Source organism: Numenius arquata, chromosome 2 (genome assembly GCF_964106895.1).
Source record: "Numenius arquata chromosome 2, bNumArq3.hap1.1, whole genome shotgun sequence".
NCBI lineage: Eukaryota > Metazoa > Chordata > Aves > Charadriiformes > Scolopacidae > Numenius > Numenius arquata.
The window spans coordinates 48540581-48611802 of NC_133577.1; the positions used below are offsets into that span (position 1 = coordinate 48540581).

Consider the following 71222-nt stretch of genomic DNA (forward strand, 5'->3'; position numbering starts at 1 on the left):
AGTCTTAGAGGGAAAGAGTGCTTGCATTATTGTAGCATATATTGAACATTATGGGTGAGATGAAATGTACGTTGATAATTTGGAGTGTTTGAGAGGAAACAGGGGAAGAAGGACTGCTGGCTTTCTATCTTTTCGGGTATTCTTTGTAGTGTTTGAGAAAATTCAGCTGCTCTTCCTAAAGCACAGAAACCCAGCTGAGCCAACATGAGAAAATCGGTGGAGAGGAGAAGGTGGAGAGTTCAGCTATGAAGTAGACATGTGTTTCTAATTGCCTATTTCCACTTTCTACTCGGTGAAAAGTATCAGAAGCCATTGAAGGAAATTATGTCTGTACTCTCACATAAATCTTTATGCAAAGTGTAATTAGCTGTCAGTAGCATTTGCCACCATTGTGTATCTGATCATAATAGTTGCTTGACATGTTTCGTGAATGAGTGCTGGAGGGAGACAAGACACACCCTTTGCCACTGGCTTTTAAGCTGTTTAATGCAGAATAAGGTGGGTGCTTGGGGTTCCCAGGTTTGTTTCTGCTGGAGTCACCAACCTTTTGACTCTGGTATCCTCAGAGACACTCCTTTCCTTCCCATCCCTTCCAACTGTCACTCCTGATCTTTTTCTCCTTCTCTCTGTAGCTTTTCCAGTGCTCCCCTTCCTTTCCTCACCCTTTATCGTCTGATCCTCTCTCTGAGACACACAACAAGAGAAAGGATTTCTCTGCTGGGAAGGAAGAGGGACCAAAAAAGAGCAGTAGATGCAAAGTTGGGTGTGATGCCTTTCTCCATTTCAGATAAGTAAATATGTTGGAGGAGATCCCAGGACTAAGTAAATATATGCTTAATCCCTTCTGAACAGTAATTTCCTTAGTTGAGAGTCACTCTTGTTTTTCTCCGGTGTTTCACAATATGTCTGAACTAGCTGTTGTGAGTGTATGAAATCCCTCCCTCTCTTCCCATGTCACGTAATAGGGACCAGTCCAAGGGCGAAGCCTCTGAGACCCATCACATTATAACTTTGTCTCTTTGAAGTCTTTCTGCCTCAGAGTTCAGTAACGGTAAGAAGCTCCCCAACCAGCAAGGCAATATTCTGTTTTAAAAGCTGTAGTGATCTTTGCTGTTGCTGATGCACCCGAGAGAGCCAACCTGTGGCTACGGCTCAGGATGCTGCTCTGATAGAGGTGGCTAGCAGAGCGTACTGGTGTGGACAGGACAGTGCTAGCCAGTGTGTGACCCTATGGACTGCCTGTGCCATGGCATGAGTGGATGTAGAGCTTGTGCTCTGTCTGTGCATGTATGCCCCCAGACACGATGCTGATTAAGTTATTCCTGCAAGGGGAAAGTAGTTAAGTGTATTATTTTCTTCAGTCTGGTTGCTAATTTATTCCGGATATGTTAAACAACGTAATTAAACACACACACACACATGCTAAAAACTCTTGTTCTCTGTCAGAAGAGAGGGAACGCGTGTCAGACCCAGCCTTCAAGCTCTGTTAGTTTTAATTTGAGTTTTGGAATTAGTAATCAGTTTTGCTGGAACACTGTTGCAAGAAATAGATCTTAGCATGCATGGGGCCTGGGCATGGTTTCAAATGAGTATTTGTTAAGAAGAAGCCATTCCCTTGTCGTGCTATGGTACATTACATGAGATTTATTTCCATTGTATTAAAAAATGCAAGCCCAAGGGGAATGTTCTTTCTTCTTGTTGGCCAAGGGTGATTTCTGAATTCCATCTGATTTTTTTGAGGGGCTTTAATTGAAAAAAGGAGATGCAAAACTCCTTATTATTTTTTTTTATGCAGTTGTTACAGTACCAGGAGGCCAAGTGACTTGAAGCACCAATAAAGGTGATGACACTAAATGAACAGTGTGTATGTGTGGGGCCTGTGTCACACCTTAAGTGTGGCTGGTCTGTGGTTTTCACATGTGTGAATGAATCACAATTAAAGTCTGAGGCTTTGCTCTTAGTGGAGCCATCTGCTCTCTTTGTACTGTACCAGCAACGTATCGGATCTACGGATAACTTTGGTAGGAAAAGAGCCCTTTCATCTACTGAAAAAACCCAATATGATGGCGTCCGGTGGCTTCACACTGAACTAAGTGACTTCAGGATGGAAATTAGCACAGCAAAGTTAATTAACTATAGGAGTGGCTTGCCTGGCGCATGTGGTGGATTTTCCAGTGCTAATTTATGAGAAGGTACACCTTAAGCGAAAGCCAAGAGCTAGGGGCAGGAATTGCTGGATCAAGTGCAGTGGCATCTGTCATACAAGAAGCCAGAGGAGGTGGTCACAGTGATCCTTCTTGACTTTAAGTCTGCTCACACAGGCTTCACCAGGGGCTTCTCTTTTTATGTGGAAAGGAACAAAAGGGGAATTATAGCTCAGGACAGTAAAAAGTTTTGGTTTTCTGAGGGCAAGTGCAAAACTCTCTTTATCAGAGACGAGGGATAATGGTTTTAAACTGAAAGAGGGGAGATTTAGGTTAGATCTCAGGAAGAAATTCTTTCCTGTGAGGGTGGTGAGACACTGGAATAGGTTGCCCAGAGAAGCTGTGGCTGCCCCATCCCTGGAGGTGTTCAAGGCCAGGCTGGATGGGGCTTTGAGCAACCTAGTCCAGTGGGAGGTGTCCCTCCCCATGGCAGGGGGGTTGGAACTGGATGATCTTTAAGGTCCCTTCCAACCGAAACCATTCTATGATTCTATGAAGTGTGAAAGCTGATGTGGATCTCAAGTTATATTTTGACCCAGCAACATATAGCTTTGCACAACGAAAGGTGCTGGAGGAACCAGGAGGCCAGGCAGGCTGAAGAGCCTTCTTGCTATTTCTCTGAATCCTGAACTCGAAAACAGAGCTTTTTAGCTGAAGGAAGATCCCCAGGAGATGGTGCATACATCTGGATCTCTCTGTACATCCATACAGCTCTGGGGATTGCACCTGAAGCCCCTACTCTGGTTAGACAGAAAAAATAGCTCTCTAGCTATTATTTATTGTTTTATAATAAATTATGTATATTATTATATATTATATGTAATTGTATATAATAGATATTATATGTAATTATATATTATAATATATTATATATAATATCTATTATATATAATAGATTGTTTTATGTATTATAATATATAACATTGTAATATGTAATATAAAATATAATAGTATATATTATAGTACGATTGTTTATTTATATTATATATTATAATTATTATATTATTATTTATTATTTTAGCTAAATAATCTGGTGTCACTGCCTGTCCAAACGTGCAAGTTTTCTGCCTTCCTGTGCCCTTTTCCTATTTGTGTCCCCAAAGTCATCTCACTCCACAGTCCAGTGTCTCCCTTTGGAACAAAAGTAGATCTTTGGTGGCAAGAGTCCTGCTGTGGTCTTCGATGGCGATAAAGGGGACAGAGTCCACAACAGGAGATTTTATCTCCTGTATCATTCTCTAGCTGTTCCAGCAGGTCTGTCCATTCTAGGATTTAACCGTGTGTGTCAAATGTTCACTTTTCCTAAATTCACCTTTCCTTTAGATGCATTACAAAGAGGGGTTTGAACATGCTCAAGACTGGAATAGCTACAGATGCCATGCAATGACTCTCCAGTTTAAATATGAATCTACAGTTCAGATCTATTTAAACACTAGCCTGCAAATGAACTACTGAGTTCAAAACCCCCAGACCCTGGTGCACGCTCATGTAAGCGAGTACTGCAGGTGGGATCCAGGTCTGGATGTTGCAGCTTGGTTCCATCTCTGTAGCTGTAGGGAGTCTACTCTATGCACTGTGGAGTCTAGTGCAGCATCTGTGTAAGCTTGTAGGACCCCCCCCCTCATCTATCCAGGGTCTTTGGAGCAGATCCCAAACAAAGGCAAGTCTCTACTGTCTTTAGGTCTCACAGGGAGTGACTGTCAAGTGCTCACTTGTGGAGATGAAATAAATAACTTAAAAGCTGCCCTGGGCACAGGTGTGATTCCTGGTCAGAATGGTCTTGGGTGCCTCTGAGCAGCTTCCCTGCTCACAACACCTCCCTCCTCCCCTCTGTCTGCCACTCCTGCTCCATCCCCGACGTTTGCTTATGTTGCAGATGTACCTCAGTGCTAACACATTGGCTCACTAACAGCTTTGCTCTCTGTCCTCAGGGTAGACTCAAAATTGAATTTGTAGCAGTGACAGCACTGGTTTAAGATAAACCAGTTGGGATTTGACGACTGCTCTTTCCCCAGGCGTTTCCAGCTAATAAGGATTTTGTCACTGTGACTGCCCTCAGCTTTGCAAGCTGCTGCTCCACAATCCTCTGGGTGGGGGGAGATGTTTGCTTTCCCACACGTTCCTAAGGCACCACTTCGGATCAGGAAACTAACGGCAGTCCATGTCTCTCAATCACAGGAAAGGGGCACAATGCTCGCCCCCGACTCCACTCTGATGTCGGAGCAGGGCTGGAAAACAACAGCAGCAACAGGAAGCCCACAGCATGCAAAGAAATTTAATAACCAGGACTTCAACCGCCTGCGAGCCTGGTGTCTGAGCCAAGGACTGCTTTTTGAGGATGCCACCTTCCCTGCTCACATCAGCTCCATCGGCCCCAACCTGCTGCCAGAGGTTAAGCTGCGGCAAATACAATGGAAGAGGCCAACTGTGAGTTATGCCGGCCAGGGTGCTTCATAGCCCTGCTGTTGAATGGGAATACTGTTGGCCAGGGTATAAAGGCCTTCACCTTAGGGAAGGAGATCTGTGCTAAGCAGGGAAGTAGACCCCAAGGGGAACACTGGGAGGGCAACACTGCAAAGAGGGATCCTTGTTGTGGGATGTGTGAAGGGAAGATAATCTCTGTAACATTGGTGATTTCATTGGGTACATCTTTGTAGGAAGCTTGTTTCCACCTCTGAACCTGACTAGAACTAGTGTTCCCACTTTGATCTGCTTCTAGAAGACTTTGTGCAAACCTGAAAAGTTGTCAAATTCTATTAAAGATCTCTGATTTCTGTAATCCAAGCCACTAACTCAGCAATACGCATTTTAAAGTAGTTGGGACCAAGCATGAGATGAATTATGTTTGTCTGCTGATTCCCATTGCAATTTAATAGGAGGTTGTCATCATCTGGCATGTGGATGTTTCAGTCAGGAGGTGGGATCACATACTCAGCTCTTTTATCCTAGGATCTACTCAGGGAATCTTTCTGTGTTCAGACTGCGCTGTATAGCAGTGCTGTGTACCATTTGCTGCTGATGCAGCTACAGGATTAGCCCTTTTGCTTCCTTGGGCTGGAGCCAATCAGTTCATTTCCTTGCAGATGACCCCCAGGGTGCAGAGACAGAAACCGTGAGACTGTAGAGACAGGACAAGAAAACAAGATAAGATTTATTTGGACGACAAATGCAAGTAGGGCAATGAGGGTATGCTGGAGCTTGGCAGCGTGTTGGCCTTGGCATAGCAACAGCAGAGGCTGTGGACGTGGCTAGCTGTGGCTCACAGAAGGCAAGCAGGCTAGCCCAGGGAACCCGCACAGCTGCTGAATGTGGATTCCTGGATGGAAAGGTGGGAAGTGCCAGCCCTGCTGTAAAAGGAATGTGGCATGGTGAAGTATCAGATGGAACAGAAGCTGCATCCTAGATACTGACAGGGCTACGGCTGCTGTGTTGTGGTGATAGGGATGGGGCCTGAGGTTTGAACTTCTCACCAACTACTGCTCTAGCAGGGCCTGAAAGAGTCAGGGAAATTGCATGTGCGGAGGTACAGGCGCTTCCAATCTGGGTTGATGCTGTATCGCATGGCTCATTAGGTGTGGAGGTGCTGGCTGTCCTCTGTGGAGCTGCTGTGAAAGAATCATTCTCCTCTGCCCAAGTAGCTCCTACTCCTGGCTGAGTGTCTGGGCTTCTCCTCAGGCAGCCTTTCTTCAAATGTGGGTCCAGTGAGAATGCAGCTGGTGCTGTGGTTTTTACACCAGCACTCGGCTTCCAGGTTTGTAGCAGGTGGGGATAATCTATCTTGAAATAGAGGTTATAGTAGAAGAGTGACTAAAAAAATGCCCAGGAGAGGAGTTAGTTGCCACCATTTCCAGACTGAGAAAGACAAAGATATGATAACTAGGCATTAGACTTACAAAAGACAAACATGGATATTAGAAAGGGCTCAGGGGCATTTTAAAGATGAATAAATCGAAATAAAATGTTAAGTACTAACTAGTGTGGAGTTTTTGCCATTTGGGAGCATCAGAGAAGTGTAGGATTTTCAAAAGCATACAAACTGACTTAGAAACACAAATACCACTAATGTGGAGGCATTTCAGTGTGGGATGAACATCTCAGGATATTTGAGCAGGGTAGTTATTTCATGTGCAAAGAGACAGATGTATCTTGTGAAAAGGTCGTCGAAGTCTGTCAGGTGAGACAGGAGTTGGAGAATCCTCTTCCATTTTGCTGAATCCATGAAGATTAAGCTGATGAATAAAAGTTTTTGGGGAATTGGTTTCAAAAGTTTGCAGAGGCCCTTTTCTTCCTAGCACTTCCCTTTTGAAGACTTTTTTTCAGCAATCACTACTCGGTTTCCAGCATCGCCCCACCAAATTGACTGAAACCAATTGCTTCCAACAATTTTCCAGAGTTTTTTCAGGAAGGAGCAGGATGAAGAGTCATTGCATTTTCCAGAGCTCTCCTCTGAAAAATTAAACCATACAATCATGGCCCGGGGTACATGACGTGAACGTTGAAAAGCTTTTTCTTCTATTATAGAGGTTAAGACAGCATCACCAGCAGCTCTTCTATGACATACTCAAAGTACAGAAGTTGAGACTGCCGACTTAACTGGCTCATCCGGAACAGAAAACCAGGATGTCAGTGCTGAGGAATTTTAATATTTTTTTTTTTCTTTGGTTTGACCAAAATTTCCATCTGTAGCTCTTTCCTCCCCAGCCAGGCTTTGTCCTGCTAGATGAGATGCAAGATGAAGGGCAATGGTGCCAGCTGCCCGAGGAGCCCAACCAGAAGTTCTCCAATGTCAGCGCAACACCCATGCTATGTCACGGTGACACCGAAGCATGGCCTCTGTCTCCTAGTAGAATGAAGCAGGGGCAGAAGTTGCTAAATATCAGTAGTTGTGTTTGATTTAGAGAGCTGCAGATGTTTTGAGGTCAGGGAGTAAATAAAACTGTATGTGCATTTCAAATGTTCTGAAAGGTCAGCACTGCACCCAGTTGCCTCTGGGATTAGTCCTCAGGGAAGAAGAGGGAAGGCTGCAGTATTAGGAGTCAAAGTGTCCCAAACCTGTTTTTTAGGTTTAACTAAAAACTAAGTTTTTTAGTTGGGCACTTCTCACCTATGCAGAAACATCCATAAACACTTTAGACTTAGGTCATTGCAGTGCTAATTGTAAGGATACATGATCCCAGGTGTTTAAGCTGCCTAAACTGCTTGGCAAAATATACCTCTAATTTCCCAAAGGGAGACTGTTTCCTACCTGCATGCATCTCCCAGACAGTGAGTGTAGTTGCATCCTGCTGACAGCACATTCAATTTAACCTATGTATGTATTTTTCTCACCCTCCACCATTAGCTTGCTCTGACATTAAAAAAAAATTGGCTGGAAATGTATTTGTGACAAAAACGGCATCTTGGTCCTGTTAATGTCTTAGCCTCCATCTTCTGAGTCATATGGTATTTTGTTATTTAAGTGGTAGAGAGCAATTATAACTGCTGTCATTGTTCCAGATCCAATTGAGCAGTTGAGCAACTGGTGCTTCTATTTTACCTTGTACATTGTCAAGAGAATTGCCAATTACGTTCAGAGTTTGGAGTCTTCATATCTGCGGGTAATGTATAAAGTAGGGAGAAAACAGCTTGATTTTCAGAGAGCAATAGTCAGTGGTGACAGTCAGAAACAACTTTATTTTGACTTGCAAAGCGAGCTGATTTGATATGGGAGTCCCTGAAGGGGGAGGTGGATCAGGAGCACCAAGACATCATTTGAAATGTCACTTTTAACTTTGCAGTAGTTGCTATTTCCCATCAGATGGGGACTGCTCCAGGCTGTGTTTTCAGCCCTGGGCCCTGCAGTCAACATCCATTGAAATGGGTGCAATTTGTAACAGAGATTTTACATGTGGAACTTCAGGCATTACTGGAGGTGGGCCTGAAGGTACCTGATACAGCAGGAGCTCCACAATTAACTGCTCTTTTAGTTCACTTACAGTTTGGAGAAATGGAAGAGGAGGTTTATTTTAAACTGAACAAAGTATTTGCTATAACTGAGCTTTTCTAAAGATCAGTCAAAGGGAAATTCTCAAAGAGTTATGTCAGATTTTTAAAACTGAGATGCTCCTTTAAAAAATGTTCAGAACAAATTCTTTTCGTTGTTTGGCATTTTTCCTTCACACAGGCAATTGAGTGGAACAGAGGGAGTCATGAAATTATTTGCTGTTGTTGAATACACGTTTTTAATCAATTAATGTTTAGGCTAAAGATTTCACTCTGTTCTGATCGTAATCATAGAATCATAGAATGCTTTGGGTTGGAAGGGACCATAAAGATCATCAAGTTCCAACCCCCCTGCCCTGGCCAGGGACACCTCTCACTACACCAGGTGGGTGCATAATATATAATGCATAATACTATACAGATGCAAAAAGAAACTTTACTTTTAGTAACACTGGTTGTATTTTGAAACATGATATGTGTGAGGGGAGAGAGATTACCATGTATGCAGAAGAGCCTTGGCCCTGCTCCAGGGGTAGCCCACCCGTGTGCTTGATATGGTCCCATTATAAATGTTAAGGATAGTACCTGATATTCAGTGCTTATGCTTTAAAAATGGGCAGAGGGTGAAGTTGCCGAAGATTTTTCTGAATGTCTGTGATCTGGAAGACTACTGGTTCTGTAGCTGCTCACCCTTCATCTCTTGGGGACGTTGGTGCTACCTTATAGACTGAGGGATTCTTTGAAATAGCTGACATGGGTTTCCTCTGCAGTCTGTTTGTAGCATCAGGGCATGGACTCCTGCGTATTTGTGTCATATTTTTCTGGTGTTAGAGGAAGAGAAGAGTAGGGTCTAAAAGAAGCCCTCGAATAGAAGCCACAGAAAGACGCTGCTTTAATGTGAACTCGAGCAAGGGAAACACCGTGTTCCCCTTGCAGAGATTCAGAGAACCACACTCCTGCACTTAGCATCTAAAAAGCATTAGTGAAAACCATACAGTTTGAGTCAATGCTTGTTTGCTGGGAAAAGTGATTAATCATTTGAGCCAGTAATTTTGCAAAAGGGCTTGCTCATGTTTTTCCCTCTCTTCCAGAAGCAAAAGTAACCTCCTTTGAGCAACAGAGTGTCTATGGTGATTCTACACTGCTTCGGGAGATTACTTGTTTATTGACATTTTATTTGATTTCCAGAAATTTCCAGGAATTAACATCAATGTTAGGGAATTTTGAAACCAGGAACTGACTAAAGCAAAATGTACCCTTTAAAAAAAATCATGTTGAAGTTAGAATCTTTTCAGACAGCTGAGCTGGAGTTGCTGCTGCATCAAGCTTGGCCTCTCTATAGTTGGTAGGGAGAAAAGGACAGATTTTTATTCAGGCATGAAATCGGACAACAGTTTGGAGTTAAACTAAAGACTTAGCTCTAATAGCACAGGGGGGAAATGAAGAAAAAACCTTCCAAATAGAAAAAAGAAATGTGGATTGTCACATGAGCTGCTTTAATAAAGCAAGTTACGGGGAATGTGTGGCGATGGGGGACAGTGCTGTCCTGCACTACCTGCAGGTCTGTCACCGTGGGGCTGTTCCCTGGCATGAGTCAAAGCCGCTTGCCAGCTGTTCATGGCAGAGTTCACAGCTTCATTATTTCCCAGAGGCCACAAGGCCCTTGGATCCCGTTCAGGATTTCTCCTTGATGAAAATCAAAATCAATTCACCTTATTTTTGAGTGTGCGTGTGCAATCAGTGTAATTGAAGGGGAGCAGCATTTCCAGGCTGCCATTGTCTCAGCCCTTGCCTACTCAGCTGATTGCATCTGACCTCCACTTTGGAGTTCACATCTCTGGGCCGAGAAAGCTGCAGTGCGTCACCGAGTATTACATCTGTCTTTCTGCACAGGCTTTAGATGAGGAGAGTTTGTTTGCATAGTATCTCTGGGCTCTGTTGCTTTTGGAAAGAGCTGGTGGTTGGGGGGAGGAACGCACACATCCTGGGTTGAGGGGAAAGCAAAGCCCCCGTGATGGTCTGCTGACCCACCTGCTTCCCCATTTCTCAGGCTGGAGACTTAGCGAGCAGGATTATATGGCTGTGGTGGCCACGGGGAATAGTCGGTAACACTGTTCCACTTTGAAACCTTCAGCTTGTACTGTGTGGTCCAAGTGGGAGGTTTCAAGAGCTCTAAGGGAATGGCCTCTAAAACGCTCAGGGTAGACAGGGCCACCTCCCCTGTTTACTCCCTTTGTATTTACCTCCTTTGTTTGCAGTTGTCATTGTTTTTTAGCACTGAGCCACACAAAGAAAATGAGTTGCAGGTGAAATCTGAGCTGGTTTCTGTTTCTGCTGGTTGTTGGATACCAGCCCATCCTCCAACAGGACTTCACTCTCACATTTGTGGGCTTCCCACCTGTTCGGAGTCTGAGGACCTCATTCCTCCACTGTGAGAGAAAGCAGGAGCAGAGCAGGGTTGTTTAAGCAACCGAGGCATTTGTATTGAAAATAGGCAATAAGGAATTGAGCTATTCTGTGTAAAGCAGGGAATTGTGTTCTGGTGATGCAAGCAAACCCCTTTGAGATTAGCCTGGTTTTTCCAGTCTAAGAGAATGTCGAAGAAAGGCAGAATATGAGGTGTTGTTTGTTTTTTTTTCAAGGAAACAGATTCCAGTGGTCTGACACAAAACTGTGGATAGAGCCTCTAGCCTGGGAAGTCCTTTAGCCACCAAGTGATGGAGAGTGGGAGGATGTACCCAGGAGGAGCATCACTTTTGGATTGCTTCATTACCCTCTCCCTCTCCAAGCTGTCCGAGACGAGTCATTGCAACAGGCAGACCTTTGGTGTGACCTAGCACAGCTTTTCCTTAGTTCTGCCCTCCCTCGTTACTCCAGCTGCCTGATTTCTGTCTTAGCTATTTTGTGGAGGCTTCCTGTGGTTATGGGATGTATGAGTGTGATGTACTTGACCCCCTCAGCCCACTGCCAGGCAGTGCCCTCAGCCCAGGGAACTGCAATACCGTGTTTGCTTCTTAATCCAGAGCAACGCTATTACAAGCACAGCAGTGATGCTGAATTAAGATTTGTCCAGCTGAGAACAGTTTGGCTTTCAATCGATAGCAGCCTTTTTATTTTTTCTTAATTGGTGTGTGTTGAACAGGGAACACCATGGCTCATGATGGCAGGACGTGTCAGGAAGGTGGAGCTGAAGCAGTGGGAGCAACCCAAGTGCAGCTGAAGGGAAAGATGTGGTGCTGTGGCAGGAACAGAAGTGGGGCTGGGATTTTACTGTAGGGTTAAGGTGAAATGATCAGGGGGCGGCTCTGCAGAGTCATGTCTTGCATCTTAACCCTCAGTAGCCTTGTGCCTGCACGCAAGATCATGCTGGGCCAGTGGGGATATCGGTGGGAAAGTGGCCATGGCCGGACCACTGTACTGAGCAGCAGTCGGCAGTCAGACTGGCTTATCCTGCCTATGAAATCCTACCTCAGGCTTCTAATTTTCCACAAGAATGTCTGACTGTTTCCTTTGTACGTTTGTTTGTGGCCTACATCTACACTACTCACCTCCAGCTTCTTCTGGGGACTTGTTCTTCCTTAAAAATTTCAAGCAATTGTAAAAAGAAATTTAGAGACAAATGCAAGCACAGGTTGCTGTCCTTCTACCTCTCAAATGAATTCTCCATCTTGCCCTTTGGTTAAACAGTACTTCTGTGGTAAGACCGTTCTCTAGAGGATGAACTGGTTTGAACTTGAACTTCTCTTTTATTTTGAATACATAATGAAGTCTTCAGTGGGCCAGGGAATGCGAGTGATGATAGCTTTGTCCTAGGGGGATGAGTTCAGGCAGAGCGCTTGACTTGCAGTCCAGATGGTTGCCTTCACTGCTGGACTTGTAGACACTCTGAAAAGAGACCATGTGCCTCCTTGAGCTCCCTCTTTTTTTTTTTTTTTTTTTTTTTTTTCCCCTCCAGCTATAACTGAAAAGTCTCAGGGAAAATGCCACAGAGCCTTAACGTAATTTCTCAGTGAAACAGGGCACTGCTCCTGGACAAACTTACAGTTAAATCTGTGGTTTCTCTATTTGTCATGCAGTTTGAGCCCTGGTGAATAGTGAGGCTTGCACACTTGTGTAGTGGTAACTATGTACTTAGCTGTGTTTTGCAATAATAGATGATAGTTTCTGGTGTTTTATGACTGCTGTATTCTTGTCTTTGAAGGAAGAGGAGCTAATTAGAGAACTCCTTTCCTTCCAGTTGAGAAGGCCCAGATTTCCGAAACACTGCACCCATCACAATTATGTCCTCTCTAAGCTCTTTCAGAAAGCCTCTGCACTTAGTTCAGGCTCTGCACAGCATCCTTCAAGCCGTCCCACCACTGACTTCAGGGGTTGTGCTCTTCCAGATATCTTCTGAGTATCTGGTCTTGCAATTCCCCACCACTGAACCCCCTCCCACCTTGCATTTGCTGTGCAGTTTCTGTAGAGGGACAGCTACTGAGTAGCCCCTTTTCCATGGCTAGTCACACTCTCTGTGTTGCTTTCCAGTTATTGCCCCCTAAGTCTGTGGGGAGTATATCCCACTGGAAGCAGAACTTTGCACGTTGTGGGTGGGGATTACAGTGAGAGTGTTTGACTTTAGCTCTTCTTATCTCTGATAGCCACAAAATCGTCTGTGTATACAGTCAAGGCATGTTGGCTGCGGCTGACTTCAGATCATGTCTTTTCTTTTTTCAGGCAAAATTGCTGGTTTCTTTCAGCAAGAAACCTGCTTAATGACTCAATTCATCCCCGTTTGCTTACTGGGGAGTCGAACATCTTGGTGGGCAATAGGGTATCTGCTGAGGCATCTAACGGGCTGACTTTTCAGCTGGTCTCCGTAACAGGCTAGCAGGATCTACAGTGCACTTGAGCTTTTTCATCCCAGCACAGAGCACAGCATCAGCCATTTCCTCAGGAATCCCATAAGAGACGCAGCTGCTTTCCCATTAGTTTCAGGTTCATGTTTCTATATGGTGGTTACCCCCATGGCAGCTATGCCCTGTAGCACATCCATCAGAGCCCAGCCACCCCACCTGGGGCAACTAAGATTTCAACAGCCTCAGAAACGATGGGGGAATAAAAATACTCATTCCTTTATGCTGTTGGTTTTCTGGGATGACTATGGGCAACTCAGACACACACAAAGACACAGGCTAAGGTCAGAGCCTTGTCATGCAACTTGCTCTTTCCTACTTGTGGGAGGTTTTGAATTCACCCAGGTGAGAGAGGCAAATTGCTGTCAGGGAAATAGAGGCAGGGAGATGATAAAGCTGGGGCAGATTAGAGGGGAAGGGAGAAGGACTAAGTGCTGCTGCTTCCCTGTACAATGGCCATCCACTTCTTAGGCCTGCTCTCATGCTATGGGTAAATTTATCGTAAATCCCCGAAGTCTTGAGATAGCTGTGGATGGCTGCATGAAAGCATGTGTCAAGGAAGATGCCTGCCTGGGCTGCTTTCCCCGGTGTCAGCAGTGCTGTGGGAGCATGATCTGTCCGCCAGCCCACAGCAGTAATGTTGCATTGCATCTTCTCCTGACAGGGAAATGTCTTAGAGGGGTTTGATCACCGTGAAGCCATTTCAGAAAACTGACAGCATTTGCTAATGCTGAGCTCACACAACCGTACGAGTCACGTTGTGCACTGGTCTCATTTTCTGCAGCATGTCAAATCAATTGGGGAGAAGAAATGCCAAGGCCTGCTTAAGAAAGAGCTGCTGTATTATTTTTCTAACTCAGAAGTTTTTTTCCTCCCTTTTATCTCTTCATTTTCTTAGGTGTACAATTACTTTCCTATTTAAGGCTGATTGCTCTTTCAAAACAGAGTCTTATCCAGTTGGAGTGTGCCAAGGGTTACTCACAGGGGATGCTCAAGCCGTTCCCACCTGAGCACTCAGATATCCCAGACCGATAGCAGACGCAGGTGGGAGAATGGTTCGCATTTCTGTGTGCAAGACCAAGCTCTGAAGTGTTTCCCCCTTCACTGCCCAAACAAGACTCTCAAGGAATGCAAGGAAAATCTCCCTGAATTAAAAATAAGTCCACCAGGCCTATGGGATTTTGCAGCCAGAGATTAAGCTTTCTTTCTATAGCTTCCTCACCAGAAGTGGTAAAAAGCAGCCCAGGATGATCTGTATTAGTCCTGCACAGAAACACAAAATGCTCAGAGAGCAAAACATTTCCAGACCCAGTGCTGAGCTGAAATACAGAACCTGCTCCACTTTGCTTGGAAACCTCTGTGTCTCTGCCCTACTGTCCCCTGGAAAACTGTGTGATTTTGCAGCCAGGCTCAGAGCCCTATCTGAAAGGTATCGGCAGCATTAGAGAAACCCAAATGAAAACTCAGTGAGCACCCAGCCACAAGTCTCCATCGCTAGGAATAGCTGAGCAGACTGAGTATCTCCTCTGGTTTTGTTGGTGGCAGGCAACAAAACATCAGGGCTGAAGAGAATAGTTTTCAGCTCTGGAAAACAAAGGCGAACTAGGGTCTTCAGGGGGCAGAAACACACTGCTGCTGAAGGCTGAGTATTCATACTGCTCTTTGCATTTTCTTTCCTCCAGGAACTTCAGAGAAATCCTTTTTTGATCGTAGACGGAGTTAGCAGGTTCGATATCATGCAAGGAGAAATAGGTAAGGTCATACTCCTGTTTTGGAAAAGATTGGCACAAAGCCATGACCTGTGATTGCTTTCCTATGTTCCGAGTGCTCAGTGGAAAGACATGGACCATGGTAGCTGCAGTAAACAATTAGTGCAGGTCAATCCAGACTCACACAAATCCACACATAATTTATTGCAGATATTTAACAGGCTTTCCAAATGCAGCAGCTTTCATCCCTGTTACTTGGTCTAGGCAGGTGCCATATACTACCTGGTCTAGTGAGAAGTGTCCCTGCCTGTGGCAGGGGGGTTGGAACTTGATGATCTTTAAGGTCCCTTCCAACTCTAACCATTCTATGATTCTATGTATATAAGAACAAGCATAGAAAGGGAGGTCCAACTGAGATCAGGCAGATGCTTCAAGTACAAGGGTCAAACACAGTTCTGGGGTAAGTATGCACAGTTCCGACATGTGTAGGATTGAATTTTCTTTTCATCCTAATGTCTTCATCTGACTCTCAGTGTTTTCTTTCTGTGGATATTTCTGTCCATCTTCTCTGATACTTACCCAGACATGTGTCTGCATCTTGTATCGATTCCATCTTTTTCTCCTGGCCCATAACCATGTTTGTCTTTGGGAACAGCTCTGCTCCCATGTAGAATGAAATGTTTTCCCATTTCTCACCACACTGAGAGGTATGAAGATTTCCTGAACAGTGTTCTCGACTGCAAGTCTCAACGTGACCACAAAAGCTAGGAGGAGCATGAAAGTAGAAAAGGATGGCTGGGTGACATCAGAGTTCCCAAAAGACATTGCCAGTGAACACTGGGTAGTAGTTCAGCATTTTGGGGGAAGGAAAGGGAGACACTAGAATGTTGGTTTCTTTTAAAAAGCTGGGTCTTAGATGTTGAAGTCCATTCTCCTAAAGAATTAGTTATGGTCCACAACAGTGAGTAACTGAGTGAATGCACTGGATCCTTCCCTCCCTTGAGGTGACTGCTGGATGCTGGCTGCCCTGGGCTCCCTGACACTGCAGAAGCAATTTTTGGAAAATGTTTTACCAAAGGACCAAGGATTCCAGGACAATTATGCTGGGATTTTTCATTTCCGGGTATGTATTCTCTGATGTATTGGTACTGCTCGGGCTTGGCTGGTTGGATTATACAGGTGTCCAAACTGCAGTCCCAGATCTTGACATCCTTGAATGCTTTAGTTCTTCAGTGCTGACTCCCAGTTCAGAATTTTGCAGAAAATCCTGAATTTTATAATGATTCCTTGTACTCTAGGTGGTGCAATCACACTTCAGGGAATTTGAAGCCCTTTTCTGAAAGATAGGACTCCAGAGGTACAGATACCAGCTGTTCAGATAGATTTGTGTACATATGTATTTTAGACGGGTTTTTTTCTGATGTCTGCTTTGTTTTGGACAGTTTGTGATGACTGTCAGCACACTTGTGTTCTTTATCTATTTGGGCTCATTTTCTGTTTCCCCACATACTTCACCTTGCACTTTTAGCTCATGGAAATGGCTTGAAATTACAAATCCTTGGAGACAGATCAGAGGAATAGGCTTTTGATATTTTGAAAAGAGATTTGTTTTGGAGAGAGGAGCAAGGCTCTTTGGTAAATCCCAGTTTCTACCAACTCTTGAAATTCTTTGAATCTCCCAGGAGAGCGACTGGGACAGTAACTGGCAGGCCTTGCTTGCTTGTATCCGAGTCGACCAAATATATTGTGGGATTAGAAGCACTTGCAGTACCATTAAGCTCCAGAAGCTAAACCGGATGGAGGAAGAATAAGGATATACTTGGCGATTCCTCATCCCCCCTTTTTTAGGTGGTTTTGTTATATGCAGTTCAGTACCAAGCAAAGAGCTCTGGCAGTGAGACTTCTTTGACCCTCTGGAGCTCTCATGGAGCGGCACCAGGAGGATTATCTCATGGGCAGTATAAATTTTGCTCTGTTCCTTTGCTCCTCAGAATACCAGATGTTTCTGCCTTGGCCCATTTCCAGCATGCAGAGGTGCACTGTATGAGATAAACCAGCTGAAGGGACACCAGTCCACTTAAAACACATTAAAAGGACGCAAGCTAGATTGTCTTTCATGAGAGCTTTGGAAAGATTAGTTAGGAGCAATCCTTAAATCTTAAGCAGTATAAATACCTTACAGTATTTGAAAATGTTTTCCCTGTCATCTCATCTGCAAATCAATGCAACTGTTTCTGGCTTTCCTTGAGCAATAAACCCCTGAGAAAGCTACTCTGAATGGAAATGCTTCTCGGCAATGCCTTTCAATTATTCCATCAAAGATATTTTACTGCCATCCACAGGCTAAGCCACCAGTCCCCAGTTCAGTGAAGAATTGCAAACAAGGCATATCATATGCTAATATAAAAATTTTAGCTTATAACTTTTTTTCACCCTTTTGGATCTGGAGCATGTTGCCTCTCAGGAATACAAAGTGTTGCTCCTGTCTTCCTACACAACACCAGCTGTTTGGCTGCAAGAGTCAAGGGAGTTAAGCACTTCATCACCTGTAGTTAAGATGGGTGGCATTTTTGTCTGGGGAATAATTACAATGACATTGTTTTTTCACCAGGAATTAAGTCAGTCCTGCGTTGTGTAGGAATCACTTTCTCCACCACAGAAACTCTGGTGCCTCTGAGGCAGCATGTGCCACACATTTTCAGCTGGGGAAAAAACCCAGAAATATTCTGCAGGGGTTACAGTGGGTTATGGCACAGTGCATCAAATCAAAACAGTGGGGATCTGCCCTGAGTGTTAACGTTCCCTTCAGGAAGAAACTGAAGAAATCTTCAAAGGCCATAGGTGGTCAAGACCTCAGTTTTAAGACACATCTAAAAGGTACTTTCTTACACCATGCAAAAGAGAGTAGTTGAAAGGTATGGGATTTTCACCTTGCTCACTTCTGGAACTGGATTTCTCTAAGATCTCTGTCAAGGGAGGGAAAAAGGGAGGCAAAATAACAAGAGTATTCACGTTCTGATCAGCAGCACCCCAGTATGTTGTTGTCATCTTGCAACTACTCATTTCTCTTGCCTGTTCTTCTAAGCCCAGGGAAACAAAGTCCAGATTTAAAAGACTCGCCACAAATGTGGAGGTGAAGAACATTCCTCTTTGCAGCCTTACTAAATAGGGATTCTTTGTTTCATTCACTGTTATGTTCCCAGCTGCAGTACTTTAAATCCTGCGTGAATCAAGAAATTCCATGCAGCCAGACACTCCCTCCAAAAGGTGAAGATATCGCCCCTCTCTGAAGGCCTACAAGGGAGAATGGCTTCTCCCATAGGACTCTTGCACTCCCCAGAGCATCCTAGGACTTTTCACGAGGTTTCTCATTGCTGTTGTGGCTTTTCCTGGCCTTGTAAACTCTCATGAGACCACCACCTGAAAGTCTGCGTCAGTCAGGACAAAGCAGCTTTCTTTATCCAGCTGAAGAAAAAGACAGTGCTGCATTCAGAAGGCCTCCAAGCTTCAGCTCCCTACCAAAGATGGCCAAGGAAGTTGGCTTTTGAAAAAATGCCACTCAGTGGGTTTGGACTGCATTAATCCCCACAGCCAGTTCCATGTTTTTCTCCTTGTTTACCTCTTGTGATTGTATGTGAAGCACCACAGGGAAAGGTCACACCTTTTCTCCATACAGACCTGCTGCCGGATGTTGACTGGTGACAGGAGGGCACATCAGGTGACTGAAAGGACAGCTCTTTTTTTGGACTGTCCTTTTGCCTGTGTCTCTTTCAGGAAGAGGGCAGGCAGTGGCAGGCTCTTCCTCCAACGCCATCCTGCCAAAATCACGCAGAAACCACTCCTGGAGCTCAGTTTGGAGAGTCCAACAATGCCACCACCAATGTAGGAAGTGAGAGGCTGGGGTAAGGCAAAGTGTAAGGAGGATCAAACCTGCTTTTGGCTGAGCAGGCTGTAAGCTGCTTTGCTGCTGGGCAGATCTGGTCTTGTGCTTTTCTAAAAGAACAGCTCATTTTTGGGGTTTTTCATTGACCAAAGCTGTTGAAATAAAATCATGCTAGACTAAATCTATTGCTGGCATACTTCCACCGGAGTTCTTAGCATTACTGCAAATAAGAGCTTGGCCTCTTATGATTGCGAATCATGCTAAGCTACATTAATCTGCTAATGACTCTGGAAATGGCTCCTTTAGCTCATCCCCACAGATCTCTTTCCTTGTCTTCTCCCTTGAAAGGCTTCATCAGCTGGATCAGCTGGAGAAACACCTGCTCTGTCCACATGCTGGAGAGACCGCCCGTGTCCTCCTCATCTATCAAGGAGATGGATAACACCTCAAAAACAGTCTTTAGTCACTACACTTCCTGTCCGTGACAGCACGTCAGAGTCTTAATTGAAACACAGAGGAGAGAAAGCCTAGAGACTGGATCTTGACAGGGGCTCTCTGGCCAAGATGTGGGCTGCCAGGGAAAATCCAAGTGCAGCCGAGGAGCGAGGCTCAGTGGACCATCTGTGTGATTGTTCTTTATCATATTGAATGCTTGCTGTCACCTGATAATATTAGCATATTTCCTATATTTCCCAGTCTTTCCTCTCACTGATTGCAGGACTGTTTATATTCCCAAATGACTTCTCCTGGCACCAGGAAATCCAGCCACTTGGTAGCTTGTGTAACAATGTAGTCCATCAGCAGTTCAGGAGACAACTTGCACATATGCATGCTTTAGATTAATTCCTGTGCTATTTCAGGGGGCTGTTGCTTGGCTTGAATATTAGCTCTTAAAAGAGGCTCATTCTTTTCTCTCAGTTCTTTTTTTTTTTTTTTTTCCTCTCCTTTCCAGTTCTGGCAATGTGGAGACTGGGTGGATGTAGTGATAGATGACCGGCTGCCATTCCTAAATGGAAGATACCTGTCTGTACACCCTCGAACATCAAATGAATTCTGGCCATCCTTGCTGGAAAAAGCATATGCCAAGTAAATATACCTGGTCTATTCTTCCACCCGGTGCTGAAGGGTGTTTCACCCTCTGCTTTACAGAAGACACAAAAGTTCAGGGTAACAGCTGTGTTTGTTGTGCTTCTGTAAGGAATTGTGGCTGCATGCAAACACAGGTCCAATAAAACCTGGAGATGTTGGTCTCAGGCTGAAGACCTAAATGTACCCGGTTCAACTCTGGGATATTAATGCCTGAGAAGTAAAATGAACAGGGGAATCACTGGTGACACAAAAGGGGCTGGGCATCTACTTTAAGCAAACTTCTTTGCTTCTGTTTCCCTTTCCACATTCTCCTCTGTTTAAAACTGCAGACTCTAAGCAGGGATTATCTCTGTTTACAGTCACTGATCAGAGATCATGCAGATATTTGGAACAGGCAATGAGGGGAAGCATGGTTGAAAAACATGCCCAGGCACAACACATTCGCTTCTGTGAGTCTCTGGTCAGCTCTCACTTCACACAGAGAGCTCTGACTCTTGGCTCCCCAGAGTACTGCAGGGTTAATAATAATTAATAAAGAAATAATAATTTTTATAAATCGTTTGAGGAGCAAAGGGATGTGAATGTGGTCCCTTATCATGTTGCACCGCCCATTATTAAATGTGCTGAAGAGAAATTCCTGTGCTCGGGGTAGTATGAAGGGCTGGAACTTGGTGCACACACCCTACATCAATCTGGTGTAACATTTGCAATGCAGTGAAGAGGGGCTGAAGAAAAGAGCTAATTATTTTGGCAGATTTGATCTAGAATAAGGAAATGTTAAAGCAGCATCTGAGTGACTCAGGAATAGGATGTGTTTTGCCCTGAGATACCTCAGAAAAGTTGACTCAGGATTCAGTATCAATTTGCTGCATAAGATTTTAATTACAAAGCAAACCAAGCCTCTATTAAATTAAAGTTGCAAGCAATGCTGTTTATGAGATTCCCATTTGAGAAGTTTTTCCCCAGTGCCCATGACAAATTCTTTTCATCAGTGTAGGACAAGGACAACCCTTCAAAATACAATTAGCCGAAGACTTCATTTGATTACATTCATTAAATACAGTGTGTATGGTAGAGTTTAACAGCATGCTCTACCTGCTCTAAGTACGGCATGTTCCAGCTTATTTGCTGTCTCAATAAAAAGCACACGATAAAAACAACAAGGACTGTGTTGGCAATATTAAATTATTATCCTATTATTGCACTCTAGCAGAGTGAATTTGGAACAGTGCTGAAAACTTGTTTCTGTCTTGCCTTGGGAGCACGGGCAAATACCTTCACCTCTATCTTCCTCCTATTTCTCACGTGCGAAAGGGATACTGGCCTTTTTTGTGTAGAGTCATGACAAAGTATGATGTAGAAACTAACAGTTCAGCTCCATTTGAGCTGAAACATCCATTTGAACTAGTCACCCTTGGCTCCCTTCCTGTTCAGAAGAAGGAAACTGGGTATTTCAAGATGAGATGCAGCTCATCTCCCTCAAACGTCTGCGTTGGCATGAGATGTACCTTATTTTCCACTGTCTGTAAATAACTCTAGACAGCTGCCTCAGATGGGAGTGAATACATAAGAAGAAGTCTCTCTTTGCCTCATTCATTCCATAGGACATGTGTTGTGTTTGGTGATGTCTTTCAATCACATTTCCTTTCATTGCCTGGTCCCAATGTTTACCCACCCCATGCTCACCCCCTCAATGTACATGTCCATTTTTGGAAACAATCACTGTACAGTGTTTACTAAAACACATCGTAAGGACTAATTAACCTTTTTTTCCACACACCCCTCCCCAGGTTACGGGGCTCCTACCAGAACTTGCATGGAGGCTACCTTCCTGATGCTTTAGTAGACCTCACCGGTGGCGTCCAAGTGCAGTTTTCATTGAAGGATCCCCCTTCTGATCTGGAGGAAATACTGAAAGCAGCTGCCACATCTCGGTGTCTGATGGGGTGTAGCACCTCAGGCCATGTGAGTCACAGGGCCAGGAGCCTTTCTTGGTTTACCACGTTTGCATAAAGGTTGCTCTTTTGAGTGAAAAAGGAAGTCCATAATCATTCCCTGTAACAGTTACAGCTTATGGATGCCTGGAGAGATCTTGGCAGCAGAAAGTAGATAAGGCTACATAGTAAGTAATGTAAATGTTTTCAGGTAGATGTAGGTGGATTGGTCTGTCAGAGAGGGGTCTGTGGCCTGTCTCCTGGCTAGTGGTATCCTCTTGCAGCAGGGCTGATTTTGGCCTCATAGCTTTGTGACTGATTCTAGCAAGGCCAAAACACACCTCTCTTCTGTGAGAGGATACTCCTTGCATTTTGATTTGCAGGCTACGAAAATTAATGCTGGGAAGTTGCAAAAGGCTTTGTGATGCCTGGCAAGTATCAGCATGTAAGGGAAGACTGCAAAGTCTGTGGCATTGCTCCTGTGGCGCCTGGTTCATCAGGACACAAAGCTTAGCTGCTGCAGACAAGCCAAGGTCTAGTCTGTCAGCTCAGATAGTTGAGGTTGGGCTGTGGCAGGGAAATTCTGGGGCTGTAAACCTTGCAGTGACCCAGTCCAAGTCATCCTGCAGTCGCAGTAGCTCTGGACCACTGAAGAACTTGCAAAATGTGAAGACCTGGCGTTTAGTTAAATTTACTGGACTGCTTGTGGCTGCAATGGGAACAACGATCACGTTCCTGTCTATCTGAGATACTGCTGTAGTCAAAACCAAGTCTTCTTTTCTGCCATATCAAGTAATAGTTCTCAAAGTTGATGGCCATACCATTGCAGTGTGGCAGAGAGCTAAAAGCTGTGCTTTCTCCCTTCTACAGGTGAGGAGGAACATAGAGCTGAGGAATGGGATTGTACAGGGTCATGCCTACACTGTCACAGGAGCTGTGAAGGTAAGAGCAAGGACTTGTTCCTGCCTGGTGATCTCGTACTGGTGACCCACTACAGGGCAGTCACACTGCTGTTCCATTCAGAGTACTTTTAATTACCGTCGGTGCTTAGAAGGGTTTGTTGAAAGCACATAGTCCAAATTCCAGAAGATGGAAGAATTCTGGCACAACTGAAGAGGGAAGATATCTGAATCCTATAATTTTTTCTAACTGAAAAATGCAACTTAAATTCACTTCTGTTTTGGGACACTTCAACAGCAAATACAGAATTTCTGGGGTTTTTCATGCCATGCTGACTTTTAAAAAATTAACTTTCCTGTTTCAAATGGGAATAGAAGCACTGGCTGAAATTCTGGGATTTGTCATATGATGCAATTCTACATTTGTTCAGCTCAACCACAAGCTGCCAAAAATCACTGTATGAAAAGTAAATAACTCACTGGTTCAAGAACAGCATTTCTCCATCTTTTAAAGCTATTCTACTCATGCAGAACGTCTCCTGGCTAGATATTAATATTACTGATCTGAAAACAGGACCAATTTATCACACAGATCAAAAGAAATGAAGGGGTTTTTTGCAACCAGAGGTCAGAACACGTCTTACCGCAGTAAGCCGTAGTGCACACAAGGAGGCTTAACAGTGAGCAAGGCCAAGAAGAAAACCAAACAATGGTTATGCTATCAAGCAAGATAGCTACAGCACATTTTAATCTAGGAACTTAAAGCACTTTGGAAAGGGAATGTTGTTTTTCCTAAGCTATTTTCTCCCTTCTCCCCTTCTCTTTAGTGGTTTTCTGGATGGGCCTGGCTTTGACTCACAGCACCTCATGGCGTGGCATGCTTGGTGCCACCATTATAGTCAGTTGTGCATCTTCTTGGAGGACACGTCCTCGTAGCCAAGAGTAAGCAGGTTGTTTCAGCTTCCTGCTGTCCATGATGTGTGCAGAGAGGAGAAACAGTCTTTGCCCTACATTCCAGGAGTGCCAAAGCATCTGGGGTGGGGGGGAGTGTCCTGTGGGGAAATTATTTGAGGCTGGCCAGGGGCTGGGCCTTTGCCTGGGAAGAGGCCATCATGGCAATTGTTTCTAACTCTGTGAGCATAAGGAGAGCCAGAAACAGAAGGTTTGCTTCTCCTTCCCACTTTCGCCAGTGAAACCAAACTGGCGGAAGTGAGTTTCTTCTGGCTTAAACCAGTGACTGTAAGAGGAAAAAAGCACGAGAAACTCCAGTACTGTTGGAAACCACAGTACTGTAGATACAGAGCCACAGATTTTGTTGATCATCATCGCTCCATGCTGACTGTCGACATTCACCCCAGGCAGTTTGGTGACCTCATTCCTCAAAGTCTCTGCCTTTGCTGACTCACAGCATCAGATGTGCAGCATTAGGCACTGGACTTTCCCGAGGCTGTTGAAGTCATGTGGTGTGGCAGGAACGCAGCTGCTTCCTTCTGTGTCAGCTATTCACTGTCCTCAGGAACCCAAAGTTTTCTCCCACCTGTCATTCCTTTACAATGTAGCAAAAGGCACTGACTTTTAGCTGCAGACAAATGAGATCAGAAGTTAAACCAGATCCCCAAGGTGTAGAAGGTGATCCACTTCATTACCCATCTCTTCAATGAATATCACAATCGTGAAAAGCTGTGATTGAGTTTATTTATCTTCCCTCTTTACAGATATGCTACAAGAATGGCTGGAAACATATCATCAGGATCTGGAATCCATGGGGCCATGGGGAGTGGAAGGGGCCTTGGAGTGATGAGTATGGTCTTAAAGCTTTAATCTTAATAAGGAAAAATCACTTTTTTATAAGCTTATTGTAAAGGACCTATTCCTTGCACCCATTATAACAAAGGAGACATTTTAAAATCAAGTCATTATAAGCCTTTTTCCCACATGCAAAGCCTACAGAAATCCAATCCAGGGAGAAATAATGCAGCATTGGTTTTATATGTGCTCCTTACTAGGCCTAGCTCAGGTTTCCCTTTTTGTCTGTGTGTATGTTTTTCCCGGTGAGTAATTCCAGATAAAGCATGAATGAAAGAGTTGTTATTACCTGGATTAAGCTGTGGCCATGTCCCCAGACTCTGGCTGGCTGCTTTATGAAATTCTCCGGCAGCAATTATGCATCCACCTTCCTGCTTCTTCTTCCTCTCCCATGAGTCTGAATCTGGGAATAGGATCGTTAACAAAGTACATGAGAGTTGGGCAGTATTTTTATGCAGTATTGAACAGAGAGAGTCACTGGTTATTGCAAAGGCAAAGTGCCACTGGATGGCTTGAACTGATGTTTTGGATCCTATGTGGAGCTTTGGAGATGCAAGGACCACTTTTCTTCTGTGTGTGTAAGCTGACTTCTCTTTTCTGAGGAAAGGAATGATAGAGAAGAAGTCTGCAGCAGTGTTTTGTAAATAAATAGATGCTAGTTTTCATGGTGGAATCAGTGTTTTCCTGACTAGAGAGATGTTCAGCTGTCACTCTTATGTGATTTAATAGCATCCCACCTCTCCCTGTTGCTAGGATCACTCCTAACTTCTCTGCTGAGAAAAGTCAGGGTAGTGTGTTGTGTCTGGGTGGGTTGGCAGGTGGTGCAGACATGTTTAGGGCTGGGATAGTAGCTCTCTGCTCAGACAGCATCCTCCCATTTTTTGGAAGGGTGAACTATAATCCTAACTGTAATTGAAATGTCAGTAGCGCGTGCTCACAGGTAAGCTGCATAAATCAATAAATTATTGATTCATGCTCTGTTTATTTATCTTACACTGTGCAGAAAGTACAATTATCACTTAATTATAAACATGCCGCTTGGAAACAACACATTTGACTGGCTAATGTGCCCTCTACACATCAGTGTAATATCAGCACTTCAGAGTGCTGTGTCTTGGTACCTCACTAACCTCTTCAGCATGGGGACAAGTGACTGGGGCTTGAAGGGCAGAGGCAAGATTCCCCATCCCAGGGTGGGTGACTCAGGCAGAGCAAAGGTGCAGAGCTCTGTTTGCTGGCCTTGGCTATGAAGGCATTGAGCACAGTCCTTCTCCCAGTGTGCATTTTGCTCACTTCTCCTGATCCCTCATGACTTGATGGGCTGGTTGGGGGAATGGGCTGGCCAGAGAGATGGAAAATTGTGCCTCACATCTGCTTGTTGATTTGTTCCTGTTTGCAGCTCTCCTCAGTGGGACCATGTTGAGCCTCAATACAGAGAAGCCTACCTCAGAAATAAGGATGATGGAGAATTTTGGTATTTCACTATTGATCCTTCTGTCTACCAGGTTTTCTATTCGTGCTCATTATAAAACAAAGAGTCATTTAGGCTAAGTTATCTGCTCTTAGTGATGGCTCAAGGCACCCCCTGTTAGCTGTGTGCAAACAGCAAATTGGGGGTTGTCCTGACCCCATGTTTTCAGAAGAAACCAGACCTGGAGATTAAGTAACCTGGCCAAGATTAAGTAACAAACTGGTGGAAAAATATGAAAAGAGAGAGAAGTAAAAATCCAGCTCCCTGAGATCTTGTCATTTTGTCACACTGCCCTTCCCCAGAAAGCGCCTAACTCAAACCCTGCACTAGCTGGTGCTCAGAGGGGACAAGTGGCTGAACAGGTCATAGAGCTTGTGCACTTGACTGCTCTGCAGGTGCTTGTGTTTTTTCACCGCCTCTGATTACTCTCAGACTCAGGTTAGCTGTGTGTGAGCCATCCTTTAGAAAAGCTATTCTTACTCAGAAGGTGCATACTCGCCCAGCGAGGCTCTGAGGAAAACAGGGGAACGGCAGGCTGGACTGAAATAGACACTGCAGGCTTGAGCAAAGCTTGAGCGCAGGGCAAGACATTGTGGAGGGACAAAGCAAGATGGAGAGGCAAAGATGTGCTGGAGATAGCAGGGCTCTGCCTAGGTACTACTGAACGTGCCCTGTAATCTCCCTGGGGCTGTAGATGCAGTTAGGGAAGCCTAAATGCATTGAGAGCTGACCTCTCCTGCCCGGTATCAGCCAGCTCAGCTACAGCCTCCCATGCCCCCTCTGTCTTTGAAAGGGGGTGAACACGAGTACCCGACTGGTGTCTCAAACTGAAAGATATTTTCTCCTCTGCAGGATGTCCTGTGAAGACTTCCAGGAGCAATTTTCCTGGCTGTATATATGTAACAGCACCCCAACGTTTCTGGACTTCGGAGACCAGCACTGCACAACATGGTCTGTGGACAGGCACGTCAACCTGTGGAATCCAGTCCACAGGAACAAGTATTCCTCAGGTAATGAACACTCCCTGCAGTTACCCAGTGCTCTCCTCCTCTCCACTGGTGCTCACAGCCAAACATTTGCTCTGAGCACCAAATTGCAGAAATATTGATTGCCAGTTGTTAATGCCTGCCCTTTCATCTTACAGCACCTATCAGCTAAAGAGGCAGAAATGAAGCAGCAGCAACTGGCTTCTGAGTTAAAACAGGGGACTTGTGATTTAGAAACCCTAAACTCTTTAAATTAAAATGTGCTTGTCTGTCTTCTCTCAGCCAGTTGCAGTACTTGTTACTGGGGACCTCATTAGAAAATCTGATCTGGCAAATATGCGACTGGTTTTACTGAGTGAGAAATAGTCTGAAATTAAGAGGATATGACATGAAAGAATTGTGCTACAAAGCTCTATTTTTGAAAGTAAAAGGGTCTTTGAGCAGATAAGACCATTGGTTTTACTGCATGTGCAAGAAATCTTCTAGCATTGTGAGCTCCCATTATTAGTAGTATTTTTTAAAATTTTAATCTTATCTTACTTTTCTACAGCTGCATCACTATTTGGGCTCTCTTTTTTCAGTCTGAGATGGTAGTGTGTGGTCAATGAAGGAGTTTTTTTTTCTGCAACACTGAGCCCTGACTTAGCAGCAACAGCTTTTGGCTTACAGGTTTCAGCTGCCTCCGCATAACATTCATCACCATGTCTCCGGGGTGATAATATAGCAATGCCTGTGCCCATGGGCACTGGGAATGAGCAAGGAAATGCAAGGGGCTGAATTGAGAGCATGTGGGCAGAGCCATTTTCCTTGGAGCTGTGTTTTCCACCAGCCCTCTAAAAAAGTTGCTGTCCAAGTACAATCTTGGGCTAAATTGCAGCTTTCAAGGCAACCCAATGGAGCTACATGGCATAAAGTCTAGAAGGTTTAAGCAGATGCTGCCATCTCAGTCCTTTTTTCCCCAGTTTGGGCATTGTACTGCTTTCTTATCAGGGATGCTTCCTGTTAACCTTGGCCAAAAAGAAACCTTTCCCCTCTGGTGCTCAACACTGTCCCATCCATCACAAACAATAACAGGAAGGAAAGGGAAGATAGCTTTTGACCATTTTGTCTTTTTTGTTTATGTGTTTATGATCTCCGAGCCACAGTCCCTTTCAGCTCACCCACTGGGTCAGGCAGCTGATTAAGAATCACTGCTTTTCTGCCTCAAGGAAAGCGTGCCGCGTAGGTGAAGCAGATGCAGGGGGATTGAGAAATCTGCATGACTTTTATGACTTTGCCAGAGATTTCTAGAATGATTAATGTGCAATTAGTTTAACTCCAGATGCCTCAACTCCTACTGGTAATGTAGAGACTACAGTGCTCTGTTGCATTGAAAGGATCTTGGAGCAGTAACTACTGAATCCTCTGGGTCCATATAAGCAAGATCTTACACAATAGGATACTACTAGGGTATCTATGTGGCTACTGTTAAACTATTAATGCTTTCTCAGCAGGTGAAGTTTCAAAAAACCCTCAGTATTTCTTCAAAGTGCCAGACTACAATCCCAAAACTTATAATGTAGTCATTTCACTCATGCGAAAACATGCTGAGGATATGCAAGATGTGAAAAACCTGAAGATTGGCTTTTTGATCACTGGGGTAAGCACAATCAGGTGTCATATAGACATTGTTGTTTTCTTGTGTGGCTTATTCTACCCGTACATGGAAATGAAAGGCTGAATTACCTTTTGGGCTGTAAAGGAGCAGTCAGTATTTCAAGTAAACTTCTGGATGCCTTCTGCCATAGAACATCACAGGAAAAGTAGAGTTAAGTAGGCTTAGGCTCCTTATTCATGTCTTAAGAGAGGAAAGGTTGAACTTTTAGTTCAACATGAACTGTTGAACTAGCATCCCAACATAGCCCTTGGAAGCTCAGGAAGTCCCCAGGTTACAAGAGATTCCAGGGCAATATCCTCTGTGTCCAGCAGTATTGGTGACATGCTTTGCTGGCCCGGCTCAAGGCATGATAGCCAGCACTAATCACAACACTTGAGCAGTACTCCAGGTCTAGTAGGGAAGAGAAGGACCTCTTTTTCCCCAAAATGGGCCTGTCTTATTCATCCTCCATTTTCTATCACAGAAATGCCATACAAAACCGATTTTCAAAATATATGAAAGGCTTTGCTCAAGGCCAATGCACAGTCAATTAATTCAGATACCTGGGACCTCCACTAAGATTTCCCTCTTTTTTTTTTTTTCTTGGTGACTGTCCAGAGAGGTGCCATTTTGAGGGCAGTTACTAGGCTTACTGAAAGCTAGTGTGGATGGATGCTAGTCTTTTCTAAAGGGTTTTTTTTATTGGCTGAGGAAGGTGGGAGGGGATTGTTCCTAACCTGAAGAGCAAAAGGAAGCAGAGATTGCTATGACCCTAACTTCACATTCTCCTCATCACTGAAGAGGTTTGCCCTAGGCCCAAACTTTGAATAATTAATTCCGTAAGTCTAATAACTCCTCATAAATGAAGAGCATGGCTTTGTAGCTCAAAAAAAAAAAAAAAAAAGTGTCTGAGGAATAAAAGATGTACTAAAGAAAGCATTCCTCCAGCAAGTGGAACTCACTGTCCCTACTCAAGGAGATCCTCTGCCCGGTGCAGACACCAGCCCTCCATGGGGTCAGCTGTGCCACTTGGAAGGAGCTGCTGCTCCTGATAAATGAGGAACTTGCTCCTTCCAGCATCCTCATCAGCTGACCCCCAACAGTCAACAGACATGGAGGTCCCTTCATACTCTTGCATGACGTGTGCCCACCTTGATTAGTTACCCATTTTGACAGAAAGGACCCTCACTGAGAGGTGTGGCATAGGTCTTGTGTCCCTTGAAAAGAGGTTATTTAATGAGGAAGTAGGCTAGAGGACAGATTTGCTTTATTCTTGCTTTATGTTTAAAATGTCTTTCTTCCCCTCCAGTTGATGGTATCTTTACCCTCCGGTATCTTTATTTATTTTTTCTCTCTCTTGTTATATTCCCAAAGATGGATGAAATTCAATGAGACGTGGCCTCTGGGCTGTCAGTCTGTGGCTCACCTCAGGCTCAGTTTGGGCTTCTGGTCACAGATGATCTCCTCTGCAGTAGGAGAACAGGTCATTACTTAGGGGCGCTGGATTACCATGGAACACCTGGTCAATGAGGGAAAAGGGGACTGTCACGCTGCTCTGTCATGCCATAGCTTTTAGTAATGTAATGATATTGGTACAAATCCACCCAGCAGATTACACAGAAAATATTCCCCCATGTACAGAGCCTAAGTATTTTAATGTGAGAGCTGGTCTACCAGCTGCTCATGGCCAGCCCAGCATCCTGCCCTGGCGGCAGCGAAAGCCAAGTCCAGGAGCTAAAATCAGGGTAGGTGTTCAGTGCTATTCCCTCGGTTTATTTCCCAGCATCTCACCTCAGTGCCTGAGGGCAGTCAGAGGTGCTGGCATCTTTGTGTAAAAGCTTACAAGCAGTTTTCTTTGCACGAGGAGAGTGCAATTGCTAAGATTCACGTGGCTTCACTCTTCCTCCTTCAACAGCTTTCACTGCCATTACTCATTAGCAGCATCATTCATTGTTCAGTACCTTTTGAGATGCATCAAATTGTTGCTGTGAAATAAAAAGAGTATTATCCCTTGGTAGGATGAGAGGGGAATGCAGTACAGGCAAGGATGCAAACCAGAATGGACATATCTGATAGCTCTAGGAAGCCTTTGATTAAATATAGACGTGGAACACTAATACATGGCTGTGAGGGAAGTTTAATGTTGTGTGATAGAGCTGAGCAATGTATAGAGGCTGATTATTATCTCACACCAGGTTTGACTCCATTGAGATATTAATCTGCTTCTACTTTTTACTAGAAGGAATGTGGAATGAGACCCAAAAGTAAAAAAAGGATTACACTATTTTTGCAGCACTGCCCATTTCTATCTGCTGAAGATCCGACCCATAATACTTGGCAGTCTACATACCTCCCAGCCGTCTGTAACAGTAGTCATCTTTTCTTTTTTTTTCTCCCAAAATAGCAGTTTTATGTTATTTTCTCCCAAAGGCATGGCTCATAAATAACTCTGCCACGCTGTATAACCATTCTAAATGGAATTTATACATGCTGATGTATTTTGGGGAATATGTTTAGTAAGGGTTTTTTATTATGCTATCTTTACATGTCATCATAGTAATAGCTGTTGCATTATATTTGTTTCATCTCAGCAAAAATACTAGAATAACAGAAGAAAGATCAGAATATTCTGTTTTCTTGTGACACTTGCTGGAAGGTTTGAGTTGTGATTTTTGAAGCATTGTCATCTGGGTGACATGCTCAGTGAGCTCTCTGACCACTCTGAGTCATGCTAGATCTCAGGGAAGTTTTAGTAAAAGTACTCATCCTTGATGCCTTCCTGAACTTCGATCTGCTTAATGTTAATTGAAGTTCTCTTCAAATCCACTTAAATACATTTTGCCTTCTGTTTCTTTCAGTTCTTCCACCCTTGTGCATTTTTGATATGTCCTTGAACAAAGTCTGTCACCTGGATGGGCTTTTCATGCTGCTGGGGAGGTTAAGGCATGTTAGATGCAGTGTATATTTAGAGAGCTGTGGGAATGTAAGGCTGCTGTAAGTGCACTTTCTCATTTACTTTGGTTCCTGACATGGAGGAGAGATAGCCAGCTATATTTTTCTTTCAGGAGAACTCCAAAGTTCTGAAACAGATTTTTTCCCTGACTCGAGATGTGACCAACTACTTTATCTTGAGCCCAGGAACCTATGCTGTCGTTCCTGCTACAACAGAGGACCAAGAATTTGAATTTCTCTTACGAATTTTCATGAAGAATCAAGACTACAATGAGTAAGATGATAAGTACTCCTTATAGGTCCCAGACTTACGGTGTGCCAGGACTTAACAATTTAATGTCAAGATAACTGATGTGGCAATTTGATTTTAAGGTATTCAGAAATGTGCTGGGAAGACACAGCCTAGTGTTAAGTACCGTGCTGAGGGGGAGCAGATGTTCTGTCAGATGTGTAGGGGTGGCCACTGCAGAAAAGGACAATAGCTCATCTGCAGCCACCAAGGGTCTCAGCTTTGGTGCAAAGAGCCACACAAGCGAGCAATAATTGTGAAATACACCCTCCCCAATTGTAGGGAAGTCTCTCTTGAGTGAAAGGAGGACTAAGAGCTTGTTTTTCTTAACAGCTTTGATGCAGTTTCTTATGTTTCACCGGCTAGCCACCAGACAGACCAGGTCCCATTCTGCTCAGAGAAGGACCTAGAGAAGCAAAGAGCTGTGAAAGGGCCTTGATCCTTTCACCCAGGCATCTCATAGACAGGCTGCTAGGGCTCCATGGGCATATAAGAGCGGCCTTGAAGAAAAGTTTAGTGGAAAAATGGTATCTTAGTTCATGCAGAGGCAGCTATTACCACTTTTTCGCATAAATATCTGGGTGTGCTTTATGTAAAGAGCAAGCCCCAGCATTCAGCCTTACCAAATGACCTTCAAGCACCAGGTACACAGTGCCTTTCCTTCAGCAAGATTTATAGCAGAGGTGACTGCAGCTCTTACCTCAGAGGCCCGTATCTTAATAATGAGATTGCTTTCTAGGCTTTGGCCCCTGGCAAAAAGTAGCCCAGAACTGACTTAAGGCAACTCCTTAGTTATGGAAAACAAACATGAGAAGTCTGTGCTCTGGGCTGGACTGCCTTCAGCACGATGAGTCACACACGAGACGGCTCAACCTTGGCAGGTAGGTCTTTCCAGGAGAGCCTGTGACCCTCACACACCTTCCTGAGCTCAGCCAAGCGTGGAGTCCCCTTTCTGTTGGTCTCTGCAGGACTCACCTATATAATAGCACAGATGCTATAAAAATAGCATCTGGCTTGCCTAATTTCTCTACCAAACGCAAAACTCAAGTACTGAATGTTGCTACTAAGCAAGTCTCAGGAGGACTAGTGACCCCAACTCCATTTCAGGCAGTTTGCAGACATTTAAAAGATGTTGCCTTTTAATAGCCCAGATGCTGTTTTTATTCCTGACTATTAAATTAGTCAAAGAGAAAGCAGGTGAAAATTTTATGTGGCTCAAGACAGGGCAGCCCTGTCTTCTGTGTGATGAGGTTAGTCCTGACATGCTCAGAGTGAGACAAGTTACCCTTTCTCTGCTGCTGGTGCCAGCAGGGCTGACGCGGGGAAGGCAGTGGCCTCAGAGCAGCCAGAGACTCAGACCTGTACATGTCTGGCTGCACAGAGACCTGGGACTGGTGGAACAGGCTTGACTGAACTGTAACAGGCTGGGAGATGTGGGTGCTGGGTATCTTGTGGGACCATGGGCTGGGAGAGTGCTCCTGTTGGCGCCTGCCTTTTGCCACATCTGCAAATTAATGCTCTGAAAGGCCCGTTCTCTCCGAGTTTTACTCTTGTAACTCTCTTCCAGGAACACAAACTCCCTACCCAGCCCAGTGCTGCCGATGGTAAGAATCTGTGAAAACTGATGTAGATACTGGTGGTGAATTAATTGTTCCCAGGGAGCTGGCCTTTTGGTAGCCACCTCTACCAATTCCTCTTCTTCCTTCCTTACATACCAGACACCACTCTTCTCTTCCCTTTCTCACCTGGCCCAGAGTTTGCCTCTGGCACCCTGTGACTTTGCTGGCAGAGCAGGTGACCAGCCTGGGGTACCTCTCTGCAGAGATGGGAGTGACAACGAAGCCCTTCCTCTTCACATATGTCTTTTTTGGAGCCTGATTTTTTTGAAGGAAACAAATCTTATACAGTCCCTCTGTCAGCCTGTCCATCTGCATGTCTTTTAAATACCTCCAGGGATGGTGACTCAACCACTTCCCTGGGCAGCCTGTTCCAATCCTTGACAACTCTTTCAGTGAAGAAATTTTTCCTAATATCCATTCTAAACCCTCCACCAGGGGAGGTTTATGTTGGATATCTAAGAGCTGAAAGCATTAGGGCTTTGGCTTAGATTTTTTTGGGAAGCTTTATAACGTTAATGATAGTTTCCCTTAGTTTCTGGTGGATCTCCTCACCAGAGGGTTGAAAGAAAATCCCTTAACCATTGAATTGCAATTGCTCAGGGGCATTCAGCCTGCCTTGGGGCTGAGAAGGTACAAAGGAAGAGTCAACTCCTGCTTTATTTTCTTGGCTCACATGAATCTTCACGAGCTCTAAGCCAGTTGTTTCATCTGAGGGCCATCAATAGCCACCAGGCTTTGTATCTCTATAGTCATGTATTGACTTGCTGAACTCTACCCTGGCCATGTTCTGTTTTTTTCCTCACGCCCCAAGCTGCTCCGTCCTGGTTGTACTGTGGTCACATCCAAACTATGTTTCTTCCTTCCTACATTGCAGTAATTCTTTCTTGCTTCTAGTCCACTTTACTTTCAGGGTGGTAAAACTGCAGCCTGTACTGTACATTCCTTGCCCTCTCTAAAGTGCTGTTTGGATCTGCAGACTTCTGCCTCCAGTTGTTTTGTAACTGAATTATTAATGTGCTTACTTTGTCTTTGATCCAGGATGTACCAAGACAGAACGAGGACAGCTCCTATAAGGCTGTCTTCTTAAGATACGCTAAGCAGGTATCCTATCTAAAACATCTTGCTGAAAAATAAATAAAAAAGGCATGAGGACTTGCAAAAAGAAAAACTGATTTCTGATGTTGATACAAATACATTTAGAAAAATGTTTTTTGGAAATGTAGCTCCATCCTCAAGCCGATACCCTGAAAACAGTATTGATTCTCCTGTCAAAACTGCCAAAAAAATGGGACATTCACCTGGGATAAATCTGCTAGCCCCATATACCGTAGGAGGATTGGAGATTTGTGGTTCAGTGATGGGCTTGCATATGTACTCTTTTTTCCTCTTTTTTTTTTTTGGCTTTGGTTTATTTATTTACTGAAAGCAATTAGAAAGCCTTGGGTATTCCCCCCTCTCATCAGCATCATTTTCCATTTGCCTTAGCAGCATTTGGAAACCAGACATCAGTCAGTGTTTGAGTAATTGATTCCTGCTCTTTCTGAGCCAAACTCTGTGTGTTCACAGGAGATGCTCTTAATGGTTTAATAAACTGTTATAAAGAACTCCTTGACTTAGTCAAGAGGAAAAAAGATCACTGCCAAAAGTCTTTGCACAATGGACCTCTTGCAGTTAATAGTTATATCAGTGCATGAAGGTGAAAATGAACACGGGCTGCCATGCTGTATGACTTGGGGGTGTCTCAGGAGGGAGGCAGTCAGGTTGCCTGGTGGGTTGGGGGGGCTCAGAAGGAAGCAGGCAGCAGCGCCTGTGCTCCCAGCCCACGGACCCAGCTGCTTGCTGTGCCTGTCCATCGGCAGGTCCCCAGCTCTAGGGGCTGCTGAAGCCAGCAAGTGTTCCCATCACTGCTGAAAATACCCCATGGTGATAGAAGTGCCTGTAACTCCCCTGCAGACTCTTGTAGGGAAGGGACAAAGAGTGGCCCAGCAGTGTGGAGGGGTTTTTTGTGCTCCTGAGGGGGTGCTGCTCCTCTGATATAAGTAGAGGTCCCTCTTGGTTACCACAGTGCATAAGTAAAGAAGTTTTGGGCAAAAGTGACACAGGAGAAAACTTTATGTTCACACACTTCTCTTTGCTTTTTACTCTGTGTTAGGGTTCAGCTATTGATGCCTTGCAGCTGCAACAGCTCCTTAATGAAGTGATCCTGCAAGGTAAAGCTTTTTACAACCCAGCTAATGTCTTTGGTGCTTCCCTATCCTTACTCTAGTGTAAATTAGATAGAGGATTTAGTGGTGTCCTGATGGTCCTCAAAAAATCCTCAGTGTGGCTTACTGCACTGTTGGATCTTGAAGAATGGGAACTGCCTTCACCAGGGTTCCTTTACTTGTACAACAGTTTGGTTTTATTTTTTAAAAGAAAATCAAAGTAATATTCACATGAAGAAGGCAATGCAACGCAGAGCAGCTGCTAACAGACTCTTCAATGCATGGCCATCAGCAAAGCTGTGCATCTGCTTGACAGCCAGATTTCACCCTCTCCTCTGTCTCACAGTTCTGCCAAGGGATAGCCCCTGCTTTGCAGACCTACCCTACTCCATGCTGCCCTTCTCCTGGATGTCCCTGCAGCCCCTAGGAGCGCCCCCTTCCTGCTCCATGCCCCTCCAACTGCAGCAAGAACTCAATCCCTGGCTGGGCTGCACCAGTGAGCACCCCAGGGAACTGTGCCTCCCAGTCTCCTCACTGCCACCCAGTTTCTCCCAGTTCAGCCCTGGCCTGCATTGCTCTGCAGAGGCCTCAGGCTAGCTTTCAGCATTTCCCTGTCTTCCCAACCTGCCCACTTTGTAAACAACATGAGACAGGGGCACAGCTGGAGGGCTCAAACCAACTCAGGCATGCACAAGACTTAAAGTGCTCTTAAGACTCACTAATTCAGCATAAATGGCCTTTCTTCTGACTGTCATTTCCCTTATCCTTATGTCAAGAGGGAAGAGTTTCCATCAGGGCAGGTAGGTGGGCAGAGACTGTGCAGAGCAGCTGCCTGTGAGCCCAAACAGGGCACCCTTCCTTGGGGAAGGAAGCAGTAGAGATCTCTGAGACACATCAGACTCCATCAAAACAGGCCTCAGTCTGGCATGTAGCCATTGCTGCTCTTTGAGAATCTGAGCCAGGTCTGGGGATTTTTAGCTATGTGAGCCTTCAGACTAGTGTCCTCCTTCCCTCTGAATGGTGACCTCTGTCACTCCCCTTGTTCTCACTAATTCCTTCTGTTTTATCAATCCTTGCAGATGAAATGACCAGCCTGGGAGGAAAATTCAGCTTCGATTCATGCAGAGGCATTTTAGCTCTGATGGATGTATCCTTTCAGCAGAAGCAATAAACTTCCCTGGTGCTGCCCATCCTTGCCTTGAGTTATGGCTGAGCTGAGCATCCCAGCGTGAGAACCTGCAAGTAAATATTAGCCACAGTCCTCAATAAATAACTGTCCCAGAGTCTATGCGGGACGTTGCCATGCATGCCCTGGCTCTGGTGTCTCTCCTGAAAGGTGAGGGTCAACCTTCTGCAACCAGCATACTCTTGTTTTCCCCTCTGCAGGGCTCAGGGCTTGGCTAAGCTTCACCCTTGGGCCCAGGGTCACAAGCAGAACCCGAGGCAAGGAGACAGCACAGAGCTCAGGCATCTGGAAAAGCTCAGCTCTTCCATCATGGCTGCAACCATGATGGCCTGTGGTGGCATCTCAAGCCGGCTCAAAGCTGGTGTTAGGGGGAGAAGCAGTCATAGAATCATAGAATTGTCTAGGTTGGAAGGGACCCTTAAGATCATCTAGTCCAACCATCAACCTAACTCTGATAAAAACCATCACTAAACCATGTCTCTAAGTACTACATCTACCCGTCTTTTAAGTACCGTCAGGGATGGTGCCTCAACCACTTCCCTGGGCAGCCCATTCCAATGCTTAATAACCCTTTCAGTGTAAAAATTTTTCCTAATATCCAATCTGAACCTCCCCTGGTGCAACTTGAGGCCATTTCCTCTTGTCCTATTGCCTGTGGCTTGGGAGAAGAGACCGACCCCCACCAAATCACAGGCACTTGCCTGGCAGACCATTCATCCTTTCCAGTGTACCTTCCCTATTCAGATGGATCATGCAGTCTTCTTACTGTTAAGAAGGCAACACTGGAAATACATTGCTGACCTATGTAGAACAAGAGGACTCCTTGATGAAAACATAAATTCTCCCCCATGTGTTTTCTCCCCCTTGCTTACTCACTGTCTCTTTTCTTCCAGACCTTGAAATAACTTTGGGACATTTTTAGACCTTTACAAACTGCTAGGGAATGAATAAAAATGACCAGAAGTCCCTCTTTCTTTCCCGCTTCCTGCATCTAACCAGTGAAAGAGACTTTCCCCCCTTTCCAAATCCCCTCCTGGGATAAGTGGGCACTGCAAATACACGGAGCATGCAAAGAACTGACAAAGCCACTGCTCTGCTTAAATACAAGATGGATTTTTCATTCTCTGGGCTGCATACAACCCATGTACGGTGTGACCTACCCTGGCCTGCAAAGACAGGATCAGCCTTTTTTAACTCAGGTTTCATGGCAGTGGCACTTGTCTGCTAATATTTCACCAGTGATGAGTTTTTCTTTCAGAGAGTTTTTGCAATCTCAGCTGCATTAGGTGAGGTGCTGCATGTCTGGCCAGGACTCCTAGGTGGTGTACAAAGGGGAGTGGGTCCAGTGACGTAGTCCTTTGAGCATTCCTGGGGAATGTTGGCTCATACCTCTGGACTCCTGCAGCTCACGGAAGAGGTTTTTTGTGCCTGCAGCATATCTATGGCTCAAAGGCTGCTGCTGCCTTCTGATAGCAGGCATCAGGATCAGCTGCTTGTGCTCTGGACTCCTTTGGTGCCTGTTCCTCCAGGAGGGTCTAGCCATAGCTAATGCTGCACTGCCTCATGTACAGAGGCAGGATGATGTGCATACGTGGCCTGGAGCACGGGGTCACCTTCATCCACAGGGGCCTCTGTGCTCAGTGGCTAAATGTCAGCTGAAGCAATCACCATGGGGTTCCCTTGCGGTTAAAGGCACCATATAAATAGAAACCTTTTGTTGTTTGTGAGCACAGGTATGAGCAGCTGTACAAAGTGCCAAAGAAGGTGAATTTAACCCTAAGCATAATTGAGAGCAGAAAAGCTCTTGGCTTTCTCAACACAAAGCAACAGACAGAAGAGACTCCATCTTAAGTCTTTCTTTATGCGAAGACAGCATCCCCGGGAATAAAGACAGCCGGGTTTAGTTCTCATTAACTGTTCAATTCTTAACTAAATGCACAGCTCAAATCGAATGGACGACTCACCCTGCAGGAGTTTGGGAGCCTCTGGCGAAGTCTCACTAAGTACATGGTACATGGGGGTTGCGCTCTCTTCTCTGTTGATACTGTGACTCTTGGGCTTTTCATCAGTGGGGGGCAGATGCTCTGTGATATCAAAACACTGGGGGGGAAATGCTGCTAAGGTTGCTTGCTTAGTGGGTCAGGTTTCCATCCTCTTATGCAAAGGATGAGAACTTGGGAAGCAGCGGTATGTGTAAAGTGCTCCAAATGAGCAGCTGAGGCTTTTCTAGTGCAGGGAATATTGAGGTGGAGAAGGTAGGAAGGCCAATTAGGCTAAGAATTTGATGGAAATCTCTGTTTGTGTGCCACAAATGGCAATTTTTTTAAAAAGCTTTCTAAGATGAGTTCTTGAACAAAGTCACCTGAAAAATGTCCCTTCCTCATTGCTGCAGTTTGTACTGGAACTGTATAGGAACCGATGCAAGTTTATCTGGGGGAAATGCCTCTGCTCCAGGATAAGCATTAGGTCTGGAAACAGTGAGGAGAGTAGCTTGGTATTTATGGTCCAAGCTAAATTCAGGCAGCTTCCCTATGTCAGGTCCTTCTCCCATCAGCCTTGCTGCGGGACGGGAAGATTTTCCTGAAACCTAAGAGTTGAATGGGGTCTACTTTGTTTCATCCCTCTTGAGATGGTATGAGGCCACCTAGGACATGGGGTGCCAGTTCCCCATCTAGCAATGATGCTCATCCCACCAACGGCACCTCAGGTGTGGCTTGTGGGGTTTCAATGGCGTGTTGGGAAAGCTGACCCCACAGCATTCTGGGACTTATTTTATGTGTCAATGTCTTTTTGTCAGTGGAGTTTTAAATATTCCCATTGCTGCCTGTACACATAAACCAGGGAGAGTGAGCAAAAAGTGTTCCACCCACCCCAAACTGTCGGATTTCTTATGCTGTAACACACGGACCAAGCCTTCTGGAAATGGGTCTCCCTTGTCATGGTCACCCCATCTCATCTGTTGAACTTCCTTGCAGCCAGTTTATTAAGGAGGGAATGCATCCTACATAATTGGATGCAGTACTAAGTTTGGGGAATATTGATATGGGCTTGAAATCTGCCTTTACACTGTTTTGCAGGATATCTTCCACAAGGAAGACAGAAATCATTCTGGATTTCTTGATGTGTCTGAACTGAAGAACGCGATACAGACAGCAGGTATGTCCCCAGGTGCTGAGCAGCTCTTTTTCTTGTCCCTGTGGCAGTGAAGGAAAAGATGAAAAAGAGAGAGGAAAGAACAAAGAGCCCTAGGGAGAAAGCAGTTTGGACTTCTCAGAGGTGCCAGTTAAATCACAGCTCTGCGTTGTTTTAGGGCATTGAGACAGAAAGCTAAGTTCAGGGAGAAACCCTTTGCTCTGCAGCTGGGGAGATGCAGAGAAGCACAGGACTGGCCAGAGCCTGCAGACTGATTTATCCATAGTATCTTTAGGTCACGGACAAAAAATCCAGTAGTTTTGTCCACGGACAAAACATTCCAGGAGCAAGGAGCAGTTGATGCTTGCACTTACCCCCAATCCTGCCGTTTCCTTGCAGGACAGTGACTAAGTCTAGAAGGGAAAGCCACAATGATAGACATTTATTTAGTTTGCACTGACCTCTGTTGGCTACACACATGCTGAAACTCTCAGTGAGTGCATGGGACCCCTTCACACAAGTGAAGCGTTTTAGCTGGATCATCTCTCTGTGTGTGAAATACAGCTTTAAGAGAGCAATCCTCTTGTAATCATAATGTAATTAAAGTAGGGAAGCTCCCATTTGGCTCCCTGGAGCTTGGACTGGTGGTGTCTCCAGGAGAAACCTGCTGCAGAAGTGCTATCTGTGGAAGCCATCAGCTCAGGGGATGTAGGTGGAATCCTTCTGTTGCTGTGAGGTGGGCAGAATGTGAGTGCCTGCCCCTGGAGCACAGTACTAATGTGCCAAATGTCAAAGGGGAAGCTTCCAGGTCTGTTCTGTAAGAAAGGCACTAAAGTGTAAAACTGGGAGGAGAATTGTACATTGAGAAGTCCTGGCAGCCAAAACAGTGCAGCTACTTGAAGGTATAAAAAGGCACTCTAAAATGGCAAATTCAATATGTGTTAGGCTATAAGTAGTTCTGAGTGGGGGGAAAAAAGAAAATTAAAGGCTCGTTCTTGCCTTCTTCTGAGCTAGACAGCTGTGTTTGGATCTGGCTTTGCATTAGGATGACCCCCATCCTGGCTTTTAAGCAGGAAGGAGCAGACAGGCCCAGGAAGCATTTGGGAGGTTAGTGCTACCTCTGGGAACGGCACTAATGTACCATATAACAATGTACTGTAATGTGCTGTCCTGAAAAGCAGGAACGTTGACTCAGTGTATTCACAAACACCTCACTGGCAATATTAAATGCATTAAAATAATTTTAAAAATAGGAGAAAATAAAGTCTGTATTTTAAAGCATAACTAAAACCAGAGTGAAGAATCCAGCAGACAAAAAGTGTGGGGGAGAAATCTTACAAATAAGTAACAGCAAGTAATTGAAACATCTTTGGAAGAGAGAGGGCTGACATTCCAGTCTTGTTGATAAGATTAATTGAGAGACATTGCCAGCTGAGCAGATTTCAGAGCAGGTATATCCCAGACTGACCATGCCAAATTGTTTGTGTTTTACTAGTGTAAGACACGGTTATAGCATCTTGTAAGCAGCACTGCAGTGATTGCTGGAATGCTCTCCGGAGAGAGCTTGATTGGTTAAAAATTGGGTAGGATTCATTACTCACTACTACAGTGTTTCTTGGCAGTAGTTTAAAACCAGAATCAAAGACAAAATTCAATTAATTAGATTTTTTAAATTACTAACTTTTCCTCCTAGGAAAAAAAAATAATCTCAAGTCCAGTTTATCACAATTTGAAATGTATCTTAAGCCCAAATGTATTTACATTATTTAAATATTCAGCAGTCTGTCTGATTCCTGCTGGAGACCTTCCCCACTGGACTCATGCAAGCAGAGTTTGTCGACACAGTAACCCACCTCCATCAGCTGTCTCTCCCCCTACACAACTATAGAGAAACCGTTTCCTTCTTTTCAGATTATTCAACTAATTTATCTCCATGATGAGTTCATTTAAAACTGAAAAGTTTAGAGCTGATTGAAAAAGCAGGAGAGCTGCTTCTCTTCCAGCTGAGCCACTAAAAACTAGGAGTGAGCAAATGAGACTTTTCTGAAGTCTCAGAGAATGCATTAAACCAAAGATATCAGTCAAGCTCTCTGCAGAAAATTTCTCTTTTGTTTAGCAAATCAGCTTTTAGTGCAAAATATATTTAAATAATTTCTCTTATGTAGCCAGCACATTTAGGGTAGTTTTATTTAACTAATAAAAGAATCATTCTAAAAGGCAATTTTTGTTCATTCAATTGAATACCAATTTCCATCCAAACAGACTGTGACACAAATACTGAATAATCAGTTAATAAAAAAGAAATGCACCCTTCACCATTTTGTAATAGAAGAGAAAATGTAAAAATTAAGAATCTCAGGCATGCTATACTGCATAATAGCATGAGCGTGCGGTATCTCCCTGTTTAGCAGAAAGAGACAGAGGTATTGTAAGTGCTGTGCTCAGACTTCAGCAGTTATGAGCCAAAGAAAATCACTCTTTCTGATAGAAAATAAAAGCTAAAAAGGCAAAGCAAGATAACACTTGATTATTTAGCTCAATGTTTCCTGCCTGCTGACCTGAGCCACAATTCAAGGAAGTGACTAGAAGGACTTTGATTTTCAATCACCTTATCCCGACTCTTATGCACAAACCTGGGGAAAAGCAAGCTGCTCTCCAGGGATGCAAAGACCTGGTGTGACACAGTGGGGGGCTGAAGGAGGGCCCAGCTTCTTTGCAGGGTGCACAAGGCCATCAAATCCCGTCCATCACCTCACAGCATGTCCCCCCAGTGCTGTTGTTCCTTTTCCTTCTGCAGGTCTGGCCACCAATGAGCAGCTCCTGCACCTGATGACCATGCGGTACGGTGATACTGCCAGAAGGATCGGCTTCGCGGACTTCGTGTACTGCATGCTGCGCCTTGAAACCATGACCTGTGAGTCTCAGCACAGGGGCTTGGGGTCAGGCAGGGACGTGGCTGCAGGAGAGCTTGTAAAGCACCCCCCATGACAGTGGTGGCAGGCAAGGGACGTGCTGCTAGAGATGATCATAGAATCATAGAATGGTTTGGGTTGGAAGGGACCTTAGAGATCATCGAGTTCCAACCCCCTGCCATGGGCAGGGACACCTCCCACTAGACCTAGGACACCTCCCACTAGACTAGACCAGGTTGCTCAAAGCCCCATCCAGCCTGGTCTTGAACACCTCCAGGGATGGGGCATCCACAGCTTCTCTGGGCAACCTGTTCCAGTGTCTCACCACCCTCACAGGAAAGAATTTCTTCCTAAGATCTCATTTAAAACTCCCGTCTTTCACTTTAAACCCCTAACTCCTCGTCCTATTGCTCCACTCCCTGATCAAGAGTCCCTCCCCATCTCTCCTGTAGCCCCTTTAGGTACTGGAAGGGGCTTTAAGGTCTCCCTGGAGCCTTCTCTTCTCCAGGCTGAACAGCCCCAACTCTCTCAGCCTGTCCTCATAGCAGAGCTGCTCCAGCCCTCTGAGCATCTCATGGTCCTCCTCTGGACCCATTCCAGCAGGTCCATGTCCTTCCTGTGCTGAGGACTCCATTATCATCATATGATAATACTCGTCTAACAGTGTAGCTTGGAAATAACAAAACTACCCAAAGTCCATGCACAGTCCAGGCATCCCTTTGGGCAGCCTGTTTGCCAGAAGTGAGATTTGCCTCCTGTGCACAGGAGCAGCTGGCAGGTACAGAGCAGTTTAGTGCTGGGAGAACGCAGTAGCTGGGAATAGAGTGATGTCCTTGCTGGAAGGGGCCAGAAGGAAGGCAGACCCCCTGTTTCCAGTCAGAATGGCCATGGTCTGCAGTGGCACCATGCTGCCCTGTGTTTTTCCCTGCTGAGGAGCGATGGTATATCTAGAGCTTGTTCAGCCGTCAGCCCTTTTTTGCTGCATGAATTTCACCTGGCCTCTTCAGGCTTGCCCTTAGAGCCCCTGTGCACTGACTCATTTTCTGAAAACAAAATGTGTCCTTGTGCCAGTGCCCTTCCACACAAACTTGAGCATCCTGGTCCACAGCAGAGCTTCCTCCAGGGTGGTGTGGAGCATTGTTGGTACCACTGAGGGGAAACTGCATGCATTCACGGCCAGTGAAGATGAAAGGGGCGACTCATCTCAAGTGAAAGGCTTTCTTTTCTGGTTAAAATTTGGAGAAGTCTGGAGCACAACAAGAGAGGTGCTTTTTATTTATTTTACTGGAGAGATGTTGCCCCCCAACTGCAGTGAAGTTCTGTCCATTTTTTGATAAGGAGAAGGTCTGAGATCCTTCTCAGTGGATAAACAAACCTATGCCCTGTGTTGTGTCCAGCTATTGTCTGGCTGTTGCGAGGAGGGAGTGTCCGTAAATAAGCCTTTGCCTGAGACTAAATGGAATTGTTTTACAAAAGCATAATATTGATTATTATAAGTATTTTGACTGGAAATACCAGTAGTTAAACAAACGTGGCAATTGTGACCCATGCGCTAGAACATTGCTACAGCAATTTAATTAATCTTTGGAAGGATCTGGGTTTCAACAGCACATGGAAATGAGTGCTCATTTTTTGCCCATGTGTTTTTACCACCGATGTTTTAAGGGCCAGTAGGGGTCAGTGGATCCGCCTGGATGGCACTGCCTAAAACCCCATTTCAAGGGAGTACAGCAGAAGCCGCTCAGAAAGTCAGAGCCTGTCCTGATTTTAATGCTTTCATTAAAAAACAGACAACTTGTAAAGCACCCATTTTTTGTGATTATACATGTCACTCGCTGTAGACGAAAATTCTTATGCCTAAATTAGTACCATGGCTTTTTTTTTTTCATCTTAAAAAAAGATTCTCTTACATTTTAAGTGCCAGTGTAAGGACAGCTTCTTTACATCCATGTGGAAAGGAATCTCTAAAAGTTTCATTACTGTCTGTAATGAGTATCTTAAAATGCTCTCAAGTCTTTCAGTTATCACTTTATGGAGGGTTTAATGTGGAATACATTTCTCAACTTTTCAAATCATTGTGAATAAGATTTTTACAGGAGAAGATAAGGGTGCTAAGTGGGAATAAAAGGCAGTCCACCTTTATGATGATGTGAATGCAGCAGGGAAGATAAAATCTGTCCCATTAAATCATTACTCATCCTCTCAAGATAGCCAGAGATGAGACCAAAACCAAAAGCAGCAGCTTCTTTGCAAATTCTATTTAACTGGAGTTAATGAAGCAGTAAAGGGGCACTTACCTCTGCCCAGAGGAGGTAACTTCAGCACTGCCATTTGTTCCTAGAAAGATTGCTGGGTGCAAGCCCAGCCCTGCAAATACAACCTTGTCAAGGGGGTGCAACATGGGGATTCTCTTGAGCTATGCCTTTCTTCAGAGCACTATAGGCCGGATGTGTTTTAATGTGTTTTCCTCCCTGCCTGTTCTCTGCTCTGGATCATATAAGTAGCTCTGGTTGTCTCCTAAGGGGCAGATGAGCCCCTTAGCACAAGGTCTTTGTGCCTTGTTCCTACCCTCTCCCAGCAGCCTTACACTTTTGTCTAAAACCTGGCAGGTTTCAAAACATTTGTGATCTTACAATGCCTTTTCCATTCAGGGTGGGAAACAGGCTCCTGGAGAAATGTGTCATTTAAGGACAGAGAGTCTTAAATTTGTTTTAACTTTTTATTACTGTTTATAACAGCACATTTCTAGGAGAAAAGTAATTTCAAAATAAATAAAAAGAACTCAAAATACTGTGTTTTGACTTTATCCAAACACTTAGGTCTGAACATTTCTCCTAGACAAACTGCAATATAAATGTGCACATAGAATATCAATTTTTGAATGGATTTAAATTTTCTGATGGCAAAGTGCTCTATCAGAAAACTTTCAGCAATGCTAATTTCAAACTCTAGCTGAATAACAGCAGCATCTGCATTTATATGCCCCGGGAAAAGCTTGTAAGGCATACTAATGACTTCAAGAGAATCACTTTCTTCAGGGCATACTGTCATCGCTCACTGCCAGGGAGGATGGAAGGGGACCAACAGAAAGTTTCCTGTGGGAAGATGTGTTGGGGGGTGTTGGTCGACTGTCGGCTGAACATGAGCCAGCAGTGTGCCCAGGTGGCCAAAAAGGCCAACAGCATCCTGGCCTGTATCAAGAACAGTGTGGTGAGTAGGATTCGAGAGGTGATCGTCCCCCTGTACTTGGCACTGGTGAGACCCCACCTCGAGTACTGCGTCCAGCTTTGGGCCCCCTACCACAGGAAAGACATTGAGGTGCTGGAGCAGGTCCAGAGAAGGGCAACGAAGCTGGTGAGGGGTCTGGAGCACAAGTCTTACGAAGAGAGGCTGAGGGAGCTGGGGTTGTTCAGTCTGGGGAAGAGGAGACTGAGGGGAGACCTTATCGCTCTCTACAACTACCTGAAAGGAGGCTGTAGAGAGGCGGGGGTCGGTCTCTTCTCCCAAGTTACAGATGATAGGACAAGGGGTAATGGCCTCAAGTTACGCCAGGGGAAGTTCAGGTTACATATTAGGAAATATTTCTTTACTGAAAGGGTTATCAGGCATTGGAATGGGCTGCCCAGGGAGGTGGTTGAGGCACCATCCCTGGAGGTATTCAAGAGAGGAGTTGACATGGTGCTTGGGAATATGGATTAGTGGTGTGGTGCGGTGTGTGTGTGTGGTTTTTTTTTTTTTTTCATTGGTTGGACTAGATGATCTTAAAAGGTCCCTTCCAACCTAGGTGATTCTGTGATTCTGTGATTCTGTGTTTCATTAGCTCACCGTTCTCCTGTCATTCTTCAGGCAGGAGCTACTATTGAAACAAATTATGAGAGTAGATGAAAGCAGTCAAACTGAGCACTTTTGCCAAATTCTGGCCCTGCAGTTGGGATGCCTTCCCAGGCTGTGATCCAAGGGACAGGGATGGAGGGGCACCCAGCACAGAAATGAGATGGGGCCAGGCAGGTCAAGGACACCTGAGCCAGGCAGAGCATCCCAGCACAGGGATGGCAGCTCTGCTCCTCAGCTGCCACAGCCTTACGTCTGTGTTGCATTCTTGCTTCCTCCTCACAAAACAGTTTTCTTTGTTCTACCCCTAGATGCATTTCAAAACTTAGCAGAAGGCGGATCACAAATTTTGATGACGGCAATAGAGGTGAGGACGCTCCTTCCTTCTCTTTTCTCCAGGTCCAAAATAGGACCACTGAGTATGTTATCAGGGGGGTGAAGTTGAAGATGATGTGTGATGTATGTTGCTAGGGGTTTTGCCTCTTACACCAACAGTGGTGATACACTTAATGGATGGGTGATATTCCCCTGGGATTCCCTGGACCCAGTCATGGAGCCTAGCCAGGATGAGCACAGCTCTGTGGTGGCCATCCACATCCAAAGTACAGAGTCTTCCCTCACCCACGCCAGCCTGTCATTCCTCAAAGTGACTTTGAGGAAGTGACCAAAAAAAACCACCTTGCTTTCATTTCTTACTGCCCCATCTGTTAATTTTGAATTGTGAAACATCGTGGTTTTAAGAAAGAAATTGCAGACAAATGCTTGCTGCTGTTGTTTGTCTTAAAAGCACAGCCTGAAGGATAGCGAGCTGAATGGGGATACATCAAGCTTTTTATCAGCTAGTCTGAAGCAAAAATCCTGCTGTGCTCCATAGTGATATGCCCGAGTGCTGGATTTTATCAGTCTGGGGACTGTTATTTGACAACACAGTGTTTAAAAAGATTTTTATAAGAAAACTTCTATGATCTTGCCAGCTCCTGTTTATACTCTGTGGTTAGTTCAGTGGCTCATAGGTCATTTAAGCTTTATTGCACCAAGAGCTGAGCAGAGTTTCCAAGCAGAGGCCCTGAACCTGTTTTACAAGGTAGTCTGTAGGGCAACCATATTCCCGGACCCTGCCATCCCTTCCGCTTGCCATCATGCAGGGTCCATCCTTTCCCAACAATTGCTCCTGCTGCAGCTGCTACAATAATTTATCATGGAAACCAACATATGGAAAGTGTTTGTGAATCTGAATTGTAATAAATGAAAAAGGTAGTTCCAAAACCTCTAAACTATCCCGTGCAGGTTAAAAGGACTATAGTCACTGGGTCACTGCCTGGAGGCACCAAGACACATGTCTGAAGGCTTAGTGTAACATCACTATCTAAATGCACCTTTTCTTCTCTTTTTTTTCCAGTGGCTGACTCTTGTCATGTACACCTAAAGAGAGCTCAGTGTGGCTGGTAAGAAATCTCCTTAGTACTATACATACTGAAAAGAAAGGGGTGGGTGCCCTTACAGTGGCCACAGTGAATATGAGTGAGGGCCTTACAGAAACCTCACACTGGGGTTATGGTGGGTTTTGAGAGAAAGAGAAAGGTGAGAGCTGCAGTGTGAGTGGGGCTGGTGAGGGGCTGCAAAGGGAATTGGGCTTTTGGCAGTTTTTTCTGTGGAATTGCTGATGTCTTTAGCAGTTGCTGAGACCACCAGTGGCTCAGTTAGCCACTTGGCCCCTGTTTCCACTTGAGGTAACACATTTTCAATAGATCAACTAGCAGAACTTATCTTTCCTGTCTTCTCCTAAGGGATGCAATTACTCCTGCATATCTGACATAGCTGCAGCACATATAAAGCCAAGTAGAGGGTGGGGATAGGAAGTCACTTTCTTGGTCGGTCTGATTTCACATTTTTAACTGAACTATGTAATTTAGTTTACCTTTGAACAACAGTCCCTACCTTGTGTTTCATTTGATGTTTGCTCCCTCCATGTCAGACCTGGAGAGGGGTGTTTTTGCCCTTAAGTTTATCTGGACTTTCCAACTTTGCTGCTTGGTTCTAGTGAAGAACTCTCCCTTTTCCTACAAAACTTGTCCTGTTTATACATCTGTAAACAATCTCAGCCATTGTGCTTCTACTTAGCCCACTGGGATGCAGCTGTTCCCAGTTGCAATGGGTAAAGCATTAACGCTGGTCCCAGGCAGTCGGCACTGGGGAGGAAACCCAATCCTTAGAGAAAAGGTACAGTGGAGAGCCAGCAGTCTCCTGCCGTCATGTTGCGGTTGACCCCAGGAACTCATGGAGTACCCTTGGGCAAAGCCACACACTTTCCTTATCAACCCACTTCAAAAATGGAGTGAAAAAAAACCCAAAAAATCTAGGACCTTCACTGAAATCCAGGGACTGCATCCAGATGAGACAGGATTTACAATAATAAATAATACATGAACAACATCTCTGGTATCTAACATCCTATTTCTGAAGGCAGGTGACATTTGATGCCAGGTTTGGTGAGAAGTTGAATGGGGAAATCTATAATTGGTGTGTAAATCACACTTCCCCCGGGAGAAAGCGTGCTAGATTCAGACCCAAGGCAAGGACAGTTCTGTGTTTTTTACCCTTGGCTCCAGGACAGTGTTCATGTCCAGCTGCTCCTCTGTCTTGGCTGCTCATTGCATTCCGAGTGTCCATCTGCGGCAGAAGCTGGGCTTCATCGCTCAACACTGTGATGCCTTCACCTCTCTGAGCTCTGTTTGCCCATGGGTTTTTTTGTTTGAAAGTCTGCCCTTTGCATTCAGAGGGCTTTGGACACTGCACCCTCCCTTTGTCACAGCAAAGTCTATTTTGATGTGTTGATGTGTAGCAAGAGGTTATTCTCAAATGTAGCACCCGCCCCTTGTGCTGCAGAGTACCATTAGGTAAATATGAGACTAGAAGGACCTCATTTTGAGGGATGAAGTTGCTCAAATTATTGTTTGCAAATGATATTCATAGTCTATTTAGTATTCTTTTTTCCTTTCATGAATCATTCATGAACTGATCATAACTTCTGCAAATATATCATTAATCATAATTTTCACTTACTGGTTTTGAATGAAATTCTGCCTGTGGGGTGTTCATAAGCAGTTCACTTGAGCAATTCAGCAGCCACTCGCAGCCAGAGACTGGGCAGTCACAGCACGGGCCCGAGGACTGAAATTCTTTAAACTAGAGCCTAACAAACCATGAGTGATGTGAGAAAACATACTTGGTGTTTGTTGGAAAAAAAATCTGTTGAAAAAAATATATTCTCATTAATGATTTCTAGGGACTGGCATCCAGCTGTCTGTGTTCTGAGTGAGTCTCTTTACCTCTGTTTTAGGTGGCTTTTCTGCTCCCCAGCAGGACACAGCCCAAGGCCATCCCATACAAGAGCCATCCATGGGGCTCTTGAAAACCAAAACACTGTCAAGGAGCAAAGCCAAGTTTCTTATGGACATTTGCTTCCACTTGATGGTCCTCAGGTATCTGGATGGAGAGTCCTTTTCAGGAAAACTGGAGTTGATCAGGAGAGAGAAGAGGAGATAATGAGAGACATCCATGGGCAAACTGGTAGTACTTAATGGTTGGGGCAAACTGGAAGTGCCGACTACGGTCTCCTCTCATCCTCCTGTACATTGTACAGCTGATTCTCCTGGTTAACACACAGAAGTCAGGACAGCTCCATTAACTTCACTGCAAGTAAGAACAGAATCAGGCCTTTAGTGTGGAAGGGAGTGTCTATCGCTCAGATAACAGAAATAATTAAGATGCATTTTTATTTGAATTATTTCTTAACTTGCTTGTGTGCCATTTCTAAATGCCAGAAAAAGGTTGAAGAAATTAATCATAATTCATAAATAACTCCAGGAGCTTTGTGATTTTTTTTTTTTTTTACTTTTATTAATAAAAAAAAAATTAAAAGGAAAGTTTTATGCATATTTGAATTTGTCAGCTGTAGGGATTCCTTTTTTTTTTTTTTTTTTTTTTTTGCAATGGCGATGAAGAGGCATATTAGAGTCATAGAACAGATTGTTCAGTGTTTTTTTCTGATTCCCAGCATCTATATCAGGACTGTCTGGGAAGAGACAAATTTATCTGAACTGCATTCTCATTCTCTGTCTTGATGTCTTTAAAAATATAGGGCTTCTTCAGACATTATTTAGTCTCAAAAGTTTAACTTAAATCTGCTAAATAACCGTAACCTTTCTGTAGCCCACACACAAACACTGCTTTCACACTTTTTTATCATGGTGATAAAAGCAAAGCTAGTGATCTATTCTACTCAACTATTGAAAAAAAATAATCTCTGAAGACTCCATTTGCGAAAATCCCAAAAAGAAGGATGCGAATGTCGATGGATGGAAGTAATTCAGGGTTGCCATGGCAATATGATTCACACCATGCCTCACCCAGACCTTCCCCATGAGTCTCCATCGAGGCATCCACATGCTCGCAACAGATTTACTCATTTGGCAGCGAGATGCTACACACTGGAGCAACAACTGTGTCACAAGGTAAAGAAGGGACCCGTGTCTTTGTTATCTTGAGGTCAGTGTCTTCTTCTGCAGCTTGGAGAGCATTACTCATGTTCGTAGGTCTTATGCAAGCAGGGCCACTGAACCCACCCTTTCACTGAAAATGTGAGGAAAGGGAAATCAGTAAAATTAGATTACTCCGATATGTTTCATTCATTTTTAAACAAACCAATTCCTTCTCCAAAGTGTGACTTACACATCCCACCTGAAATCATTAATCATTAATTAAGCTCTCTGAAAATAAAACTCAAAGTTGGCAAAGAGAGAGAATAAATAAAAAAGGTGGCCATGGAAAAATAAGTATGTTTGTTTAGTTTAGTCTGGAAATTCAAAAAGGGTATGTAGAAATCTGTAAGTACTTTTGTATGATGTCCACCATGCAGTTCAGGGATGCTAAAGCTGGCTCAGACCTGCTGGGAGCAAGCTGTTTGTAGCTACGCAGAAGACACCTGTGGTAAAATTGTGAAATTCAGTTCAGGTCAACAGGTTTAAATACATTCTTGTTGTGTGAAAGTCCCATCTATAAAAATACCCGGCTCTTAAGATCAGCGAGCTAAGATCAGTCTTAAAAATCTTAATTTGCAGACAATGTATTACTTTTCCTTTTGTTATAATGCATAATTACCTTTCTGCAGAAGGCAATTCTGCTTGTTGTGAGACAAAGTTCCTTGTCTCTAATAACTTCGTCTGGACACAGACAAAAATGTTTCTTCTTTGTTAAAAAGCTAGCAGCAGACACCAGACATCCCAGGTGAGAAACGTCACCCATGTATAAGGTTGTCTTCCCTACAGGCAGATGCCAGGGATGATGGTTCTTCTCACACTCGGGGTGCAGAGCCCCTGCAGCCGGTTGCCTCTGGAGCCCACCTCCACTACACCAACCAACCATTCCCTCTGGTGTTGTCTGTGGACGCCAGGGGTCTTGGGGACAAACCTATGGCCCCTTCGGCGTTGAGGGCTGGCACTCTCCTGCTGATCCCGCACTGGGGCAGAAAGTAATAACTCACTGCTGTCAAGCTGAGCATGGCTGCCTGTCTGTAGCGTTGGAAGAATTGGTATTCCACTTGATTTATACTTCCAACCAAGCTAATTAAGCAACAATTCAGGAGGAATCCATCATTGTGACAGACTTGTTGATTAACCATCCCACAAGCAAAGTCAAGGGTGTTTGATAGCCTGCAAAAAAAAAAAAAAATCGGGTCAATAGGGAGAAAAACAATGATTTGGCCATAACACAGCAGTGACTATTATTTCCACAAGCAACAAGAAGCTTAATACATTTCAGAAACACAGGGGCCAACATTAAAAACAAAGGCAGCTCTGATCAGTGGGGTGTTAGATAAAGAGGGAAAACTTCTACATCTCATTTTTGTGTGATTAAGTTGTGCAGGCCAACTTTATGGGGATGGTACCCCTATTAAAATCTGTGCACCTTCATCTGTGCTTGCCAGTTCTGAAATGTTAGTGCAATCCCCATGAGGTTTCTGGCATTTGTGGAAGCTCTGAGATTCATGCAATTATGATAATATCATCTCTAATTTTTTTGATGAAAATCAGTTTCTAGTCCTCAGGGACACAAGTCTGAAAAGCCCTAAAGAGGATCTGCTATTAGGAATTGAAGAGAAGAACCTCAAACAAATGCTTTATTTTTAAATCTTCATGATGCTAAAACCCTCAAGAGGGTAAGAAGCAGGCAATGCGAAGAAGCAGAAGCTGAATCAGATGAGATTAGCCGTGCCGAACTCCCTGGAATTGAAGATGGGATAAAGCTGATGAAATTAGGTAGGCTCTGAGACAACCATTAGCATTAGAAGGACTTCGGTGCAGCAGTGGTGATGGCTGACCCTGTAAGCATAATCTCTGGATGTAGATCTTGAAGCCCTGGTGTTAACAGCCCTTCTCCTGGGACCCAGAGGCCCCACGTCTGGCGTCTGTCTAGCAGAGGCTGTGTCTAAGTCATCTCAGGATGGATGGAAGAGGAAGCTCTTACATGCTTTGCCTACAGGGCCTGGTCTTGCAGATGTTCCCAGAGCATCCGGCCTGGATTAAGGCTTTCAGAGAAGCCTTAGAGGCTGTGGTTTTGGTGCCCATGCCCCAGTGAACTCATCCTGCCACTGTGGTATGCGAGACTGGGAGTGTACATGGCCAGTTTTGGAGTAATTGGACCTCCCTCTCTGCCTTTGGTTGTGCCTCAGGTCTCTCACAGAGAAACTTCTGCAATATATGCAGAACAACTAAAACACTTTTCAAGCAAAAAAAAAAAATTTTAAAATGGGGCACATTATTCCGTAGCCTCATGCATGGTTGAAGGGGGGGAAGGCTGGGTTTGAGCAACCCACTGGCCCATGCGCTTTGTGACATGCACTAATGATTTTTTACTATTTTTTTTCTTAGTGCAATGCATCTCTTAAAGCAAACGTGGCACACTACAGCAAATGGTGTGCAGAGTCACAGGCATCTCTCAGGCAAGGGTGCACCAGTAAGGGACTGGTATTCCCATCTGCCTGCATTCAGGGATGCCTGCAAACCTGGGAGTGTTCGGCTCTTGCTGCTGCCTTCAGTGAGGTGGTGACTCTTTCGCAAAAAAAGGTACCTGTCCTTCTCCCAGGCCCCCAAACTCAAGGAGGCGGATGGAAAGCCTGCCAAGAGTGACCCTGCCCTGTGTTTATGCAGCTCAGCAGGAGCACAGACAAATGTTGGGACCATTTTACTTGGGGGGGGGCAGCTTAATATGATATTAATTTAGTATTACCATGCTTAGTATTAACGCTTGTCTTAAGGATTACTTTGCTGCAGGGCTGGAGCTGAAATGTGTTGCTTTTACCTGGAAATTCCTTACATGAAATATCTTCTGCAAACCCTGGCTGTGCTCCTCGCACCCGGTTCCATCTTGTGATACCTGCACCTTTTCAGTCCCGGGGCGTGGGATGCCCAGGCAGATCAAGGGCTCACCAGCCTTTCCAGAACAGGTTTCCTGAAGCCCTCTGCCAACCTGGCCGGTGCCTCCCTGGATGCCTGCCACCAGCTCTGCCACCAGCTCTGCCACCAGCCCCGCCTGGGTCAGGTGTCCCCAGCCCACGGTGGCAGTGGGGTCCATTTCTGCTGCATGGCAGTGACATCTAGAGGCTCCCTGGCCTGAGATCTGGGCTCTCTCGCTGCTCACATGCTGCTGGCAGCGTTTGGCAGGCAGAAACCTGCTCCTCACAAAGCCCCCGGGAAACCCATTCACACCCTAAGGATAAAGTACTGCAAGACTTAGATCCAAGCTCCTTCCCTCAGCCACCGTGGGAAGGATCTTTGTTGTAGCACTCTGAGGAAATTTGATATTCTTTCTGGGATCCCAAAAGTTTGAGGGATTCAATCCCTGTCCCGTCCCCTGGGAGAGAGACAAACTGGTCCACGTGAGGCTGTTGCCGATTAAACAATAAATACAGCTTTCCACTCGAGGAAACACCATTTCCTTGCTTTATATCCCATACATTAGATTTGATGCCATCCAGCATCAAATGCAAAGCTGCCACAGAAACACCTCCGTGTGAAGGCCCGCTGTGCAAGGTGAAAGATTATTGTGCAAACTGTATCATGCGTTCGAGAGAAGGGGGTAAATACATCATCTCTGCAGACAATTGTTCAACCAGTTGAGGAATGCATCTCCTGAAGCATTCCATGAGTTTCAGCTGAAATGCCATGGAGAGAGATAGGGAATATTATTGCCCATATGAGGGGTATTCAATAGAATATGTGATATGTGCTAGGGTGATATCACTTAGGCATTGCGAATCAGCAGAGTAGATTGCAAATGACCTTCTAGCCTGAAATCAGGGAAGGAGCAGCCCACAGAAGTAGAGCTCTCCCGCAATACAAAATTTGTGGGAAGATTGTGATGAAAAGCGAGAGGAATGGCTCACGCCCATCCCGTGAGCTACCTCATGATTGGAAACACTCAAGAGAAAGGTTAGGTCAGGCTTTCCCCGAGATGAAAAATCTCTGGGTGATAATGTGGCAAACCTCGAGAGGATGAGCGTAGCCAGAGAGACAGCAAGGTGAGGCAGGAGCAGCACCAAAGCACTGCGATGAAAACTCCTGCCATGCCTGATCCCTCTCGGTGCCTGGGAGAGGCTGAACACACCCCACTGGATGTCAGAGCTGAGATGAGGGGCTCTCAAGACAAGTTCACCTAATGAATGTGCACCAAAGCGCACACACACCCCAAAAGCATTAAAGCATCCTAAACTGCTTGCGAGTGCCAGATTTTCCTTTTCCAGAAACCTTCTTTTTCTCTTAGACACTAGCATAAAAGCTTCCCTTTTCATTATTGTATCAGATGAAATACAAGGGATATTTTTTTCCCCTCATTGGAAAAAAAAAAAAAAAAGAACAATTTCAAGGTTCTAGGGCAAAAAGTAATCAGTAATGGCCAGTGCAATGTTTCACTTCTGTGCTCCTCAGAAATCAAAGTTAGAAGATGAATTGGACACCTGACCCGAAGGCCACAGATGTCACTGATTTCCACTGTGGCCCCTTGGCCAAAGCCTTCCACGCCAGGCTGAAGATGTTAGGAAGCCAGAGGGAGAGCAACATGCTGTGGTGGACTCAGATATGCTCTTCTGGGCTTTGCCTGCCAGGCACAGGGTGCATAGCCTCAGGAAATCCACGCTGAGATCCTGGTCTGTTGGAAACACCAAGCCTTATTGATACCAGCTGAAGTTAACAGCAGTGGTCAGGCTTCCCATCAGACCTTTCATTGCAGCTTCCTCTCTGCAGCTGGTGCAGCACAAATACTTGAGTCCCAGCAAGTGGTGGTGAAGGAAGGTCTTGAAAGTTAAATGAGGCACTGTGAGCCTCTAGGGAAAGGCTAGACAAAATTTCATACTCAGCATTATAGCTTCTGTACCAACTATTATTTGATTTATCATTAAATTTTGGGGAATTTTTGACTTTTAAAGGGTCTTTGTAAAACTCAACATTTCAAACAGCTCACTTAGGTGTTGGCTCTGGGCTGGGGAGGAGTTGTCATCGTTTCTCCTTCCCAGCAGAAGACACCAGAAACTCTCCCTCAACTTTGATGAGGCAGGAGGACACCCCATGGCGTGGCTGAAACAAAGGAAGCGGACCCAAGGAGTATGAAGTTGGGCACGTATGGGCTAGGATTGGGTCTGCGTACAAAGAAGAAAAGGCAGCAATTTCTGTGCCACCACCGGAGGTTGCCTGGTGCAAGCACCAACCCCTCCAGCACGCATGCACGCCAAAGGTGGCAACAGAGATGCTCTGGGGAGGTTTCTGTGGCTTCCTGCCCTGAAAATAAATCATGGGGACTTGTGAATGTCTGTGTTGTGCTTCACACCAGACATTGAAGCAGGTTGCCCAGAGAAGGTGCAGATGCCCCATCCCTGGAGGTGTTCAAGGCCAGGCTGGATGGGGCTTTGAGCAACCTGGTCTAGTGGGAGGTGTCCCTGCCCATGGCAGGGGGGTTGGAACTGGATGATCTTTAAGGTCCCTTCCAACTCTAACCATTCTACAATTCAAAGAGTTATTTCCTTCTCTAGTCTTACAGTGAGTGAGCAAGACAACCAAAGGGGGAGGGATTTCCAAAACTCCATTTTACTTTTGACTGAGCAACGGGAAAGCCTTTAGAAAGGCCTGAGGCTCAAGCATAACCGGTGGCAGACAACCAGCGGTAGAAATTTTTAAGTCAGGAACAGATTGTTTCCCTTTTTTGACAAGGTATGCTCTGATGAGATGAATACTTCGTTAATCCAGGGATGTGCCCTGTCATGTATAATACAGGAGTTCAGAGGGATGGAGCACAATGTTCTCCTCTGGCGTGCGGACCTGAAGCGGTGAGGTCTGGATGGGGATGATGATAGGTACCTGGATTACGGTGGGATCCATCCTGGGGCAGTTCAGAAGGACACACCAGCAGAAGAATCGATTTGGGTACATGTAGGGTGGGAGAAGTCATCAGCTCTTACCAAGTCATTTGAGTGCTGGTCAATGGTAGTGTTTTATGAATCCAAATAAATGTTTACCAACTACTTTTGCAGATCTGCCTGTGCTCATTCTTTGGAGAAACAGGCAAGCTTGAAACTGTCTTCCTGCAAGAACAATGAAGACATGCAAAACTTTGGCAAGTTGGAGTTTCCTGGGCCAAGATACTTGAACAAACTTCATTATTCCCCTGTAAAATGGACAAACTGGGTAAGAACTTCTGAGAAACAACTCAATTTTAAGCCTGCTGATATGGAGGCACTTCCCCAAGACTCATCTCAATTTGTCATTTAAAGTATGTGTTTTAACTGCTTTATTATTAGGGAACAGAATTTATCTCATTTACAGTTTATTCATTCCTCTTAAAACCCTGCTTCTCTTGTTCTCACCGCTGCGAAATTTAAGCATAGAAACTTATTTGAGAAGGTGATTATTTAAATAAGGGGTTGTTTGTCCATCTCCAAACAGGAGCGGTCTCTGGGGCAGAAGAGCGTCCCGCAGTTTCAGACGCGAGCTGCAGATGGCAGGATTGAACTGCGGACTCATTTGCTCTCCCAACCAGCAAAGCAGGTACTTTTAATCAAGAGAACGAGGTACGTGCAGCATCTTGTAGGTGAGATCCGTGGTACAAGGCCAGCACACAGTTTGTTTTGGAGATGTTAACCTCCTCTTGTGAAATAGAGTCCGTTCCTCTGCAAACACAGAGGCTCACGGCCGGTGATGGTGGTGCCGGGGTTGCTCTGAGAGTGCTGCACAGAAAAATGTACAGAGAAAAGTGCTGAAGACAATTAAAGTTTCAGGGAAGCTCCTGGTTGAGGAATCATTAAATAGATTGGGATATCTTAGCCTGGAAAAGAGATGTCTACACTGATGGTTGAGAGCAGGTGCGTAAGAAAGAGTGTTCATTGTCTCTGTAATACTAGGACCAGGAGCAGCAAATAAATCATTTGCTGGTGTGTTCAAACAGGCAGAAGAAGGTATTGCTTTACACAGCCTGGAAATAGCAGGGCTCGTCTCTGCTGACACTGTGGCTGCCAAACCCTCACGGCACTTTGAAAAGCAATTGGACAACTTCATGGGAGAAGAATCAGCCGAGGGGTACCACGCTCAAAAACATCTCCTCCGGCTCACAAGGAACCTGGTCCCTGTGATTGTACCATCCCGAGGAGGATGAGAAGGGCTAGGAGGCAGGAGGCTGTGCTAATGGCCCTCTCAGCTGGTCTGATCCAGCACCTTCTGTGGTCTTGGCCAGGGCACCCAGGTCAGAGGGTGCTGTGAGATGTGCAGCTTTCACTTCCAAAAGACCTTTTTCAGGTGAAAACTTGAGCCTGTGACCCAGCTACACCGCACAAGCTCTGACGCTAGAAGATCCAAACACATATTAAAAAAAAATAAAATAATAAAATCTCTTGACCTTTAAGCGTATTTTGAAGGTGAGAAGGTGGGACTGATTCCTGACCCTGGGTTTCCAAAGGTGTGGGACGGCAGGGTTGCACCATCTCCTTGAGCTTCTCCATTTGCACTCAAGTCAGTAGCGAATGGTGGGGTGAGCCCCTGGCGTTGGGACTGCTGTGCTTTAGAGCATCACTGTTTGGTAGGCAGACTTTGGGCCCGTTTCTCACCTACAACTCATCCATAGGCCAGGCCCTTGCTATTTTTGGTTGCTGCCTCTCTTCCACCATCTGTGGGGGAGCAGGCTGCTCTGATATCTGCTGTGAATGACACATTTTTGGTGGGAATGTGATAGGAACACACATTTTTGTGTGCCTGTGTCCCATGCAGCCGGGGACCGCAGAGCAAGGCTGGAGCGAGCAAACCCTCACTTTCCTAAGCAAGGAAAGCTTGGCTTTCCTACCGAGAGGTTTAATGGATCTGGAGCTGTGTGACGAGGAGGGGGAGCAGGAGCAGGAGGGAAAGTGGGATCAGGCCAAGCTGGTGAGCTGCACCATCCCATAGGTGACTCTTGCAGTTATGACATCCAAGTTAGAGTCTTTCTCAAACCTTGTTTTCCCTTTGAGGAAAAACAACTCTTTTCCTATTTTAATTAGGCTTAATTGGAAATATGGGAACAGCCCTAATTCATAGCCATTTCCTGGCAGTGCTAGATATTTGCATTGCTTAAATAGCAGTCAGCGCTCTGCCATCAGTGTGGTGTGGGTGGTGGCAGCAGAAGACATTAAAGCCAACAGAGAAGGAATGGTGGGATCTCAGTACCACGCTCTGGCTGGTCATAACAACTGGATAATGCAAAATGCTGATCAGCAATCACTCAGGTCCATTGCCTTCTTGACATCAGCCAAACAAGCTTTTAAACTGTTCTTGTGGACTTTTAAACTGGAAGAGGGTAGATTTAGACTAGATATTAGGAAGAAATTCTTCACTGTGAGGGTGGTGAGACACTGGTGAGTGACTGGTGAGACACTGGAACAGGTTGCCCAGAGAAGCTGTGGCTGCCCCATCCCTGGAGGTGTTCAAGGCCAGGCTGGAGGGGGCTTTGAGCAACCTGGTCTAGTGGGAGGTGTCCCTGCCCATGGCAGGGGGTTGGAACTCCATGATCTTTAAGGTCCCTTCCAACCCAAACCATTCTATGATTCTATATTTGGGCTTTTTAGCTTCCTGGCCAATCTGGTTTGACAAGGGGGCTCAGCGTTCCCGGCTGCAGACAAATTCCCAGTTGTTATGAGATTACCAGGTCTGATATCCCTTAACAGTGGCCAGGCACAAATATGAGTAAAGAATTGTTTAAAGTTTCAGATAAAACACACACAGAGGTGACACCTGATTGCCATGTGTCTACACAACCGTTCTTCTAGCAGCAGGGCACGTCTCTGCACCAAAAATACCTGGAAGAGATTCTTGCTCTTTACAATGGCATTTTGTGATGGGGACCCCTCTGGCCAGAGGCGAAGTGGGTAGCCACTAACTGGAAATTTACTGAAATGCATTAACTTGAGCAAAGGGTGAGTCTGAAGGTCTGTGAGATGGAAAGGTAGGTCCAGCCTCTGAACCCTTTATTGGTGTATCCAATAAATGCAGTAAAAATGCTGTGATGTCCAGTGGCCAGAGTGCCATTCCAAGGGAAATGGAGCAAGTGCTAATGTGAGATCATTTGGAGCCTTATTTTTCTTCTTTGTCTGGCCAGTGAAAGAGACTATTAATGAGAAAACAACTATTGTTTGCTAGTTAATTACCATGGGAAAATTAATAGCCGTATGTGTTTCTGATCACTTGCGCTTGGTAAAGTTATGTTGGCAGAATAAGCTGTTCATCATGTTTTGTAGCTGAATGAAGAAAGGTCACCTGGTTTCTCGCCAGCCAGAGAGCAGAGCAGGTCTGCTCTTCATGTCGGCTGTGCCCTGGCTCACTGCTGTGGCAGGGACAGGGGAGAGAGGACCCACCTGAACACTGGCCTGGGCTTCCCATTTTGGGAAAGAGTCAGCCCTGCCCATTGCAAACTCCCTGATCAATGCAGACGATGATGCCAGGATTTTTCCTTTGGCAGCATGCGCTGGCCTGTCTCCAGATCCTTGGTAATCTCCATGTCCGGTGCCTGATTTCTGTTTATCCTAAATTTGCTCAAATCCTGGGTGTAATCCTCTGTCGGGGAGGGGGAGCGTAATTCCATTTATTGAACTACTTCGCCATAATTGCATTTGCCTCGGCTAGCTCTCTAATCTGCCTTCCCCCCAAATCTCGCACAATCACGCCGGAATCCATTTACGGCTACTTCTCGGCAACAGCTGCCTCCGGAGCTTGCTCAGCTGAGCCCTGCCTCCTTCTGCCCTCCCTCCCAAGCAATTATGGAATATGTGGTGAGTAGGACCAGGGAAGTGATCGCCTCTCTGTTCTTGGCACTGGTGAAGCTCCACCTAGAGTGCTGTGTCCAGTTTTGGGCCCTTCATTACAAAAAAAAAAAAAAAAAAAGACATTGAGGTGCTGGAGCGTGTCCAGAGAAGGGCAATGAAGCTGGTGAGGGGTCTGGAGAACTAGTCTTGTGAGGAGCAGTTGAGGGAGCTGGGGTTGTTCAGCCTGGAGAAAAGGAGGCTGAGGGGAGACCGTTTCACTCTCTACAGCTCCCTGAAAGGAAGTTGTAGAGAGGTGGGGGTTGGTCTCTTCTCCCAAGGAACAGGCGATAGAACAAGAGGAAACGGCCTCAAGCTGCACCAGAGGAGGTTTAGATTGGATATTAGGAAAACTTTCTACATTGAAAAGGTTATTAAGCATTGGAACAGGCTGCCCAGGGAAGTGGTGGAGTCAACATCCCTGGAGGCATTTAAAAGATGGGTAGACGTAGTGCTCAGAGATATGGTTTAGTGATGGTTTTTGTCAGTGTTAGGTTGATGGTTGGACTAGATGATCTGAAAGGTCCCTTCCAACCCAGGCAATTCTATGATCCCATGATTCTATGTGGAGCTGCCATGTGTGCCAGAGGTGTCTGTTCTGCTTCAAAAGAGGCTGAGCAAAGGGCTTTCTCCCCTGTTTGTTCGTATCTACTTCCCAGGGTATGGTTAATCAATGGGATAACAGTTAAAGCAAGGCCAGGCCATGGTCATGACCTGGGCTGTCCTGTCCTGCTCCATCACAACAGAGCAACAGACACATCAGCAGGACCCACCTGAAGGAACTTGTTGCACCTCCAGGCAAGGCCATTTTGCTTCATCACTCTCATCAGGGAGGTCTCTCATAGCTACCAGATCCAACTGTGGCTTGGGAATCTCTGTCCCGTGCCCTGCCTGCACATCCCACAGCCTTCTGCCTCTGCCCCATGTGCGGAGTCCAGGGATGCTCTGCTGCAGGAGCCAGGTGGGAGCTCCAGGCTGCTGGGCATCCCATTCCCAGGCAGGGAAGCCAGCCTAGGAAAGCTCCTCGGGGTTTCTTTTTCCCAGGAGGTCTCTCATCTGCTCCTGGAGCAACCCCAGAGATATTTTGCACAAGAGCACACGGATCTTGACCATGGTGTTTCCAGTGAATTACGATGATGTTAAGCAAAGACCCCCCACTCTGTGCCTCCCGCAGTGACTGTTTCTTCCACCTCAAAGAGATCTTCTGCCCCTGCTCCTCCTTGCTATCTGTAGCCCCAAGAGCAAACACGCCAGAAAGCTTGATAAGAGCTTGCTTGCAAAACAATACCCTGCGGGGATGGGGCTTTGGCTAGGTGCTGGTATATCATGTTTGGCTTCACAGCTATTTTTTGTTTTGTTTTTAGAAAAGAAAAAAAAAAGAAAACCAGAGGGATAAGACGACAGGGGAGTAAGGGATATGTCAGCTGAAATTTTGATAGGAGCATTTTGATAAGCAGCCTGCCCACGCCAAGGAATTGGATCACAAACTTCGTTTAAGGAAAAAAAAAACAACCACCGCAGAAAAAAAGGATCCATCATTTTCAGATATAAATGTTTCCTCTTATGAATTTGAAGTACTTCCTTAAATTGCATTTTTAACTGCATTAGAAAACAAACTCGGAATCAAAGCAGAGTAAGCCGGATGATGCCATAAGGTTTTCAAACAGAGTTTCTCTGAATGGAGAATTCAGACATTTTCATATTCTAATTCAGGAACAGAATGTGAAGTTATCATGGTAACAAAGCAAAGCATGGAGAGAGGCTGAAGGCTTTGAGGGCCAGGTGGGTGCTGGTGGAAAGAGCCCGTAGACCTACTTTGTGGGAACACTGTCAGAAGGAAGCAGGTCACCTGCACAGCCAGGCTCTCTCTCATCACCTGGGCCCTTCCAGCTCAAACTTCCTTCTGGCCTGCAGGTAGGGAGGCAAAAAGGATGGATAAGGTTCTCATTAAGCGTGGGCTCAGCTGCCATGAGATGTATAGTGTAGCTTCATACATGCAACATGCTACAGCTGCGTGTTACCCCTTTTTCAGCGAAGGGAGCTGAATTACACACCCATCTTCCTCCTCCTCCTTCCCCTCTCACAATTTGCTAATGCAATCTAAATGGTAAATAATATTTTAAGCAGCTTGCCCCCCATGAAGAGGCTCTGACAACCTTTGCCCCAAAACATGCTGGAGTGTTTTTGAGCAGCATAATGAAAACTCTCTGAAGAACGAGGCAGTAGAAAAGCCGATATTACAAATGCCCTGAGAGTCAGTTAGCTTAACTTCTTTATTGATCTTCCCTGAAAACAAAGCACCATAGCAGAGAGGTTAAGGCAAACAGATCATAAACAGGAGAGACTTTTAACATGTGAAAACTGAGATTACAGTTTTAGGGAAGACATGTCAATACAAGTGTTGGTCAGAGGGCTGGAGCCCTTCTGCTGTGAGGACAGGCTGAGAGAGTTGGGGCTGTTCAGCCTGGAGAAGAGAAGGCGCCGAGGAAACCTTATAGCCCCTTCCAGTACCTAAAGGGGGCTACAGGAGAGATGGGGAGGGACTCTTGATCAGGGAGGGGAGCCGTAGGACGAGGGGTAACAGTTTTAAACTGAAAGAGGGAAGATTTATATTAGATATTGGGAAGAAATTCTTTCCTGTGGGGGTGGTGAGGCACTGGAACAGGTTGCCCAGAGAAGCTGTGGCTGCCCCATCCCTGGAGGTGTTCAAGGCCAGGCTGGATGGGGCTTTGAGCAACCTGGTCTAGTGAGAGGTGTCCCTGCCCATGGCAGGGGAGGGGGTGGAACTCCATGATCTTTAAGGTCCCTTCCAACCCAAACCATTCTAATATTCTATGATTCTAAGTGCTGCGCCAGTCTCCCCCAGGGTTTCCCAGGGGGTTAGCTGAAAAGCATTAGTTACCATAGTATAAAACATACCCTTTTTAGCATCAGTGCTGGAGGAGGTCAAGGTCCTTCTTGTCTCTGAAGGAAGAGGCACATCAGGCAGAAATTAAAGTGGGATTGAGGAGGTGCCAGACAGGGCGATCAGTGTCAGACTTCAGCTCTGGGCAGCTCTCAGGAATTTTGGTCCTTTGTCAAGGCAGAGCAGTGTCGCAGATGGAGTGATGGACTTCACTGGTAGAGAAAAACAGCGATACATTTATTGATATAAACCAGGGATTTAACAAAGTTTGATGGTAAATGCGACCATGTTTTAACAAGATTCAATGGCGAGGCGCACTTGGTTACTTACTCCACAGAGGACAGGGTCAGACAGAGCTGTCAGGAAGACCCTCCTGTTGAGTGACGAGGTTCAGAAAGGACCCCCTTTGCTTTCTAAACTCCTTCTCAGAGAGGAGGCTGGGTGCAACTGGATCCAGTCCTAGTCCCAGACTTGGTCAATGGTTTATGCCTAAAAGATTATTTATGCGCAATCACTCCTTTATTTCACTTAGCTAAGTTTTCAAAGTTTAGCATGCTATTAGTCACTTACCGAGGATCTGTTGGGGCAAAGAATCTCTAAATCTCAAGAAGAAAACCTTGAGCAGTGTCCCAGCTCAAGGGGAGATCCTGGGCTGTTCACTGTTTATGGAGATAAGATGATTGACCTTTATTATATTTGCATATCGACCACAGCACCAGGATTGCTTTTACATTTACTTTGGTCTGTGCTGAACTGGGACTATCTAGTTGCCTTTCTGGCATCTGTTTCCAAACCAAAACCTTGAAGTTCTTAAGAAAAGTGCCCGTCAGGCTCTGCCAAGAACACTGAACCATGCCAGTCCTGGGTCACACGTGCCACTGCCCAGGGGAAGGGGGCAAGCACAGGCCCCAGCCCATACGCTTTGCTGCTGCTGCTCGTCCTCTGCCACTGGATCCCCAAGGCTTTGCCCAGGGAAGTGGTGGCATCTCTTTGCTCCGGAGAAGCTAGAAGAAGTAACAGGAAACACTTGGTTTGGATCAAATTGGTAATGAACCAGACCTGCCCCTACCATCAAACCGAGCCTTTCTTTATGTATATTGTCCTCTTCTGGCCTCCAGCCCAGACAGGAACAGCATTTCTTAAATATCACGAACACCTGCAATGAGGTTCCTAACTCACAGCCAGGTGAAACCATGATTTGAGGTGGTTGAGTCACCATCCTTGGATGAGTTTAAGAGTCGCTTAGATGTGGTGTTGGGGGATATGGTGTAGGGAAGAACTTTGTAGAGTAGGGTAGATGTTTGGACTTGATGATCCCAAGGGTCTTTTCCAACCTAGATGATTTTATGATTTTGTGGATGATTTGGAGAAGGATGCAGGATTTTTGACCACTTACTTGACTCCACTCGGCAAACCTGGGAAAACCGGTTGATGGGTCATCTCTGGAAGCAAGCTGGCCTCCCCTCTCTGGTGCAGAAGATCATGGGGACCCTGTTCTCCCACCGCTTTTGTGTTGCCCCTTTCTAAATGCAGGAAGCAACCAGCAGGATTCACAAGCTGTCGGCACTACTTGTTTGGTTTCAAGCACTGCTTAAAGGCTTTTTTTTTTACTTTTTTTTTTTTCCCTCATGGAGGCTTTACCTTTTCTCTTACGATGATCTCCACTCCCAATAGCCTCGATCTGAGTTAACAGTGGCAGGAAAAGACGCTGCAGCTCATTTTGAATTGCGCAGCTGCAGCTCTGCATTTTTGAAGGTTTAGTACCTAGGGAATGAGAAATGTCAATATTACCATATAGTTTTCCTTGGGTAATATCAAAACCCTCAAAAGCCAAAAAAGAAATCAAGTTTAATTACAATTTTGTGATCTTTTTTGCCTCTCACAGGAAGAAGTCCCCTGACTATGCCCAAAAGACATTAGATGTTTCAAGGACATTGATTTGTTAGAGAAAAACTTGCATTCCTTAATCGGAACATCTCCCTGTGCAAGGGAGGAGGGAGTGTCGCAGGCTCGGGAGCTGGGATCTGCTTGAAATATGCCAATTTCAAGTTTCTAGTTTAGACCAATTTCCACTTCAGAGCCACCTTTTTACTCTGGTGTGAGGCAAATGGAAACTGCTCCGGCTTTCAGGCGGCCTCCAGACAAGCTAATGAGCACCCATGCACCTTCTGAAATCACCTCTGAGCCACCCCAGCTCCCATGGAGAGTGAGCCAGGGTAGAGCAGCCCATGCCTTGGGGTGCTGGAGTCCCTCCAATGGCACCATCATCCACCACGGCTTCTCCTTTGCAACTGGTCCAGAGCCCTTGGGAACTAGCCCCAGGAAAGGGCTTTCCATTCCCTGTTCCTGCTTGGTATTTTGAAAGGTAGGAAGGCTGGAGGAATGAGGGGGTTTGAAATAGGGAAGCGGGGGAAGATGCTTGCTGGGGAGGGAGCAGCCAGAGGGAATTTAGGGGTCCGAAGGTTTAGATTTAAAGGTCTGAAGACCTGGGCCACAGTTACTGAGAGGAATCCAGTGTGTCACAGCTTGGCAGAGGCAGGGCTATGAGTCTGCAGCGTGGAGGGCAAGAGAACGAAAACGACCAGAGAGGACATTGATTTTCTTAGAGGAAAAAGTGAGCAAGAATGACCTCAGTGGAAATATATTTTCTCTCTCTCTTTCTGTCTCACGGACAAATATAGCCCTACACGTTATGCAAAGGCAGCGCTCAAGCATGCTTGGAATGAGGCAAATTGCTACCACTTGTCCTCACCCTTGTTTTTTGGCCTTTAATTCCTCTTTTCCCTTTGCCTTCTCTCCTCCAGTCTGTCCCCAACAGCTGCCACAAAGCCACCTCAGAGAGGAGACAGGAGTGCCACCGGTAACCACCACGAGAACAACCACTGGTCTTCACAAAAGTGACCTGGGAGGAACTATGGATTGAACCAGGGTTGTGCAGGTTGAGAAAGAAGGAAGAAATGTTTGGGTTGAGCACTAGAAAGGTCTTTCCAGCAGTAATGAAACACTAGATCAGGCAGCCTGGAGATCTCGCTCACCCCTATCCCCGGGTGGCTTTAGGAACCCGGTCAGCAATATTTGTCTGGAAAGGCACAGGAATTCATCCCTCCTGACAACTCATTGCTCAGTCACAGACCAGACGATTTTCTTGCTGCCCTATTTCTGCAAAATTTCTTTCTCTTTCACTATGAATGTTGCAGAACATGTTGGAGTCAAAAGGCTGCCAAGTACCTTGAGCTATTCTGATCGCCTTCTGTTTCCCCAGCCCCAGCTGTGTTTTCCCAGAGCCTGCAGCTCCTGTGGACCTGCAGAGGAAGCCCTCAAAGGGGCTGGAGGGACCTTGAGACCCACGCTGCCCCATAGCCAGCAGAAACACCCTGGGGGAGCTTTCTGAGCAAGGCTCCCATCCTGTGGTGGTTACCCCCACTTGCATTTCACTGCCAGTGCTGAAAATCTCAGCCTTCTGGTGAAACATGGAATAGCAGAAAAAAAATTCCAAGTGGCGAAGTGAGAGGCTGCACACCCATGGCTGCTCCAGGGGAAGGAGAAGGAAGACCCACATTTGGGTGCAAAGAAGAAACCCTGCCTTGCATTGCCAGAAGTAACCAAAACCCTCCTTGTCCTCCTCCTCTAGGACTGATAGAAGCAGCTCCCGAGCCTTGGAGCCAGCTCTGCAACCAGACCTGGGACCAAATGAAAGAGGGCAGTACTCTCACTTACCCTCCCACCACAGACCTGGGTCAGAGGTGGGTTTTACAGACCAGAGTCTCCCAGGACAGAGCTGCGGAGTCCCAGTTATAAGTTACCTGCAGAAGAAATGATGGAGCCAGCCTTTTTCACCCAAGGTGGCCGTATCCAAATGTTTTACATTTCTGTATCACTTGCGTTGGCCAGGAGGTCCCAGCTCCTGCCGGTGTTGGTTTCCGGCAGCTCCCTTCTGGCACTCGTCACACCTTTCAGGGCAATTCAGATCCACTTCCTGGCACCCCCGCGGGCTGTGAGCATCGGAGCAGGACCCATCCCTGGGGAGACAGACACCCAACACAGACACCCAATGCCTATCACTCCAGGGGCATCATCTGGCTTGTCCTCTTAACAAGTAATTAGTAGTAGCAATATCAACATCAGTAACAATAGCAACAGCAATGTTTCCCTTCCAAATGCAGAATAACCCCCGTGATGAGGGGACTAGAACATCTCTTTTACGAGGAAAGGCTGAGGGACTTGGGTCTTTTTAGTCTGGAGAAGACTGAGGGGGGATCTGATCAATGGTTATCAATACTTAAAGGGTGGGTGTCAGGAGGATGGGGCCAGTCTTCTTTCAGTGGTGCCCAGTGACAGGACAAGAGGTAATGGGCACAAACTGGAACATAGGAAGTTCCATCTAAACATGAGGAAGAACTTCTTTCCTTTGAGAGGGTTGGACTAGATGATCTCCAGAGGTCCCTTCCAACCCCATATCATTCTGCGATTCTGTCATTCTGTGATGCGTTCTATTTATGAGAAAAAAATAAAAATGAAGATATCAGATGCCTTCCTCAAACCCAACCTGTGAGACAGATGGAAACTGGCACGGATATCTTCATTCCTAACCCTCATCTCAGCCACTACGTAAAGGAGTTGGAGAACATCTGCAGCACTGTCTCTAGGATGTGCTACTCCACCCCTCATTTTCCAGGAGGAAAACGGGAAGAAGCAGAGCCAAAGGAGTTGTAGTCACCCATGTGGGCAATGACATGTCCAACATGGACGTTGAAGGCTCATGGTCTGGGCAGTGCAGAGGCAAGAACACCCTCCTCTCCCACGGCTGAGGTTTTTGCCTGCCTTTACCTCAGGGTTGCGTTTCCCTCTTTTCATGGACAGGGGTGATGCTGAGCGGGTGGAAGAGGTTTCTCCTCCACAAAGCCAGCGGTGCCTGATTTCCAGGAGATCAATCAAATGGGAGGAAACGAAAGCAAACAGATCAATCTGTAAACAGAGAGACTTTTCTCAGTCTTTCATAAGCAAAAAAAAAACCATAAAAGCAACAATTATCTTCCCTAAAAAATAACAGCAAATGTCACCTGCCAGCGCTGTTATTTCCACTCCTGGTGGGGAGGCAGACTGGTGCTGCTCCCAGATTTTCTATGAATGGGCCGGGAAGCAAAGCAATTAGCCAGAAAATAATAAACCATTCATCCAAGCAAAACAGCCAGCAGAAGAGTGGCTGTAAACAAGTCGAGCTTTCTTACCTCCTTGCCATTTCAAGCACTGAGAGGTTTTAGTGAGAGGTGGCAAAGCTGTGAGCGGTGGGACGTGCCATACGCAGCCAATTCCCCCCCTCGCCGGGACAGACCTCCCAGGGCAGATTTTCTGCCCATGAAGAAGCGTGAGGATGAGGTGGTATTTGCCCACCTAAGGAGTCATCTGTGCTTGCAAAATATTAAAAATTAAAATACTATAATTCCCCAAGCTTCATATAGAGTTTTGGTATTTATAGCCTGCAAGAAGAGTCTGTCCGATACTGGTGGCTGGGGTCAAGCCAGTTTGTAAACCACCTTAGGTTTCCAGTCCTTGCTGGTGCAATGCCTGCACTACTTTAACACCATTAAGACAGAGGCCAAGCTCTTCCTCACAATGTCTCTGGGATTGGTAAAAATCCACCTTCACCCCAGATCTTCCTGCAAACGTTCACCAAACAACTGTGGTTGCAGCAGGGCCATGGTGGGAAGCAGAGGAGAAGCCAAGGGGACCCCGAGCCGGGAGCCAAACCCTTCCTGGTGGCCTTATGTCAGGGACCTGCCCAAGTCAAAAACGTTGTTCGTTGATGAATCGGTTTTCAGTCAAAAATATCGCGTGAGGGGGAAAATGCTGAGGGTCCAGCTCACCTCATTTGAGCCGTACAGCCTGAGCAGATGCATACATACCCCTGCAGATGTATTCCCTCAAATGACTCGACCTAATGGGACAGGACGAGATGGAAAGAAAATAATAAATGCAATTTGTTAATGTCCAAAAGGAGAGCGAACACATTTAAAGCAAAAAAAAAATAAAAAAAAAAGAGAAAGGGAGAGGCTCTTCACTCGTGAGCTATTGGGAGGAGAGGTAAAGGGCACGGGATGAGAGGAGGAAGAGCTGTGCTGTCCAGGTGGTCACCCGTGTGACACTGAAGAGGCTTTTTAAAAGCCACAGCTTCTCTTAGGCACACGTCTTAGGAAGTAACAATAATTGTTTAGTTTGGCACCTTCACAGCACCCGACAAACAGGCGTCTAGAAAGCCTCTTCTGATTTTTTTTCTCCGTAAACTGTGAACACAGGCTTCACAGGAGGAAATTTCTGTGTGATGATAATCCCTGAAAGATACCAAAAAAAAAAAGCCTATGCCAGAAGGGTCTGCTGCAGGGCAAGCATTAACCCTTTGACCCCTGGGTCCGACTGCCCCTCTGGCATCAGATCTCGGGAACTCGCATCCCAGTGGCTTGGGAAAAAGCACCACTGCTTCGGTGTGCTCATTTTCCAGGTTCTGTACAATTTCTTGGCAAATAAATAAAGACTTTAAGTAATTTTTTTTTTTCTTTCAGCAAACACAGTATAAAACATGGGTTTGTGTGAAAAGCCTGAAGCCAAACAGTGATGGATACCTTTTTGCTGGCATCGATCATGTGGAAGAGCTGTTTGGAGACTCCTCTCTCTAAATAACACCCCGTGTGTTTGAGAAGTGATGTATACAGCCATTCAGTCTGTCTTTGGGATGATAAAAGCCTTCGGATCAATCTCCTTACAGCTTGCTTCATCTGCATGTCCTGGACCTGATGATGGGAAACTTGGGATACAAATCTCTGCTGGCTTTTTTAAAACATTTCATCGCAGAGTTGGTAGTGCCATATTGATGAAACCTGACGGCAATATTTTTAAATTTATTATTTATTATTGTATTTATTTATTTATTATCATCATCATTTAGATTTTGGAGTTATTGGGACATGCATGGATTTCCTGGCTGAGCTGGAGGACTTTTTCCCCTTTATACCCCAGAAATGCATAGTCCCTTCACCACTCCCAGACCTCTTAGGGCAATGTCTGCTCATGAATGGTGGCATATAGATGGATGCATAATTTGCCCAGTGCCCAGTCTTCCCATCCCATATAGCACAGAAAGATACAGGCACAAGTCTATATGCAAGAGGCCCTTGTCTCCAGCTCAGCCCTTCTCTGAGCAAGGGCAACTGATTGGCTGAGGTGGCCCTGGCCTCCCCCAAGGATGCCCCATCCCTCTGTGCTACCCTGGTAATGCAGATTGTGGTCCATTAAGGGCTTGCTGTCCCTTCTGTCTTCCGGGCTCTCTCGTAGCCTCTTG

The 71222-nt window shown here is 45.4% G+C and overlaps 2 protein-coding genes across 2 annotated transcripts; one reads left to right on the forward strand and one right to left on the reverse strand.

Annotated features, from left to right (window-relative positions):
• Nucleotides 1-4394: 4394 nt before the first annotated feature.
• Nucleotides 4395-48045, forward strand: CAPN13 (calpain 13). The gene is made up of 20 exons (XM_074169016.1): nucleotides 4395-4631; nucleotides 14764-14833; nucleotides 15795-15913; nucleotides 19626-19759; nucleotides 21553-21727; nucleotides 22567-22638; nucleotides 24311-24396; nucleotides 25801-25875; nucleotides 26725-26882; nucleotides 28352-28497; nucleotides 31560-31720; nucleotides 33303-33339; nucleotides 34393-34455; nucleotides 35507-35564; nucleotides 36638-36705; nucleotides 38686-38754; nucleotides 39822-39900; nucleotides 42674-42790; nucleotides 46931-46986; nucleotides 48019-48045. The coding sequence occupies exons 1-20, from the start codon at nucleotides 4395-4397 to the stop codon at nucleotides 48043-48045; spliced, it is 2007 nt and encodes a 668-aa protein (XP_074025117.1).
• On the reverse strand, nucleotides 5678-6675 carry LOC141462611 (heat shock transcription factor, Y-linked-like). The gene is given in 4 exon segments (XM_074144582.1): nucleotides 5678-5695; nucleotides 5850-6011; nucleotides 6386-6517; nucleotides 6520-6675. Coding segments are annotated over 4 exon segments (468 nt in total).
• Nucleotides 48046-71222: the final 23177 nt, after the last annotated feature.

Bases quoted from the DNA above. Each gene is read 5' to 3' on its own strand.
- CAPN13 (XM_074169016.1), top strand. From the start codon at position 4,395: ATGCTCGCCCCCGACTCCACTCTGATGTCGGAGCAGGGCTGGAAAACA. The intron at 36,706-38,685 runs GTATCCTTTCAG...CTAAATGCACAG, and splicing joins GCATTTTAGCTCTGATGGAT to CTCAAATCGAATGGACGACT. The intron at 39,901-42,673 runs GTATGTCCCCAG...TTCCTTCTGCAG, and splicing joins GAACGCGATACAGACAGCAG to GTCTGGCCACCAATGAGCAG.